The following is a 72,089-nucleotide window of genomic DNA, read 5'->3' as shown; positions in this document are numbered from 1 at the left end:
GATTAATGTTTAATCAAAAAAGCAGGATTCCCTTGGATATGCTGTATATGCAGGTACATCGAGTCACAGAAAAAAAGACTAGAAGGATATAAAACTAGTTATTATTAGAGAAATGATGGTACTTTTCTTCTTTGTGCTTTTCTGTAGTACCTGAATTTTCTGCAACAAATGCATAGGACTTTTAAAAACAAAAGGATAAAAAAGCATTCTAAAGATGTTTGTGATATCCTGATTTATAAGAATACTTAGAGAAATCAGTATCCTTTGAAAGTCTACAATAAATATAATCTCAAGGAAAAGGATTCATTTTGCAGTAATATGTGAGTATTTCTTAGTAAGCAGACTTGCTGCATTGAAAACAGAAAACCACATGAATGAAAAAAATAGTAACAATAGACAGGATGAAAATATCCCTATGCAACACGAAAAAAAAAGGTTAAAAAATAGAAGCTAAAAACAGTAAGAAGGAAACAAGAAAGTATGTTGCATTTCAAAACTCTGATAACATTAGGGCTTGTCAATCTCAGTCCAAAGGAGTTTATTTATTTATTTATTTGCTTGACCTGCTGATTGCTATTATTTGAACTGCCACATTTATTATTTTGTTAGCCTTTGAGGGCCTATAAAAATCTCACCTAATTATATCGGAATCACCTAGCATCACAGCTGAAGCCAAAGAAGGTGCAAAAATGCCCAACAGCTTTTCCTTGAAATGGAAGGGAAAAAATAGTTAAAGAATGAACAAACAACAGAAACCAAGAATACTCAGGAAAGCCAGCTTTATGAGTCTCCCAAGAAATGGATACAGAAAACATTTTTTAAATGTTGACAGAAACTGTTAAGTTGTAAAAATGGATTTTTTTAGCATTGTCAGTTGAATGCACCTTCTAATGTGTGAAATACCAAATTTACAGTCTTTGACTAGATTGTGATACCTTTGGTGGAGTGGTGCTGGGGAAAAAAAGGGAAATGTTACTTAACCTCCCAGGTCTCTTTTTCTCTTGGATCATAGATTTCATATCCCTCTTCTAGGCCTTCTTACGACCCTTCATCTTCTGTGACTGAATGCCTATCTGATTATCAAAAGGGAATAACTTTCTTTCCCTTTTACTGTGAAGACAGTTGCATAATGTCAGCAACTCTAGGTTTCTTTGTTCTAAAATGAGGACCAATTGTCCAGTCTTGGAGAATTACTTAATTACAAATTAATTTTAAGTCAGTTAATGTTCATTGAGCATTATCTATAACGCAGTGAGCAGGGCAGTAGCACCTCCGTTCTGACGACAGCCAGCTTTAAGAGCCAGCTTCTTCTCCCTACAAATGCATCCAGCCACACAGGCCACAAGTTAGTCACCCACCCACCCCAGCTTGGAACTGAAGAGCTAAAGCAATAAGATGAGGAGGAACGGCCTTTGTCAAAGCAGTGAAAACAAACATTTATCAATAATTGTGTAGCTCAGCTTGTGTGAACAAGCTATGGATGAAAACACCCACGGGTATGCCCTATCTTTCAGGGTCATTCACGGATCGTAGGCGGCCTTTATAGGAAATTTCCAATAGTGTAAAGCCGATGATGAGCCCAGGGCGGATGGGAAAGAACAGCCCATAGCAAATGGTAAAGCAACATCGGGAGGGACTGGGGACCGTGCCCTCCGCAGGAGCAGAGTGCCACCTTAGGGTGGGACACAGGAGGTGGGGGGGGGATCACGGGGCAACGGGGGAGGAACACAGCACAGGAATAAGAAGGGTGAGGTGAACACCCTGAACTAATACAATGTCACTTATCAATCATATCTATGAGGTCGGGGCAGGGAGGGCGGAGAAGGCCACATAGGACATGAAGTCTTGAATTATTGTAGCTATTCTCTGAGGCACTTCCACCCTGAGATCCAGGCAACATACACGCTTAGTAAAGGAGAAATGGAAATTCCGATTCTCACCCAGAGATGCAAAGCTAATGTAACTGTTGGACTTACAAAAGGTCCCTGGTAAGGAATATTTGCTCCCTGGTAAGGAATGTTTGCTGACCCAAACTCATGAATATACATATACTTCACTCATCATTCAACTTCTGAGTGAATCTGTATAAGTACAGTTCACGTGGTTTTCAGTTATTCTCAAGTAATCTCTTCGCGTTTCAAAGTCCCAATTTAAGTATCTATGTTAGTTAGGTTTCTTGGTTGCATCAGTGATTGATTTTGGCTGAATTTGCAAAAGGCAATTCCTTGGAAAACCAGTCAAGAAGCTCGGAGAAGCGGTGAGACTTTAAGTAGCTAGGAGTGGGGAGGGTCAGATCAGGTCCTGGATGGCCTCCCCCCCGTCTGAGGGTTAATTTTGCAAGAAGCCACTAGTTCAGGGTCCTTCTTCGTCACTCGTAGCCTACACTTTTTCGTATTGTGTATGGGTTCCAAACGCAGTGAGCAAGAGGGTAGCCTAATGGGTGAGCCCTTTTCCAGTCCGCTTGCATTCTGTTTGCTTAGGCCCTGTGGACCAAAACCGATCGCACAGTCAAGCCCAGAGTCCACATGGAGTGGAGACACAACTACACGAATACAAGGTGTGATTCATTGAGGGCCATTACGGTGTCTGTTCACACACTCAGCTTCTGACTTCCATAATAGAAGGGAAGTGCCTGAACTCTTCCTCCGACACAGCCAAGTCACAATGAATTAACGGAATAAAAGGGAATAAGGGTGACATTAAGAAGAATAATGGATAATGGGTGGCAAAAATACATGATAAATGGTCACCATGGAATGCTAATTAGATTTTTGAAATGGAACTGAATCCACATAGACACTGTTTTATTCCTCTGAAAATTCTGGGCTGCAGACAGGTATCATCCATAAGGAATTCGTGACTTCCCTAAACCACCAGTTCCCCATTACAATGCGTGTGAACTTTCCAAACTAGCCAAGAAAACTATGAATTATAATCTCCATCTATTTTTTCTGAACAGCCATAATAAATATTCCTCAACTGATTTAGGTTACATCTGTTCACATTTCAATTCTTGTGTCTAAATGAAAAATAATAGAAGCCAAATATGAAATGTATATTTTAAAAGAATCTCACTGCTCTAGAAACTTGTTATCTTATATGTCACACTCAGTTTCTTTCCTTCTGATTGGTAAATAGCAGTTACTGTACACTGAGAAATGAAAATAAGTAGATATTTTCTGGCATTTTAGTGCACAAATATAACCCTTTAACCCACAGCATCCAAAGGTTAAGTCTCAAAACTGAGTCCATTAACCTTCCTAAATGGTTGTGATATTAAAAACTGGCTCTTAATAGCTATGGGTCATCATCTAATGCAATAACCATCAGCAATAAAGAATTATGGATTAAGAACATTATCTATCTATAAAATGGTCATTTATGACACTTGTGCACAGACCAAAATGTACAGATACCCATGGTCAAGAGTTCAGGCCTAATAATATACATTATGCTTTTATTAGTATAGTTATGGTATTAGTGAGTTTTAAGAGAAAATCATTACATTTACAAAAGGTTCAGGGTGTTTACTTCAAACGAAACTAACAAAGAAAATCTTCTGAATTCTCTTTCACTGAGCTACAACTCAGCCAGGTGGGGCTAATTGACTCAGAAGGTCAAATAAAAAAGAAAATAAACATGTTTTTAAATTGTCTAGAGTCTGGGCTGCAGAACAAATTTGGACTCATCTACATAATTGAGCAACAGCCACTAGACCAAAGCTTCTGCGTCTTTTATCACATAGAAAACTATTTCTTTAAATTGAGCTTTTTTGGTTGTTTTTATTATGTCATAAAATTCAATATACACTTACACGATAGTTACTATGTACCATCAGCAAGGATATGCTATGTCCAAATTCCATAGATATGAATAAAAGAAACTTTGATTTTCTAATAGAGACTTAGCCTCAGTCAATATTCCTAAGGACTTCAGTTCATTTTCTTAAGGAATTGCCACAAAATGCAATCTTCTGAAGAAATAGAACCATAGGGGATCCCTGGGTGGCTCAGCAATTTAGCATCTGCCTTCGGCTCAGGGCATGATCCTGGAGTCCCAGGATCAAGTCCCACTTCAGGCTCCCTGCATGGGGCCTGCTTCTCCCTCTGCCTGTGTCTCTGCCTCTCCCTCCCCCCCCCCTTGTCTCTCATGAATAAATCAATAAAATCTTTTTTAAAAAAAATCTTTTAAAAAAAGAAATAGAACCATAAAAATAACCAAAGTTATAGTTTTTAAATATATGTACTGTATTAACCTGTGTTTTTGTCTTCAGCCCTGCAAAAGGAAGAAAAAATGTACTCAGGGTGAAATCACATTCAACCTTGTTCTAAGGAGATGGAGAAAGACAGATATAAGGGGGAATACAGAAATTTGGGGTGTTTTGCATCTTCTAATCATTTTTTAAAAAATTCTCTGGTTGAAACATTTGTGTTTTCCTGTGTTATCTGAAATTCATTAATTTAGATTTCCTCCTCTACATTTATTTAATTTAGATTATCACTATCTGACTTTTTGGATACAGAATTAATGGTCCATGTAATTCCAAGTGACAATGAAAAAAAAATGTCAGTGTTCAGAAACATGAAATACAGATTTATTAATAGAAAAATCTAGCATAAATAGCAGATCCCTAAAATGTGTTTAAAAACACATCAGCAAGCGACTTGTAAATATACATTTCCCATCTCAAGGAGCTGTTTAGGCCATCTTTAAAGATTTTATGTATTTATTTGAGAGAGAGAGAGAGAGAGCACATGGCTGGTGGGGGATTTGGGGGAAGGAGAGAGGAATAGAGGGAGACAAGGAGAATTCCAAGCAGTCTCCATTTTTAATATAAAAGAGGGCTAAAAAAATTAAAATTAAGAAAAAAAAATAACCTGAGATCATGACCTGAGCTGAAACCAAGAGTCCGATGTTTAACCAACTGAGTGAGCCACCGAGGTGCTCCTGGCCATCTTAATTCTTTTTAAAAGTTGTTTGCCTTTTCCCCCTGCTTCTAGGAATCAAAGCTCTGATGCATTTAGAACCTGAGCCTCCTGAAGAGAAGCAACGGTGTCTTTGTTAGTGAGAATCCTTGTAAGTGATCTAACTCAGCTCACCTGGGCCACACACCTTCTTCCCAGAGTCCTTCAAGGTATCTATCACCAATTCTCCATGATTTCCCGGACTAGGATGACTAACATCTGATCCACTACTGATAATGTGTGAGCCTCAAAAAAAAAAAAAATGGTCAAATAAAATTACTAAAAAGTACTGCTTTTGTACTCCCTTACCCCATACTTACTCTCAACTTACTGCTGCCAATCTCAGGTCAGAATATTCCAAACCAATGCCAAGGAAATCAAGAAATTCTACATGGTTGAATTAGCAAGTCCTATTAGTAAATGGTATGCCATACTAAATTATTAGGTTAATAGAAAAATAATTTCCAATACCAAGTGACATTTTAATAATCATAGAAGCATAACTTTTGTGTTTTACCTGCTCTTACAGAAGCCTAATGTTTATTTGGTATGCCAAACTTAAGCTCCTTGGAAGAAGGATTCATACCTATGAACCTTTATATCCAGCATCCCTAAAATGGCAATCAGAGTTCCATACATATTTATAAATTGATAATAACAAGTACTAAGCATCCTATAGTTGACTGTTCAGTGTACTTCAACAGATTCTCACAGTATAAGTTCTTGAAGTGTTTCCAGTCATGTTCTCAACTGGGCCACCAAGTACAGAGTTGAGAGCAAGCTTGCTTTCTGTTGGTAAATCTCCTTAGGATCCATCCTGTAATGTGGCTAGTTTGCCAGACTGCTTTCACCACAGGATGTTACAACAACATAATAATCAACCAAACTATGTTAACCAGACTCCCCAAAGGCATATATTCCATGAAATAAGTAGAAGCAATGCAATTTCACAATAAGTATAACATCGTTTAAAATTGTTGCCAACGATTCTCAAAGGTGTTATCTCTACATGTGTTAGCTCTTCATACAGATATCTAGAGTTCTTTTTCTGGAGGTATCCTTGTGACTTTCATTATAATCCATTGGGATTTCAGAAAAATATTTTTTTCTTTTTTCTACTTATGCTTAATTCTTAATCTCCTCCACTCATCCTTTTATTCTTCACCCACTCCCCTTCCGATTTTTGGATACTACAAATGATCACACAGTAGAGTTCCCATTTCTCGATATTTCATTTCTTTAAATGCTGGGCATTCGACAAGTTTTATTCGAACCACTGTCAGCTGGATCATTAACCAGGTACTGATATAGAGGGAAAGGGAATCTGTTTTACAGGAGGTGTCCCCCTGAAGTGGAAATTAAGTCAAACACTTCTTGAGTAATTGTATAGGGGAGTATTCAAAATAGTCACTTTAGGAGGCTTTACTTACTCCAACAACACAGATATTGTTAAAAACCCTAGAGCTTCTCCTGTGAAGTTGTCTTCAGGGCCTATGGTACATTTTATTGAAGTTCATTTGAATATCTAAACTTGAGTACTTTTTATTTAAACATGGTTCAGGAATGGATGGGATAAACAATAGCCTTATTAGAGCTCACCGTAAGTCAGAAGGTTTTTTTTTTTTTTTAATTTACAAATATTCTTAAAGTTAAGCCTTCTTTCAAATAGAAATATGGTTGTGCTTAGATGATCTTGCAGGAGTTGTCTTCTTGTGGTAGAAGGTGGGGTTTCCATCGGCCTTAAGGAACTGGAGTACTGACGACTATCAGATTCACCTAAAATGGAAGCTGTCTCTACAGTCCTTTTATGGCTTGAAGACTTTTTTAAGAAAAGGCAGGAAATAAAGATCAGGGGTCTTTTCCACTGGGAAGCCCCTCCCTAGGAGCACCAGTTATGGGAATTGTCACAAACAACATGGAAAAATAACAGAGGACATGAACCCCTCCCCTCTACTACTTCCAGCTGGATCTCCAGAAAAATATATATATTAATCAATCAGCTCACTGATCTTGACAGAGCCGAGGACTCGGATATGTCCAGGACTAAGGCCCAGAAGTTCATATAGAGTCTTATTCACCTTCTGTTCCCTCCTAGTCTTTCCTCACGTCCACTATTCCTCACTCCAGCACCCTCCACAGCCATAGCCCATGGAGGCATTTGATATGATGATGAAGGAAGGAAGAGATGATCAACCTTAGCATACTGCCCACTTGTCCTCTCTCCACAAGTGCACTACAGGGGGAACAGGAGTTATGTTCTTAAGCTGTCAAATTAAATATTCAGAACACATTGAAATTCCTTCTGTCTTTTCCTTTCTCCATCCTGTTTTTCAATCGTTAAGATTTGGGGCACTTGTCTGGACTTTGTTATAAAGTTACCCACTTTCCTACAGAAAATAATTTCTCCATCCTCATTTTCTCATCTTCTTTTAAAAAATTATAGACCTAGAATACAAATATATGCGCATATACATATAAATTTTATGCATCTATTATATATATCTACGTATAAGTAAAAGACCTAGGGATGTCTAATCTATTTCTAGGAGTTGGAAAAATAGCTATTGCTCTCAGAACCCACAATATAACTTCTGAAATAAGTTCTCCAGCTAAATATTTTGTATGTTCAGCTTTCTTTCCATAATGCCTCCTTGGGTGTTCATGTTATCAGCATCTCAGAAGGCCCTTATTAAAGGGCTAGGATTTGACAGGCAAACCAACTGTGCCAGTTGCCAATTTATTGCCTCTCAGCTCCAAAGCCACCCTTCATTGGCTGCTTGTGATACTGGAACATTTCTCCCTTGCCAGCTGGCACGAGGTTAATCTTTGTTAGTAGAGGGTATTGGAGGGACACTAGAAGAGGAAGGAGCTTCTTCTGACTCCTGTGTGCTTCATTTCTTCCCCCTTTGCAGCACTGGGTTGGTGTTTGGGACACACAATGGAGCTTATTTCCCCTATGGATACTCTGATGGCAGAAATTTGATTTGTTCTGTTGCCACCCAGACAAGAGGACTCTCATAAATCATTACAAATGTATCTAAGTTAATCAGAGGGAAGTGTTCCATTCCCTTTACCAGTTATCGGTCCTAGGGTAGATATGCAACCAAGTTGCAAATGGCAATATATGGTATATGAGGGAAAATACCCTAGAAGAACTTCCAGGAAAGATTTCTTTAACAAAAGTACACAAGATACAGGCAGCTGCATTTTCTGTCTCTGGTGTACCAACACCAGAGACAGATGGAGATGTGATGCGTGGGGCGGAGTGGCCATCTTGAGCCCCATAGGAGTAATAGCTGTAAAGCCAAGCATGGCAGAGTAAGAATAGAATCTGTATCTAGGGATGCCTTGGTGGCTCAGGGCGTGTTCCTGGGGTCCCTGGATCGAGTCCCGCATTGGGCTCCGTGCAGGGAGCCTGCTTCTCCCTCTGCCTATGTCTCTGCCTCTCTCTCTGTCATGAATAAATAAATAAAATCTTTAAAAAAAATCTGGATCTAGTGATGTGGTTGAGCTGCTGGATTAACCCTGAGGTCCCCTACCTTCAGACTTAGCATATACATGACAATTTTTTAAAGCCCCACACTATTTGGGATATTTGTTTTCTGATGAATTGCAGTTCAAAACACTCTAACATTCCTCAAAATGAACTTAACAAACACTCCCACTATACACCCATAAACCCCAGAATCCATTTTTATGTTCTAGAGAAGGCTAATCCTTATTGGAGGTCCTTAGACTCTTAGGGATTCTTGTCAAGAAGGTCAAGGAAATCTGAAAATCTTCACTCAACTGCTACAGAGATAGGATCTAGCCATTTTAAGACATGGAAAAAAATTCTCTACTGACTTTAGTTCTCTCCGCTTCCATTTTGGTCACTTTGTGAAAACACTGAAATTTATTTTCTGGTAGCTTATAAGGCAGCAAGATAGTCAAGTAGTTTAAAGAATGGGATCTGGAGTCCAAAGGTCTTTGTTCAAATCGTATTCCCTCTATTTTGCACAAAATATATGACACACAACTAATAGGGCTGCTGTTTACCACCTGTAAATAGGTACAATAGAACCTGCTTCATAAGGTTGTATATGGAACTTTGTTAGCCTTGAATACAGCTAACTTATTTTTTATTCATTAAAATCTCAATATTGCTTCAACAGAGTGCCAATAGACATATTTGGGGAATGTTCAGGACAATCCAGACAGAGGATGAGAGGCTTGGAAGGAATAATTCTGCATGGAAATATATCTATTTGGGATCTCATAAGAATTCTGAGTGGAACTCATATCTTTTGAAAAAGACAGGAGAAATAAGCCCTCCAACCAAAGAGGTGCTAATGGAGGGCTTCTTCCCCTTCATACTGGAAAGGACACTACTGATGAGCCTTGCCAAGTGGAGATGGGGCAAGTTGAAGATTATCCAGAAGCTCTCTAAAAGTGTGTGGGTTTAATGTCATGACTGCAAGGGATGGAAAGAGAACATTTTCATATACTTTGAAGAGCAACAAGAAACATTGAAAGGGAGGCCTCTTCATATTGTCTCCCCTACCCCACCACTCCTTGTTAAGGGTCAAACAGTTGTAGCATTGAAAATGTCACTATAAGTCACAGAGGAAATGCAAACGATGACCCTCTTCTCTCAAAATAAGCTGAAGCACCTTGTATAGTAGCAGAGCTTACAAAAAATTAAGTAAATAAATAATGGATGAACACTAACACCACTGTGCATTCAACACATCATTTAAGTCTTGGAACATTTGCAAGTGTTTATTTGCAAATATGTGCTTCTGGGCATTCACATATCCAAATTCCAAATCTGCGTAAACTCTCAACATTATATAGATAATGCAAAGTTTACACGAGGGATTCCAAAAATCCATCTTTATAGCGCTGACACTACATAAAGCAATATTTTCTGGTAATAATGTAAAAACCTTGAATTTTCAAATTGTTTCCTTTAAAAATAATCACCAGGCTCAGCCCTGGGAATGGTCTGATGAGGCAACACAGTTTGTAACTTTCCAGCCCTGTGCTTTGACTATTACCCTGTGACATTTGGTGTTCATAGGCATACTTAATCCCATAGCTTCTCTGCCCTTGGCCCACTCCCACTTCAGACCCACTGACAGTAGAACAAACAAAAAACCCTTTTGAAGCATTAGGACGAGTTTTGAAAAAAGTTCCATGGTTTCCCATTAGTAAGTATTCAATCAGGCATTCCTAGAAGAAGCCATGGAAGGAATCATGAAGGTTAATTCCAGGGGTAGGAGACAACCATGCATGTAGAGAAAGCTACAGAAAAGCCAATAGCACCTTTTTAATTCCCTTAAGATTTCTGCTACACTAATTATTGGTGGTCATATGAGATCACTGTACTTTATGAAATCACCCCTTTCACTGGGGAGAAGACAGGTACGTGTTTTGAGACCTGCCTGTAGCACGGGGCAGCCTTTGAGGACTGCTGTGTTAAACAGAAGTACAAACCAGAGCCCATGTGTTTTCTGACCTTATGGCAACTTGATATCTAACTAAGTGTGGGCATGTGTTAAGTCATATTCTGGTCCAAATTAAGAAACTTGAATTAAGAAACTGCTTCAGGAAGTTTAAACACACACACACACACACACACACACACACACACACACATGCATGCGCTTTATCTACATGTAAAACAAACCTCGGACCAAACACTGAAATCTTGCTCCGTGGAAAAATTATGAAAATATAGCTCAGAAGCACCAGAAACACCCAGTATCTGCCAAACAGATCTCACATGAGCCTCTCCCCTGCAGCGCCAGCAGTCCTGCCACTTTGTACCCTACCACTTATTCCTACATACGATTTGATTTGGATGAATGTAGGCTTTCTAGGATTTTTATGTGTCCCTTTATTTTTCTGATCATCTCTAAACCATGCCCTTAAAAGTAATAGCCTTTGAGAATCTCTAGGAAACCAGAATTTATCTTTCTTGCCTATGTGCATTTTCCCCCAAAACACACCTATCTTGCAGGGGTTTTTTTGATTTGTTTTGTTTTACATAAACTAAAATGTAATCGGCCACTTTTGGACACACAACAAACTCAGGTTAGACTAATAGAGTTATTAGTACAAAGAGAAGCTTGTCCATAGCCTGTAGATGGCTAACGAAGGAATGTACCTACAAGATATTTTGACTGCTCAAGAATGCCAAGACCTCCAATATTTTTTTCCTCTAAATTCTCTGTTAAACTAATTCTGTGTGATAGGCAGATATGCCCTCCACATGCTGGTGAATTAAAATTCAGCTTTCAGTGAATAAGATTAATTGCCTCTTCAGACAAAGCTGGATTTGCGCTCCTATTAGAGAAAGGGGAGGGGGAGAAGCAAGGGGCAGGGTGCCAGCTAGACTGCAGTATTCAGTTACACGTGAAATGATTTGTAATTCTGAGTAATCACTTAGGACAAGCCCTTGCACCATTTTATCTATACATGACTCTAGGCCAAAGTCAATACTCATAGTAAAATAATGAGATGAAGCTAACTGAGCCCTTTTATTAATGCTCCAAGGAGCAAATCTGATGCTTGAGTTTCTCCCATTGAAAGTATTCACTTCTTCCTAAAAAATGAACAAGTGGGTCAGGATGCCCAGTAGCAGCCAGGGTACCTGCTTTAGCAAAATCATAAATAACCAACCCTTCTTGCCTTCCCCCTTTTTGTTTGTGAAACCAGGCTTTACCCAGCTGCAGGTGAAAACACATGAATTTTGCATTACCTCTAGGCTCATTAAAGAGATCTGGCTCTCTCCTAATAGCTTCCCCTCACTTATGGGGGACACACTCACACACACATTCACACCATGATGAACTTTAAGAGAAACAATGAATAGGACTTTTGCTCTCTCTTCCTCATCAGTCTTGTAAAGAAAATCAACTGTTCTAGCAAATGCACAGCTTGGTGACAGAGTCAGCATGCAACTGTGAGGAAAATGAGATGGATAACCAGCTGTCCCAGTTTCCTGGAGATGAGGTTTGGGAAGGGAGAGGGTGCTGAAAAGGGAAAGGGCAAGAAAGGGTGTAGGGAAATTCTTGCTTTTAGCCCTTTGTGTTGTTTTTCCCATGTTACCACTGGTTGGGTGACCAATCTGGCAAAACAATATTAGTATCAAATGGCTCCCTCCCTAAGTAGTGGGCAGTATAGAACTCTTCTCCGTACTGGTTGAAGGCCTAAAGATCCACTAGGAAAACTTTAAAAAATGTATTATCCTTCGTGTCATTTTCTAAAACTTGGAGAAACAAACTAATTTATGTGAGTAAAATGGTCTTTTATCAGAAAAACCTCGCAAAACATTTCTACTCATCAAAAAAAAAAAAAAAAAGTCTAAGCTTTTACTCATTAAGGCAAAATCTCAGCACACAGGTACTCCAATATAAGACAACAAGATCCTTCTGGACATAAACATACCTGCATTCCAATTCCAGATTTGTCTCCCTGTTTGCTAGGTGACTCTTCCAAGCCTCTTGGCATCTCTGACCACAATCTTCTCATCTGTAAAGAGAGGATCACACACTGACAGGCAAATTGTGATGAGCAAAGCTTAGTTCAACCTCAAGTGCATAGACATGGTTATCTACATCCCTCCATCCCCTGGATTATTCATTATTCGGAGGGGCACGAAACATCTATATAAACAGACCCTATAGAGATTTCAAGTAGATTTCTCCTAAGACTTTTCTAGTTAGAGATTTTGATTGGTGACCAAAAGAGCTTTTTTTTTTTTTTTTTTTTTTTTTTTTGAATTTCACTTCCGCTGGTCCAGTCATTTGTAGATAGGCCAGCAAACAGGAAATTTCCCTTTAAAAAGCTCAATCACAAACCAAACCACCAGTCATGAGTCAAAGAAAATTGCTAAAAGACCCAAGTACCTACATACTGAGGACATACCAAGCACACGTTAATGCCATTATTCTCAGCCATACCTTGGTTTTCCACACATGCTGAACTTGGAATGGCATTTTTAAAATGGAGAGGTCAGGACATACAGTCCCCATGATGATACAGCTTGTGGTATCCTGGGAGAAACTTCCAGTCTCATGAGGACTCAAGGTATACAACACACACAGTCACATGAATTGCTGGACATACAAAGAAAAGGGCCTTCAGGTAGAAGACAAAACACATATGAAGTCACCAACACTTAGAAAAGTTTGGCATGAGAGGGACCATGTAACAAGTCTGGTGTACTGGAGCACGGAGAGTAGTTGGAGTAGTGGAAAGAGCATGGAGAAAGAAGAGAAGACAGCATCAGATGGTATTTGTTGGCAATTCTAAAGTGTTTGCCCCTGATTTGGAGGCCAGAGGCTCTGAAATTTTAGCGTGACAAAGTATCATACAGGGAGCTTGTTAAAAATAGAGTCCAGGGGTGCCTGGGTGGCGACTATTCATTCCTGCTTGGGTCATGATTTCCGGGTCATGGGATGGAGCTCCATATGAGGCTCCATGCTCAGTGTAGAGTTTGCTTAAAATTCTCTCTCCCTCTCCTTCTGTGCCACTCCCTCCCACCTGCCTCTCCAAAATAAATTAACAAATCTTTAAAAATACAGAGTCTAGGTCCTGCCACCATCAGTTCTAATTCAGAAATCCTGATGTGGTTCCTGAGCCTCAGCTAACAAGCTCTCCAGGTGATTCTGATGGAAGGAGATACATAAAACTCACTTTGAGAAACATGGCTGCGGGATATGGGGAGTCATGAGGGACTTACCAGAACAGTGATATGATCAGATATACAACATAAGAAGATAATAGTTCCTTGAGAATAAATTGGAAGACTAAGCCTAGAAGGATGTGCATAATCCAATTGGGAAGCTTTCTGACTGAGACAGGAGAGAAATAATGAGACGCTGAACTGAGTACTATTAGATGAAAATATAAGGAAGAAGTATAAAGGAATATAGTGGCTTACTACTTGTAAAAGGAAATACGTTAGCGTGACTTCAAGTTTTCTATTTTGGGTTCTGCTAATGATGATTCGGTTTGTTGAAACAGCTTATATAGGAAGATAAATAATTTGTGGAATATGAGTTAAATTTTGCATATAGCAGGTAAAATGGTTAAAAGTATGGGCTTTGGGGTTAGATAAGATGGATTTAAAGCCTACTTGTGAAAAAAAAAATAAAGCCTGCTTGTGCCACTTCTGTGTGATGTGGCAAATTAGTCTACCTCTCAGATGTAAAAGTGGGGGAAAAATTCAGAGATTTTGATAAGTAAATCAGTTAATATAAGAAAAGACCTCAGTACAGTGCCTGAAGGTGATTAATAAATGCCAGTAATATTAGTAACTACTATTATTTTAAATGCCATCGTCATTAGCTAGCCTGAGATATTTCATAGACAGATGGAAATATCATCCAGATGATTATTAAAACTCTGTTACAGGTAAGATCACCCAGAAAGATTTGAAGAGACAAGGACTAATAGAGTTCAGGGGCGTATAAATGCTTTAGTTAATAGATGAACTGGATGAAGCTGAGGAGTGGTCACACAGAAAGAAAGTAAAGCCAGAAGATACTGTGTCCTACGCTTCAGATGGTCAGAAAAAGCCAGAAAAATATCCAGTGTATTTGACAAATGGAAACGCACCGGTGACCTTAATTAGAATGGTTTCAATGACTTATAAGGTTGCAGAGTGAATGGAAGCTGGGCAAATAACCAAAATGATTGCATGAAAGGACAAACTATGTGGTAGCAAGAAGAGTCATAAGGTGGAAAAGAGTTGGGTTTTCATTTATTAAAAGAGATGAGCATGAGCAAACTTTCAAGCTTAGAGAAATGAGCCACTGCAGAGGAAGAAAGTCAGAATCGTTGTTGGAGGAGACATTGAGAAGTAATGGAAAGGATGAAATAGACCCCCCCCAAAAAAAAAAAAATCCTAAGCGGGTTCTGGCCTTGGACCAAGGAGCGGAAGCTTCCTCCCTCAGCTCTGAAAGGAAAGATAAAAAGACATGGTCAAAGTTTTAGAAACTAGAGGTGCAGAATGTAAAGGTAAGCGCATTCCTGTCAGAGAATACAAGTTTTTCTCCAAAGTTAGGGGGAGATCTCTGGTAAAAGGCAAGTGGCTCCACTGAGAGGCAGGTTAGGCACGGGAGGAGAGAAGTAAGAATTTGGAATAAGTAATGAGGGGCAAGGGGGTTGACCAGGGACTGCAGATCCCCCTCGGCCACGCTGAGGCATGATGTTCTGTACACTTACTTGGTTTTTCTCTTCTTCCAAAACTTGGGTGGTTGTAAGATCAGAGAAGATGGATTGTGGGTTTCATTTAAATTTTGCAGAGCAGATGTGGTAGAAACACAAGGAAATAAAAAAGGATGATGTTGGAGAAAATGGAGTTAAGGTAAATAGAGGGAGATTTAATAGGGAAAAAAGTGAAGACAGAGGAAAGCTGATGTCTGAGAGCAACCCGAGGACTCAAAAGAGTGGGGAGCTCAAAACAGCTAAAGAGGAGCAAAGGAATAAGGAAAAGGAAAGACAGAATTGAAGGATTAGAGTATAAATCAGGAGCATATAATTTCAAAAGTGGAGGAGTCTTAGATATTGATAAAATTGTGTGAATGGCCATGGACAGGACTGCCACGCAAACACTTCATGACTGCAATGCAGAGGTCAGGCACAGTCACCCCTCCGGCTGGAGCAGAGGACTGGCATTCCTCCACCCAGGACCAGGGATCTGGACTGTGGAGAGTTCTGGAGAGGTCTCAGGGGTATGGGGGCGGCTGGCAGAGGGGTGGGAGCATTGGAGCAGAAAGTGTTTCACATCCAGGGCTTAACTGTTTGCTTTTAATGATGCCAATCTTGCAGTCGGCAGATCGAAGCCATGAACTGGTGACTGAAGAGGAGGAAGTTGAAGAAGTTAAGCAAAGGTGCTGATGTGTCTTCCACATGAATGTGGAAAACCTCTAGGATGGTGAATGGAACTGATGTGGAAAAACATCCAGGGGTGGTTCATTCTTCATTGAATGCAGACAAGTGCCCTGGTGATTGGTAGAAAACAAGCAGTAGGAAAAACTGAAAACAGTATAATGTGATGCATGGCAATCCAAAAAAGATAGTAATTTCCAAAGAAATGTAGAAAATCAACCATCTGGACATTTAGGTTGACCTCTATTCCGCTTAGAAATATGGGAATCCGGGAGAGACTATTCAAGGAGTGTTTTTATTTTTGTCTTCAACTTTCACTTTTCCTTTTCTTCCAATGCATAAACCCAACTCCGAGGTTTGCTTTCTGCCTCTCAGCCTGGAATATCTGGTGATTGTTCATGTCGGCTCTCATCTTCCCTAACTTGTAACCCTTGGCCTCTGCCTATATAGGTAGACGTTGCCATTACTTTCATATTTTTTTGACACTCCAAATAGAGCAGATTTATGAGCCTGTTTATTTGACTGTCATCAGGAGACATTTTATTTGCCTTTTGTCTAAAATGGGCCCATTTGAGTAGGAACTGGACTGGGGCTTGGAAGTGATCAGTGGAACCCTAAAATCCCAACCATGTGTAGATCTCTCCCTGGCACCGTCCTCCTTTCTTTGCTTCCTCTCTATCATCCTGACTTTGCTTCTTTTTGTCTTTCCCATTTATTATTTTCTCCCTTGTCCCTTGTTTACATCTGATATCACTCTTAGATATCCTGAAGCCACACAGATGCCCCCTCTCCCTCATCTCGAGACCTAGACTCTCTAAAAAAGAAGAAGCAAAGACAGACTCATAAATAAAACTACTTGACTGGCCCCCAGGCATCCGAATCTATTTGTATCATTGATTTCCCTTTGTGTCTTGTAAACCCACATTTACTCATATACCTCCCAAGTTTTGTCAAGGGCCTCTGATAAACCAAATTGTCTCCCTCAGTTTCCCCACATGGAAAAATATCTATCATTTAACCTATCATTCTCCTAAAACTGGTAACAGATTTAATACTTTAAGCTACTCTGTTAAAAAGGAAATATATTTTTAAAGTCAAAATAAAGCTGGTGTGACTGCAAGATGGGCATCATTAAAAGCATGTTATTTATGTATGTAAGATGTATGCTAAACGTAAGTGGTTGAAATAATTTAAAATGAGTTTTTATGGTAAATTAGAATATATAAACACCTAAACCCCATCTTTGAGTGAAAATTGACCTATTTGGAGAATTTTCTCATTTAACAAATGTCTGTCTACAACATAAAGAGAAAAGGAAATAAATATTTGTATTTAGGCTTATTTAAAGCTAAAAATACATAGATTTTTGATGCACAGAAAAGGACTTGGTAAAATGTGAGCCTTTTTATGTTGAATAAGAGAAAACAATGAATAATTCTTGATATTCACTTAAAATATACTATTAGAAAAAGAGTATCTCAAAAATCTATTTGTCTTTTTTTTCTTCTTCCTCCTCTTTGTAACTCGGGCAGGAAACCTCAACATTTTATTTGATTATTTAAGAGTTCCCTTTGGAGTGGAAGTAGATAGAGCTTGATATCACTATGTATAAATAAATAATTTGAAGGTTTCTATGCCCAGATAGAATTCTAAAATCAGATAAGTGGGTTTCATTTTATCTCTTGTTATTTTAGTGGTGGGAAGCCCAGTTTTTGCCTCCCCTCAATGGTCTCTAGTCCTCCCAAGATTGTTCCCTCGGGCTCTCCTGTGGCCTGAGGGATGTATTTAGGATCTCATCAGCTCTTTTAATCTGATTGCCATTCTGCATTTTCATCTCTGCTCCTCAGCCCTCTCATAAATTGGGAAGAACTGCACCGTCTCCCCTTTCTCTCCACCTCCTAAACCACACTCTACCCACAGCAGCACAGGAGTTGTAAATGCCAGATTATAGATCTGCTTCATTATGAAAATGTGTTTGGTGACACTTTTCTTCTGAGTGTCAACAATGTAAGAGTCAGCAAACAAGCTTATAACTGTGTGCCATTTCATATCATGATGGTTGTTAGTGATGGCTGCATGCTTTATAAAAAGGTAAATGGAATTCATCAGTTCATTTCTTAATTTTTTTAAACAAATATTTGCTTAACACCTAAAATATGCCAGGAATTAGGCAAGGCATTCAGAAAACAGAGATGAATAAACATGTTCCCTGCCTCAAAAACAAAACAAAACAAAACAAAATAAAACCCTCACAGTCAAGTAAAGAGACAGTAACATAAGTAAATTATTGTAATAAACTAAGACAAAAAATAAAGTATAAAATTTCATTTCAGCACAGAGGATGAATAGCTAACAAGACTGAGAAGCAGCTCGGAGGTAGTCAAATTGGATATCACACAGAACACCACGTTGAACTATCTCCGAAAGAGGAGTATGAGACCAGGGAGGGAGGCCATTTCTGGCAAATGCATGTAGAAAAGAAAAGATAAATAACATAGTTACATACATGTCAATAGTTTGGCATATTTAGAACATAAGATGACAGGTGGCATATTGCTGGAGTTGAACATCATAAACTCCTTTGAGGAAATAATGACATTTGTTTTCAGGACCAGGATTTCCTCAACGTAGTCTGTTCCTGAAATCTCAGGATAAAGCAGGAGAACAGCTAAGGCTCCCAGAATCGTAGAAAACTACACCAGATTCACGATGCCTTCCAGGAGCAGATAATGTGATGATCTAAGCCCAGTTCAAAAGTGGCTTTGACAAATAGGGAAAAGGTAAAGGTGATTTTTTTCTAAGACAAAAGAAAATGTACTTTATCCCTATGTGGCCCTATCACAGTATAGAACAGAATTTGTAGGAATTTAAAGAATTAAATACCTAACAGAGTTCGTCACCAAAAACCATACCACAAACACAATCATTCCTTCAGAGATCCTCTTTTCTTATCACACCTTTATTCTTCTAGAGCATTCCCACTGCGATGATCCTTTGACCTCGCAGAGAACTGCAATCCTTTATCCTTATTGCTTCCTTTCTATCTATCGACCAACCCCCTCAGGAATTCACTTTCCTCCTTCAATAGCCCTTGTTCCAGAGCTCTTCTTTGTGATGACTCTTTTGCAAATACCCTCAATTCCCTGGGCTCTTTCTCCTTTCCTCACAACCAGTTAGCAAACCCCACTGATGAATCCAGCAACGCGTTTTCTCTGGGCCGGTATCCAACAGAGCTAAACACTGCTGGACAAAAATCTTACAGCAGAGAAGCTGTGATCATGATTCTTTACTGGTCACCAGCCGCAAATGCTCATTCAACACTGAGAGACTAGAGCACTCTCCCCCTCACCACCACAGCGACTATTCCACACCTTGTCTATGTCCCTGCTACTGCCCCAGCCTCTTTTGTTCTCAGCACATCACCTGCTTCAAAGTTCCCTGAGAACCTAGAAACTACATTCCACGTTACCGTCTCATCACCAAATCCACATCTGCAGTCCTCCACTCATCTGCCCCCTTATTATGAAGGAGGAGCCAACCTTTCTTTCAGAATTCTATCTGTTCTGTGTCTCAGGTAACTGTCCCCTTTCCTGTTTCTTCCACTTCTCTCTAATGGATCATTTCCATCAACATTCACATACTCTCTAATAACTCTCATGTTCTAAAAGAAAAAAATGAGAATCAAGACAAAATGTCCTTCATGCCACATCCCCAATTAGTGTCTGATTGCTCAGCTTCCCCTCAAACCAAAGTTCAGCCACACTTTCCCCAAGGCAATCTTGCTTACACCGCCATCCCAGCTCCACAGATCACCACCGATTTCTACCATCAAACCAGTTCGTGTATTACTCAGCCTTTCAGCAGCTTTCAAAATCCTTTCTCACCCCTTCTCTCCTGACATTGTCTCTTTACTTCTGCAATAATATACTCTCCTGGTCATATTTCTAGTCCTTTGGTTCTTCCTTCTTGGACCTAAAACAGAGCCCAAGGTGTAGACTTGTGTGCAAATAGTTGATTTGAAAGGTGATCCAAGGGGGGAGGTATTAGGGACTTGGTAGAGTAAGATAGGCAAGGAAGATAAAGGGATAGAAGTGTGCTATAGGGTCAGCATGGTAGGCAAGACAGGTAAAGATATTAATTCCTCTGAGGCCTCCTAAGAAATATACAGCATGCTTCCCCTTGATTGTCTAAAAGACTTAGCAGCTCCTTCCTTCTTTACCTTAAATTATTATTTAATTTTTGTGGTCCTCAGGACTCAGTTCTGGGCTGTCTTGTCTTATCACTTTGTTACCCTTTCTCAATAATCTCAGACATTCTTCTGCTGTATGTAGCACCCAAAATGTTTACAACCCATAGATTTTTATCTACCACATAGACTGCTATTCCAAGTATAGCTTTCTATGTGACTTCTCCCTTTAGAGACTCATCAGGCATCTCATTTTCAGGATTCCCCAAATAATCTCTTCATCTTTTCCCATTCCTGCCTTAAATCTGCTTCTTTAATTTTATCATAGCTTAATAATATTCACTTCCATTCATTCAGTTACACGCAGTAGAAACCTGAGTCATTTGACAACTCCCGTCTTCTCCCTTCCTACGTCCAATCCATCACCAAATCCTACCAATTGTATTACCAATCTTTATCTAAAATTTGTCCACTCTTTATCATCTCATTCCTCATCTAGACAAGTGCAAGAATCTGCTTCCATCTCTGTCCTCCTCCAATCCACGTCACACACAGTAACAGGGATGATCATTCAAAAACAGATAACAAATTGTAGTACTCCTCTGCCTAAAGGATATAATTATCTTTATACTCTCTTGAGGTAGGTAACACTTTATACTGGTTTTCTGGGGACGCGTCCTCTTCTCTGACTGTTGTCCTAGCTTAATTATCAGTGTGGATCCACTTTCATTCTTCAAAGTATCCCATTTTGGATCATAAATTATATGGTCACCCTACTCTTAAACACAAAATTCCCATATGATTTATTCTAGTCTCATCTCCCGTAGTTCTACACTAGCCAACATGAAGACACCAACCATTTTCTGCTTCAGAGTCCTGAAGGCAATGTGCTGTTGCCTCCAAGAACAACGCGTTCCTCTGAACTGCTGGTCTGGCCAACCTCTACTCTTTCACCAAGAGTCAGTCCACTTAAGGCCATCTTCTAAAACAAGTATTTCCATAATATAAACCATTTCTACCAGGTTGCTTACTTTTTTCTGTATCTTCTCCCTTTCATTCTTAGTGTAATTATAAATGTATTTGTATTCCCACTGTATGGTAAGCATAAGGACAAAAACTATCTGCCACTAAGTAATGTATATTCCAGTACAGCTAGGATCCCTTGTGGGTGTTCTTTAATATTGTTGAAAGAATGGAGGACAGGGGAGAGGGAAATACTGGCCAAGGCCTTTTAATACACTCACTTTCTAAACCTGAATAAATACAAATTCTCTCATCACTCTGACCTACCAGAGTGCAATGAAGATGTTGAAAGAAAATGCCAACATTGGAGGTGCGTGTAAAATGTTCTCATACTTTGTGAACATGAACAAAACCCTCTAAACACAATGGAGACAGATTCCACAGAGGCAATAGTTGGTAAAGAGGGGAGCTTTATTAGTTCTCCCAAAACAAGAAATTAGGTAAAAGAATAAAATCATGAAAAATTCCACTTAGAACAGAAAACCATTCATATGAGAATATATCTGGAATTCCCTCATAAGGATCATAAACTGATGCCATTTAAGAGCCCAGAAGACCCATAGAGGTGAGTTAGTTTAGTTCTTTTTTTTTTTAAGATTTTATTTATTCATGAGAGACACAGAGAGGCAGACACATAGAGGGAGAATAGGCTTCTCACAGGGAGCCTGATGTGGGATTCGATCCCAGAAGCACTGGATCATGACCTGAGCCAAAGGCAGATGGTCAACCACTGAGCTACCCAGGTGCCCTGAGCTAGTTTTAGGTTCTATCATCTCATAGGGAAGGGAGTTGAGACCCAGGCAGCAGAGGTGAACAAGTCCACAGGAATAAATGGTCTCCCATATTTCTATATAATGAGATAGGTCGAGGGCAAAAATACTTGCTAGTTTACTAGTGACTAATACAAAATCTAGTTAATGTACTCCTTTAGAAATGAAAATAAATACACTTGTCCTATAAGAAGATAGCCTTTAGATAATCTTGTACATCAAAAGCTGTCTTCTCCACCCCATCAGTCTTCTATCATGAAGAGATTAAGATGTTGTTGTTTAAAAAAAAAATACACGTTCATATTTATAGAACCTGATTGCAAATGTGAATTACTAAATTACATTTCAGGGCATTCTTTTTAATTAAATAAAGTATCAACTATTGTCATTTAGCTAATTAATTATTTTGTCTTATATAAGTAAAATGTGTTCTTAGGTTTCTCCTCTTTGATGGGCTTTATTTTTCACTCTATGAAGAGACTATCTCTATTTATGTCAATGACTCTGACAGTGAACTCATAAATCCCTTACTAAGTTTTAAGCCTTCAAAAACTGCCACATATTTTACAGAGGAGTACTCACTTTAAAGAATCTGGTTCTAGCATCAAATACTGAACACTTTCTTTACCATGTGAAAATCATGCATCCTTTTACAAAAAGCTCACACCATTTGTTTTTCAAAACAAACCAAAAAAGTCACCCATCCATCTCCCCACCCTGACCAGAAAGGTCATACCTATTGTAAGAAGTGTGCCTTCCAAGGATGACCTGTATCATTGCCTCGCGGCTGTTGGAGAGGCTACAATGACAGGATTAACACAAGGATGTGTAACACTCCTCCATGCCAACATAAATATCCCATTGTAACTTCTGAGAATGAGGGGCCAAACGTTTTCCTTACAGACATTCTATGCCATCAGAAATTCCTCCCTAAGTTCTTCTGACCAAGTCCAGATTCATTGGCTCAGAGATCTTACATGCATAATGTTATTTGACCATAGAATGTAAATATGGTCTGCTAACTCCCAGTTTTCATAAATCTGAAAATTATTTTACATGTTTAAATGTGAATATTAAAGAATGCAAGCATTTTTAGTGTACATTAAAAGAGCATAATTTCTCTTCAGTAAAAATACAAAGAGCCTCCATAGTGCAGCAAGTGAACGGAATGGAGAGATAGATATGGAAAAAATTATTTACTCATCAAGACTCTCCAGTATATGACATTTTTCCAAGCTGGAAAGCTCAACATTCAGAATATTCTCCACCCAGAAATGTAAGCCAGTATTTAGCTGCTATGTGAACAATGACTTTGAAGGCTGTGAAGAACCCCAAGTGAGGTTTTCATTACAAAGACCTTATTTTAGATATGTCAGGTCTAACTTGGAAGAGGTAATTACTTCTATAGAAGTTCAGGGCTTGACTTTTTTTCTTAGATATCACGGCTTCCCTTTTGGGGGAGCAGGGAAAGTAACTAAGGATGCCCTGGAAGTGATTAACTTAAAAAGAAACAGCCAAGAGTATTTGATCCTCCTTTGATGAAGTGTGAACACTGGGCCTCTTTCCCCCAAAGTGGAACTGGCCTAAGCTAGGTCTGAGGGAAGGAAAGAGTGTGAGTAGAGGGAACGGGAAGGAATGCATTTGTTACTGTTTCTTTATCTCAGAGAAGCTATTTCAAGTGATCACTGGTGGGAACTGCTGATAGTCAATCTCGTATTTTCACTCCACGTTTGACATCAACGTTGTCAATAGGACATAATCGTCTCTGTCAAAAGCATCATTCATTTCCAAACTGCAGAGTTATTTACAGTCATGTCTTCACTCAATGTAACACTACCACTCAACACTCAGCTGTCCCTTCTCTGTTTTAAGTAAACGTTTGGGCAGACTTTTAAAGAAGCTCTATTTTAGGTTAGGCTAACAACCTGAAAATGAACCCAAAGGAAAAAAACCTCTTCTCTTGTCCAAATACCATTTGGACAAATGGATAAAGTTTTTCACAAAAACTGGCATTTCAAAATGAGTTCTGTTTGGTAAGAGACGTGGTGCTGAAAAGTGACATTTATAATGACAGCAATATGGATCCCCAATAAAGAAGACGGGGTTGCATTTTGCTCTAATTATAGCTGTTTTAGATGTGTGCGTGCATTTTTTAAGAATTTGGAATCAATTATAATAATGTAGTTTTCAGTTAAGCACCTACTCTAAATCTCTGTTTACAAAAACATGGCTGATATGAGGCTTTGGATACAACTAAACAGTAAATATTATGAGGAAAACTCAGTCTTATGCTTCTAAGCACCCAACCGAATAGCTATTTACTTCATGGCTTCTATGCACCCAGCATGGCACTAGAAGCTGTCTTGCACAAGAAAGAACAATGGCAATGTGAAGGAAACTAGGACTACTGAGAATCGGGCAGTTTTTTTCAAAAGTAAATTTACTCGTCTCTTCCTTCTTTTGTTTTAGAGGCCAAATTTTGAAACTCTTGGTATAACAAGAAGTCCCTCTTTCCAAGAGGTAACTACTATGTCTTTTTATTAGCAGAAGACACAGTAATAGTTAAAAAGAAGTGGATGGAATTTTGAAAAGTGGAAGCAGGTTATTTGACAGAATTTCGATGGTCTAATGACTTTCAAAGCTATTTATCCTCAGTGCTTTTCCCAAGAAAAACATAAATATCACTATCAACTGATGGGGCTCCTTCCTCTTAATATAAAATATGTCAAGTATATACACTTGTATATACTTGAAGTATTTTATACTTAAAAATAAATCAAGCATTCTAAATACATTTTTTTTTAAGAGAGACGGTTTAGAAGTGAGCAGGGGGAGCGGGAAGGGAGTAAGGGAGAGAGGGAAAGGGAGAGAATCTTAAGCAGACTCCAAGCCCAGTGCAGAGTCAGACTCAGGGCTTGATCCCACAGTCCTGAGACCATGACCTGAGTGAAAATCAAGACTTGGATGTTTAACAGACGGAGCCACCCCAGGTCTCCCTAAATACATTCTCGTCATCTGAACAAAATGAAACTTGGTTTATTTTGAAACCAGTATATTTTAAAATAATAGTACCTACTACTTACTGTGAGCCTACTGTGTGCCAGACCCTTTGTATAAATGATCTTATTTAGGACTCCCTCCAGACCATACATTTGTTACCATAACTCCCATTTTACAGATTGGGCAAGTACAATGGATAGAGATTGTCCAGGGATTTTCTTAAGGTTCTATATTACTATTAATGGTGGTGTAGCTAACATTACCATCAACATAAACACTATGACTTCTTCCTGGATTTGCTCATTTAGTTCTCATGATAATTTTGCGGTAGGGGCTATTGATACCTTCTTTTAATAGATGAAAAAAACAATATAATTTTAGGCTTTCAACAATTTGTGTTATAAAAGACCTTACTTACCTGTAGTTTATGATTAGGCTGGGATTTGAATATAGGTTTCTGTACTGAAAAGCCAGTGCTTTTCTCATCTAGCCATATCCACTTCTCCAAGACCCAAACTGGAATTTGAAACCATAGGTTTTGTTTTCAGTAAATACACAGATTCCACTTTACCTCACTCTCCTAACAGAAGCTTAAGAACATCAAAGTGGTTGCTTCTCATCCTTATTTCCCTCTCTTGTGATTCGCTCTTATCTCCCTCTTCTTTGCCTCATGCTTAGGCAAGCCTAACTGGGATTCCTGGACTCTCCATTTCATGAGAATCCTTCCTTTTACTTTGATTATCAGATGGCTTCTGGGGCTAATGCTGATATTTGTTTTTCACTGAACTGTCTTTCGCTATATTTCCCCAGCTTTTCCTACAGCACCTCTAATACCAGAAGACCAGACTCCTAAGAATGTGGACTATGCTTCATGCTGACTACTATACTGTAATTTTATCCAGTTCATTTTGTATCTTGGCTTATTGGTTGGTGTCAAAGGACATTATTTCTAGATATTCTCCATATCTGGTTACTTTTAAGAACCTTGACCTCAAAAATCTCTTTCATTGCTACAGTGGGTTGCACTGACTATGTAGCCCCATCTTCTTTCCTCTCAACCTCTTGTCTTTTCCCTCCCATTTTCATGTGAGTTGTTTTTTCTGTATTTCATTTTCTTTTCTATTCCCACATGTGCAACACTCCTACCACAGTCTGTTATGCTCAATCCCCACCCATCCCCATTCTGCTTTTCATGAACCCTACATCCACCATTTTCTTGCTCCCTCAGAATGAAAATATTTTGAGTCCCACTTTTTTTTTGTTACATACTCACAGTTAAGACAACCAGAAACAATATCTCTAGCTACAGAGCAACTCATAAATAATGATAGATATGAGTTGTTTTTAATAAACACATCTTTTATCATGATTATTACTGTCTTCATGCTTGTCTATAATTATATGTGTTATGCTCTGGTTCACCTTCCTACTTCTTATGTTCTTGATTAGCATTAGAAAAATAAAAATTTAAGTTAATAATCATTAGTTATTGAATTGTCACCTCCTTACTCTACTTATTGACAATAATTTGGAAATAGCAAACATCTCGTCTGATTATTAGGCCATCCATTTACTATGACCTGGGGCCACTTCAAAATGATTAATGACGTGTGAGTTTGCTGCAATATTAAAAAGATCAACCTGAACCTTAACTCAAAGCATAACAACATCTTTAGAGTCTTAGGACAATTTTGCTCATTTTTTATTTCTAGATGCCTATAATCAAGTAAATATTACTTAATTTTGAAAAAAATAGGCTTATATAATGTATATAAAATTCAGTATCTACAGTTACTGTGAAGATCTGTACATCTTTTGAAATTTGTTAGCAAGTGATGAGCAGCCTGGGATACATACATGCGCACGCGCGCACACACACACACACACACACACATTTATATAATTACAAAGAAATTGAAAGAATTACTTTTGGGGACATTTTAGTTCTAGGTATTACAATTCTATGGGATATTTCAGAATCCTTCTTAAGTCATCTCTTTCATTTGAACAGTAATTTACAGTCTGCAATGCATTTTTTAAAGATTTTATTTATTTGTTCATGAGAGACACACAGAGAGAGGCAGAGACAAAGACAAAGGAAGAAGCAGGATCCCTGTGGGGAGCCCGATGTGGGCCTCGATCCCAGGACCCTGGGGTCAGGACCTGAGCCAAAGGCAGATGCTCAACCACTGAGCCACCCGGGCGTCCCTGCAATGCATTTTTTAAAAAACTTAACTATATCAGGGATCCCTGGGTGGCTCAGCGGTTTGGCGCCTGCCTTTGGCCCAGGGCGCGATCCTGGAGACCCGGGATTGAGTCCCACGTCGGGCTCCCGGCATGGAGCCTGCCTCTCCCTCTGCCTGTGTCTCTGCCTCTGTCTCTCTCTCTCTCTCTCTCTCTCTCTCATGAATAAGTAAATAAAATGTTTAAAAAATTGTTAAAAAAAAACTTACTATATCTCACTTATTTCCTGCAAGGTAGCTAGGGATAATAATGATAGAAGAGGACTGATGTTACCAGATATTAAATGGCTTTCCAAGTTCATGTGCTAATTTGGGGCTTAAACCCAAGTCTTCTGATTCCTACCTCATGGCTCTTTCTACTGTACCACCGTGCTTACCTGAATATTAGATCAGATATATACTTCCAAAACTGAAAATTAAGCTTTAATTCTTCAAATATAAAAAAGGTTTAAAAATTTATTCCATTATAATCTATTTGACCTGGTATGATGAAGGAAAGGAACATTGTGATTAATTTTACTTTCTGGTTTCCAATTTCCAAAAATTCAAGCCTGGAAAAGATACATTTGACATCATCAGAAAATTTAAACTTTAATCCAAAGGACACTTCAAAATATTACAGTACTTTAAGGTTATAATTTGTTCCCATTAATTTCTACTGTTTTATAGAGATAGTGTCAGCTAAGAGATTTCCAACTAGAACAGCAAACCAAAGCACATTTTTTTTCTATATGGCATTACTCTCTAGCTGTGTCAATAAAAATACACCACAAAGTAATAAGGTTTTTCTCCCCTCAGAGCAGAAACATTTTAAATGCTTGCACATTTTGACACAAAAGCTTTCAATTATGTGAGAGTACTTTAATTTTTCTAAGTAAGAGCTTCTTCCTCATTAAAATAATGGTTGCAAATATTTTGAAAATATACTTTACTATGCTTTCAGATGAAATATTTATTTTAGATATATGCAGTAATCACCACTTCCACTTTGAACACCAGGATCATAAATACATGACACTTTTTTTTTTTTTTTTTTTTTTTTTTTTTACAAATCATCAAAGGTATTGAGTGAAGATGAGAAAGAAGAGGAAGATGGAAGCTAAAGTGAGTCATAAAATAGAGGAGTCAAGGTAAACCCAATAAGGTGTGTCTTGTGTGTATTAGTTTCCAACTGATGCTTACTGAGTTACCACAGACTTAGTGACCTAAAACAGCACAAATTTATTATCTTACAGTACAGGTGTTCAAAAGTTTGAAACGGGTCTTATAGGGGCTAAAATCAAGGTGTGAGAAGAGCAGTGTTCCTGTGGAGCTCCAGTGGAGAAACCATCTCTTGACTTGTGTGGCTTCAAGAAACTGACTGCATTCCTTGGTTTGTGGCCACATCACTCCAACCTCTGTCTCGATGGTTATATATACCTCCTCTGACTCTAACTCCCTCACCTCCCATTTATAAGGGCCCTTGTGATTAGAACGAACCCATGCTGATAATCCAGAATAGTCTCCCCATGGCAAGGGCTTTAACTTAATCACCCCCATGAAGTCCCCTTTGCCATGTAGATTTGGGGTATTAGGACACAGACATCTTGGGAGGCCTTTCTGCCCACACAGTGTATATAAAACATTACAACTTGGGGATCCCTGGGTGGCGCAGGAGTTTGGCGCCTGCCTTTGGCCCAGGGCGCGATCCTGGAGACCCGGGATCGAATCCCACGTCAGGCTCCTGGTGCGTGGAGCCTGCTTCTCCCTCTGCCTGTGTCTCTGCCTCTCTCTCTCTCTCTGTGTGACTATCATAAAAAAATAAAAATTAAAAAAAAAATTAAAACATTACAACTTTTAAGTCAACATAGATATAGTGACATATTTGAAAAGAAACACTCTTGGGTAAAATTGATTTCTTTAAGCAGATATTGGGATCTGTGTAGGAAAAGTATGACATGCTAATGCTATATGTCCATTGTTTGTAAAATGCACTTCATATTTGATAAGTAAAACTAATACCTGAAAGCAGTCTTCCAAAGTGGAAGCATGTGCTTCTCCTTATAGTACTACTCTAGCACGTATGATTTCTAAATTGTGAAAAAGTATTTTGAGCCATGTGTGTACTGTGGAATGTGTCAATAAAATAAAGATTCTGATTAAAATTGGCATTTATGAGTCTCTTGCTAACAGCTACTACAAGATCAGCTGTGACCTCATTAGCAACACACGTGGTGAGGAAGGCAAGAGTGTGACTGTTAAACTGGTTTCCGATCTAATGGTGTCCCAGTGAATAATGAGTTAAGAAAATATTGTGCCACCAAAATAAATTGAGGTAAGGCAACTGTGGTTTTTGCCTCTTATTCAAGCACTATCTCATCCTGTTTTTATTTTTTTTTAAGATCTTATTTATTTATTCATGAAAGACACAATGAGAGAGGCAGAGAGAGACACAGGCAGAGGGAGAAGCAGTCTCCCTGCAGGGACCTGCCGGATGCAGAACTCAATCCCAGGACCCTGGGATCACTACCTGAGCCAAAGGCAGACACTCAACCAACTGAGTCATCCTGGTGCCCCATCATCCTATGTGTTTAGAGTTATTATTGATAACACCTAGAAATGTGGCAACTTACAATGACTTTTTTAAAGACTTTGAGTCAAATAACTTCACTATTTAAAGACTTGAGGCAAAAATAAGATTACCATCATGATCACCATCATCATTTTATTATTTCACCCTAATTCTTAACCATGACTCTCTAGGAACTGCCCCATTTGTCTTTTTTGATAATTCTATTCTTGAATATTTTAAATGTTGTCTTATCTCTATGTGTATGTCCCTTTTTTCTATTAATTGCACAGTACCTGACACACAATAAGCAGTGAATAATATCATATGGCAATTAGAAGAGCTAAGGCTTTCTAAAATTCCTGACACAGTGCCTGACACTGATGTGCATTGAATAAATAGCAGTTAATGAAGATTTACAGATGTCGAAGACTGCCCTTGCATTGCTTCTGTGAGCCCTTAGATAAACATGATTGCAGAGTCAAAGGTATACTTTTCCACAAGATGCAGTTAAAAGCTTCCACAGAACTTTCATTGCATGAAGGCCACAGTCTTGGGCCTATAAGAAAGAGAAAAGCATGAGGAATCCTAGGGCTAGATGCAACTGGCTTCATACAGTGCTTTGGGATCTAGCAACGTACAGAGTGTCGTGGCCTTGCCATTAAACTCTGGAGACATAGATTTCATTGTTTCTGAATTGTGTAATAGCGCAGTGCCTGCCAACTGTTATCTGCTCTCTCCCAGTGTTGTACAATCCTATTTTCCTGCACAAATGCCAACTATCTGGCAGCCTAATTTTGATCATATAGATTTGACTTGAGGTGTGCTTCCAGGTTTACCAGAGAGTTTCCCTGGTGAAAAATAATTTATACTCCCTAGTAAGTTAAACTCGTGTGGGCTAAAGGCCAAGTGTTCCAAGAAATGCCGCCCAAGACCTGGTCTTCCTATTGCTTTCTCTGGATTAAAGTACGTGTATATATGTGTGTGCATATATATAAACATATATATGTATGAATTTTTACACACACACATACACATAATAATTTTCAGCCTTGTCCAAATATATGCAGCACTTAGGATAGCTAAGCCAAAACCATGTTAAAAGAAAATAAACAGGGACACCTGGGTGGCTCAGTCAGTTAAGCATCTGCCTTTGGCTCAGGTCATGATCCTGGGGTCCTGAAACCAAGCCCCAAGTTATGATCCCAGGATCCCGGGCTCAGCACAACATCCAGCTCCCTGCTTGTTCCTCTCCCTCTGCCCCCCACTGGTGCTTGCTCTTTCGTGCTCTCTCTCTCTCTCTCTAGTGCTCTCATAAATAAATAAATAAATAAATAAATAAATAAATAAATAAATAAATCTTTAAAAAGAAAGAAGGAATGTCAGTGCATGTCAAAATTTCTCTTGTGATTAATGAAAAATTCATTTAAAAATTTTAAAAGGATCACCTTTGTTTTCTTATGCCAAGTTCTCAATATCATACTCATTTTACTTATTTAGATTGATTATAACCTCCAAATATTTTGACTAGCCAACTTGAAGAGTTGCACTGCTCTTGAAGTGTGTATAAACTATTTTAATAAAGATTTCACCTGTGGACAACACCGTCTACTCTCATCCTCTGTAAACTCATAATTAAAGCAAAAAGTATCATTAAAGCATCATTTAGATACTAGCCTAAAAAGAGAAGAACCACCAAATGGCCCCAAACATAAGTAATATGAAAATATAAAATCATGAAAAAAATTTTTTTTTCACAGCTGCCAAGAGGAATTGAGAAGCGACGTTCCGCTAATGGTCTTATTATGTCAGAAAGCTTCCTGCGTGTACTTAGATCTAAAATAACCCTGGTCTCTAATTCCTCCAAAACGTCTTTCACCCAGCCATTCTCCACTCAGACATGTGGAAATCACTGTGGAGCAAGCAGTTTCAAGAACAGCTTTCAACTACAGAGTCCATGCTTTGTTATTTGTCTTGATGGCTAGGAAGGAAAGAAAATTCTCCAGCACCTTTGGCGACTTTATGGGTACTCTTGCTTTGACTGAGTATTTCTAGTCTCCATAAAACTAGAACACTGAGGATGACATAGTGAAGGAGTCAGTTTATTCCAAATGCTGGAGTGCTTACTCTACCTTACATTTTACGAGTTTACAATTTTGGAGTCATTTGAACTACTCGTTGGCTCAGTGGTGCAATATTTTTTTAAAGTTATTTCTGACCGTAATAGACACTTTTAGACCTGCAGTGATGAGTAAGCCCCAGAGGCAAAATACAATAAAGATTTAAGGGGCTGCTCAGTTGCAGCACTGTAGCTTCTTTGTGGAGAAGAGGAACAGGAGCGGGAGGGCTGGTCTGCTGTGTGATTATTTCTGACAATGCTGTAGTTTGTTTAATTTTCAATTTTATGCCAGCACTTTGGGACATGGAAAGTATGATCTGAGGAAAGAAAAGCTTTCATCTAAGACCCGAGAAGGGTTTTTTGGTGGTTGTTTCCACGCTATTGTTGTTCTTTTCAGATTTGGTGAACAAAGTGTGTTTGAAGCAGATAAAATATCCAGAAACAGAACTCGAACTACCTCCATTATGCCCACACCAGCCCCTTGTGATGGGCTTCTATGCATGTGGAAAAGATTCATACACTGCACTCTATATTTCAATTATCTTCTCTGAATAAAGAAACCCCAGCTTATTCTCATATTCCATTGTTTATTCTATATGATAAAGGAAATGTAATCTATTTCTTATCATAAAACTCTGGGTTTACTGCAATATTATCAGAGATATGTTTGCTGTCTTTGAAGACATCCATCACAGAAGTGTTTGTGTTATCCTTGTTGGTATTTCACTTTACTAGATATATAAACTGGATTATAAACAATTCAGTTTAGCTTTCATTTGAGAACCATAGAATTTTAGTGGGTCCCAGGCTCAGCCAAATATTCTTTTATGGATATGTTTAGCAGATCTCTTTCCTAGCGAAGGCAATTAATGTGAATTTTCTTATACCCTTCCCTCAAGAGTAATAACGTTCAAAATAAAAAGGAAAGCAGGAAGGAAAGATGGAAAGAAGGAAGGAAGGAAAGAAATGTATTTTTATATTTCATATATAAACATATACTATTGATAATATATACATCGGTATACATATATGCACACATACCCATCAGGCAGTGTATTTATTTTTTCATAAATATATATATATATATATACACATACACACACACACACACGTGTGTGTGTGTGTGTGTGTGTGTGTAAATGCCATTTTATCACATTTATTGACAGTCTTGTGAACTGTGGTGACCTGACAGTGGCTGCCTGCATCAGACTAGAAGAATTTGCTGGCATGACAAAATTCTGGCAACTGCAGAAGCAGAGGTGAGGAGGGAATCTGTTCCACAATCGCACAGAACCTTCTGCCCATCGCACTCTCCTCTCTCACTCTTCAACCTTTCTTTGTCCTGTAGCTTCCCAGGTCTGTCAGCCTGGAGAAATAAAGTCTGGCCTACATGTCTTAGAAAAAGAATGTATTTTCTTCTTGATATGTTGGTGTCCTACTAGTCTAAGGATTTATACCTTTTTTTTTTTTTTCCTTATAATCAAGTTTCTGGAAAGACTGGTCTTACTTGGTGTCTCTAATTTCTCACTTCCTTTTCATTCTTAACTCTCAGTAATCTGATTTCTGATTCCATCAACTTTTAAAACTAGTTAATTTTCAAACTAGTCTTCTAGTGTCACATGTATACTGATGAGTCCCAAAGGACTTCATGCAGATCAATCCACAAGTCCATGATCAGTCCTCATCTCACTTGACCCATTGGCAGCATTTGATGAAGTATCACTTCCTCTTTCGATGGACTATTACTTCAGGCTGCTTTGGGGATGCTATACTCTCCTGGGTTTCCTCCTGCCTCAGTAGTGGTTTCTTCTCAGTTTCCTTGCCAGGTTGCTTCTCACCTTCCAGACCTCTCAACTGTCAAGTGCCCCAGGACTCACTCAGTCAACTTTGTTTCTTTTATATCTACATTACCTTTGGTGATCTCATCCTGTAACAAGGCTTTAAATATCATCTGAACATGGCGGCTGTAAATTTAGATTTTTAGTCTGGCCCTCTTATCTGAGCTCCAGACTCATACACCAACTATTAAACATCTCCATTCAAGTGTCTAATGCTCATCTCAATCTAACATCCCAAACCAGGTCCTTACCTTCTTCACTCCCCCCACACCATCTTAGGTAATGGCAACTCTCTGTTTCCATTTGCTCATGCCAGAACCTCAGAGTCAACCTAACCTCTTCTACTGCCCTCACTCCACAGCTAATCCATTAGCATACACTATCGGTCCTTTTTCAAAATACATCCCGAGTCTAACCACTTATTTCCTCTTCCCCCTCTACTGTCCTTTCCAACCACTATCATCTCTCTCCAGGATTATCCCAATGGCCTCCCAGTTGATTTTTTCTACTTCCAGCGCTTGTTTCATTCAATCTATTTTAAACACAACAGGTAGAGTGATCTTGTTAGCATGAGAGTCCAATCATTTCCTGGTCCTGTTCAAAATTCTATAATAGATTTTCATCTCAAAGTAAAAGCCAAATCACCATGGCTTACAATTTCTATACAGTCTGGTCTGCTCTTCACCACTTCCTACTAATCTCTTCCTGACTCTGCTCTAGCCTCGCTGCTCTCACTTTGTCTTAAACCTGCACACAAGTTTCAGGGTTGGGGCCTTTGCACTCACTACTCCCTCCTCCTGTTAATATTCTTCCCTTGACATCCACATAACTCACGACTCTGCCTCCTTTATACAAATGAAGGCCTCATCTCACTGAGGCCTTTTCTGGCCAACTATTCAAAATTGCAATGTCATCACCCCTATTACCTATTAAAATATATCTTTAATGTCATTTTAATATATTCAATAGTTATCTGTTTCCCCATTTCACCCTATTCCTACTAGAATATAAATTACATGAGGGCAGGGATTTGGAGTTATGTGACCTATTTCTATTGCTGTAACCTCTAGAGCAATTATTTGCCTGATATACAAATGGATAAACAAAAACAAGAATGAAATCTGTATTTCTCAGATATATAACTTCAACTAGATATTTGGTATCCAAACATACGGCCCACTGCTGCCTCAAACATAAATCCATAACTACACTCATCATTTCACCCATGAGCTCAAATCTGTTACAACAATGACCAATTAAGAAAATACACCAAGCCCTCAATATTTTTTAAGAGATCAAATTTTAAAGAGATCAAAATACACTCAATATTTGTTTTTTGCTTCCTTCATTCTCTACTCTGCTTTTTCTCCTACTTCCCTAAGTACCTGTTCGTAGTCTTCTGCTGGTTGGTACTTGTCTTCTGAACACCTGCTAAAAGATGGTATTTCTACTCACCCTTGAAAATTCTTTTTTTTTTTTCACCCTTGAAAATTCTATTTAGACTTCTTCTCAAAAAATATTTTCCTGCAAATTCCCCTCTTACCTTACTACCTCCCTCCCCATATCTGCACACACAACTGAGCACCCTGGGTAAGCCCTAACGTATTTACCATTTTGTATCAAGAGTATCTTCTCAGCACTCAGATTCCCCTACAGATTACAAAGTGTGCAAGGGTTATAACCACGTCTTTGTTATCTCTATCATCTTTGGAATCCAAGGCCTTAGCAGAGGACCACATCCATGTTAGGTGCTCAATAAATGATTGTTGAATGACGAATGAGTGAATGGATGAAGGAATAAATGAATAAGGTAAGATTCCAAAGCATATTAGAAGCAATGGGTTAATGCTTTCTTGCATACTCTGATGGATTCGTGTGCTTTTATTGGAGCATTTAGTAATACAGCTTACACATGAAAGTCAAAGATTCATGATCATGTAAAACATGTCTTTACTACCTAAGCTAGCTGGAAAGCAAATAGACTAAGTTAGTCTGACTTGAAGTTATCCAGTGAGATTCTGATGTCTGTTCCTGCAATTTTCTGGATAAAGTGGCCTCGTGGCTTTCACAGCAAATTTATAGTGAATGTAGAAATATAATGCAGGCCAAGTCAGAGTCCTTTGTGTTTCTGCATTAAATGGAATGTAAGGTGGTCTTGAATCCTGGCCAATGCCAGAGAATTATTTGCCTTTTTTCCCCCATTTGCTTTTTTCCCCTCTATATGTCACATGAAAAAGTTTGGTATTTAATCAAATTACCTTCATTAGCTGTATTTTCATTTAAATGATACAGAGATGAAAAAAGATAATAGTTCCAGAAACATTCTGCTCTTCCATAATCCATGTTGCCACCTGTGGAAATCATACAGAAAACTATTAATAATTGAATCTGATGCTGTGGCAGTAAAATTCACAGTATGCTCTTATTAGGTCTGTTATTCATGTTGCTTCCAAGCACTGTATTCCATTATTGGTGAATATTATTTGTGAATATGATCACTAACTTTCATAATGTACAGCACCCATATATGTATGGTTCTAAAGAATAATATAAAAATATAGATGCTATAATTCAAGTGTAAAAAGAAAAGTTAATTGGAATTCCATTATTAAAAAAGAGGATAAAAAAGAGAAATCTTTCCCATTATTTTATATAAATAGCATGCCCATACGAGTTAGGGAATAGTTACATTTATTGATCAGGCTTATCATTATACTGTTTTAAATGTGATTATGCATTTCCTCCTCCATAGTACAAGATGCATAGATTTTGCTTTGACTTCGTTCTTTGGGTTTGGAGTTTTGTTTGCGCTGAATTGGCTTTAAGAAAAACTCTTTTAAGGAAAAAGACCACATAAACTAAAGAATCTTAATGTGATGTCACCTATAGTGCTTTGAAATATTGAGATTAATTTGCCCTAAGAATCTGAAGACAACCATTAACTTTCATCTGTATCATGTGAAAGATGAGTTGTGTGAAAAATAAACTATAATGTGCCATTTATAGCATGATGAGAATTATTCCCAAAGATAATTTTTCTAATTTTTGAGTGGCATCAGCTGCCTAGGCAAGGCCAAGGGCATTAATTATAGAGAAGATGCTAGGGAGGAATACTTATGTACCTTTCATTGTTATAGAACCTCATTTGGGAGTTAATATCAGTGCTGTCTCCAATACCATTCATCTGACACTTGGTAAATGAGTTGTCAGTAAAGGTGAAAATATATTAATAGTGCAGATCACTTGAAATGGGTGCTCTTATGTGTTTTACCAGAAAATTCTCCCTTCGGTTAACTCAATATCTTTTCTGACACATTTTCGTTGCACTAAAGTATCTTTTATAGTGTGTCAGAGTTATGAATACTGATAGACCTTCTCCTAAAGTGCCCCTCAAGTTCACTGCCATTTGCTCATTAGGTTTGCTTTTTATTGCATGTCAGAAAGTGCCTCCTTTTAAGCACCTACTAATAAATGGGAATTGATGAGAACCTTATCTCCAGAGCAGGCGGTAAATTCAAAGGTCTTAAATGAGGAAGTCTGTGAGGCATCGAAGACCAGGGCCTGTGCCCGTGGATCTTGATCTGGCTTACAGGGGATAGTTTATTTGATGTTAAGATTGAAGAGGCATATATTCCTAAGCACTACTTGAAGTTCGAAAATAGAAACAGTTCATTTCCCCATTGATAAAAGGACATAATAATCTATCTTTTTAAAGATGTCTCTGGAATCATCTTCAACTGCAATTTATTTATATGAGCCACGCGAATTGTAACTTTGCAGGAAGTGTTAATACACTCTTTCCAACGCTAACATAAAACGGGCAAGGTGAAGGTGTCAGGGTTAGATGAAGATGGAAAGACAGAGAAAAATGGTGGTGGGTTACTAACTAACTGGCGATGGGACCAGAGGGCCAATACATATGATCACTTAGTCTCTGGAAAATCTGTGGATGAGGCTATAGCAGTGGAGGCAGGAGGATGGGACAAGCCAGTGATGTCTTTGTCTCAGGTATGGGGCTCAGCATGATCTGAAAATCCAACCCTGAGCTATCTAGCTTTGGGAAACTTCTCAAAGGCAAGAGCACCTCTAGAAAGCAGCTCTTCAGATCCTGGGGATGTTGTTGAGCTGGCCTTGGTGAGCTCCCAGTAAATGGGAGAAAAAAAATATGAATTAAGCTTGCTGATAGAATGAAATATAGAGAAAACGTTGGATATGTGAGTTCTAACCATGGCAAGCAATAGCTCGCTGACTCAAAGAAGAGACAGGAAATCAATAAGCCAGAAAGGTATAACTGCCCCATGACAAATCATTGGTAAAAGAAGGGAAGCCTAGAACCCTAAAGGTTTTTCAGAAATTCTGAATTAGTGTTTCCCAATCATTTATTTACCACCTTTACCGGTTTTGCCATATCAACAAAATATTTTTAAATTAACATTTTTATTGAAATCGGTTCACTTTTCCACTTAGCCTTGTTCTAATGTGGTAATATACTAGTTTGATCTTTTCTAATACGTATTAAAATAAAGACATAACTTAAAATAAAAAACTGAGGAATGTCTGGTCTACCTAAAAACTTCTCATGTTCTGCCATTGGCACAAGTTCTGTACTTTGGGAAGCTCTATTCTAAATGAGAAAAACTAAGCGTCTATCATAGATTTTAGAGGAAGCTTAACCATCAGAGACCAGGGGAAGGGACTTAGTATTTTTTGTTTGTAATTTAGACCCTGTGCGTTTTCAGAAAGACTCAGAGGTGGCTTAAAATTAAGACATGTACTTAGTGAGACTGTGAGGTAAAAAATATAAACACCAAAACCTTGTAGAAGAAAGAAGCAAATCTACTGTCCCCCCAGGCTAAAATAGTTACTATGTTGGATTAAATTTATCTCTGTGCTTTCTGGAAAGGTCAACATGATATCCAAATCACTTGTGGGTTCTATGACCTCTGTTGACCCTTGTTATTTAAGGGAAATACCCACATGGAAAAAGAGGGTATTCTTTTTCTATGTTAAGAAACTTCGAAGTTTCCTAGAATTTCTATTGAAAATCCACATACCCAAGACATCAGTTTCAAACCTGACAGATTTCACTAACAAGAAGAGTGGGAGAGCTGGATCTGTCAAGGTGAGCAGTATGTGCGGGAGTCTGTGAGGCTTGAAAAGGGTTTGCCTGACAGAGGTGAGAGTGCACCTGAGGTCTGATGTCACGAATCCGTGGGCAGCCAGGACTGCTGACTTCTATGCCTGCTCTTTTAGTTACCTATTGCTGTATAACAAACCACCTTAAAACTTAATGGAATGGAGACAGAAATTGGTTAATATTTCCTAAAGTCTGTGAGTTGACTGGGCTCATCGGGGCAGTTTTCACTTTGGGTCTCTTGCATACTTATAGGCTGCTGTCCCCCCGGACTGGAGTGAGCTGAAACTCAACTGGGCTGCCCTTTCTAGGAGATGCACTGTTGATACTAGCTGTCATCCAGAAGCTTAACTGGGCTGGAACATCTAGACATGTCTTTGTTACATGGCTTCAGTTTCTCACGTTATAGAGGCTGAGTTTTGAGAGTAAACATTCCAACAGCAAACACTCCAAAAAGCAGGAAGCAGATGCTGCCAGGCTACTTATGGGTAATGCTCAGAACTGACACACCATCACTTCTGTGTTCTACTGAATAAAACAATCTCAAGGGTCACTCAGATTCAAAGAGTTTGGAGAAATAAACTCTTAATGAGGGGATGGCGAGGTCATAATGTAGAAGAGTACATAAAATAGGAAATACAAATATGACCATCTTTGAAAAATATAATTACCACATCTCCCAAGAGCCTTCTGCACCCTGGAATCAAGGCAGAAAACACACGAACACAGGAGTAATCTGGGCTTGGGGATCGTATTTTAGGAATGGTGCAAAATAGTATAGGCAATGATTCTAAGTTGTAGTGACTTTGGCATGTAAAGAAATTCATTATGTAATATGGAGACAAGAAAGAGCCCCAGACAAATGTTCAACTCCTGGTGCAGCACTTGATTAGCTATGTAGCCTTGGCATAGTAACTAAGTCTTATATCATTGCCTCTACAAAACAAGAAGTCAGGGTTGGGTGATCTATGAGAGCCCTCTGCATTCTTAATAATTAGGAAACTATGAACTCAATGGTCACTCACTTATTGTGGGACATGGGGAATGATATGTTGAATGAAATGCTCATAAATTAAAGGAACATATTTGGACCAGGGTAGGCTTTCTGGGAATCAATAGTTGACATTAAATACTGTATAGAAAGTTATTGATGGCATTGATTGTTAGATTTGTCCTAGAAAAGCATTTCTTAATGATCTTCTACAATATACAAACTTTCAAGTTGGTTTTTTTTTTTTTTTCTCTTTTGTGTTTTTCACTTTAATCTAAAATCTGGCTAGTGGTCTCTGGCCTACTCACAGATTTGGAAGTTGATTATCCGGAGTCAAAATAATCACTTTTTAATATTGATTTGTAAATCAATATCTCCACTCATTCAAAGTATTTAAGTAGGAAGTCTTTGACTGTGAGTGGCTACGTGTGATCCCCAACTTGGTATTAAATTATATCACGTGTATCTCTCTGCCAGACTAATATATGATAACTGAGCCCAACTGCATGTGAAAGAAGACAGTGCTAATTCAATACTCTCTGCTTTTGAGAAAAAAAAATGAGAAAAACAAGCAGACACATACCCTGGGCTCTGTGCAAGTGCTATGGGATTCTGGAGCTGTGGGCGGTGAGATATGTTCTCTCTAGTGTACAATGGCTGGAAAGCAAATGTGAACTGGCCAGACATCTTCAGAACAGAGGTTGTAAGGGAGCTTAGTGGAGGATATAAGCCTTGATAGCTTTTTGTATCATGCAAATTTAACAATAATTGCAAGTTTAAACAATAGAACCAACTTGTTGTTGTTGTTGTTGTTTTTTAATAAACAGCAACGAGGAAGACAGTTGGACATCTGGGAAGCCCCAGATAAAACTCCTAAAGGTCAATCCATCTCACTCCCGTCATGGAAAATGGTCCCCTCTCTGAAAACCACCCCTCATTTATTTTAAGGAAAATGATAGAACAAATTGTGGCATATTCCAAATTCTTTCCTGAAATTGTACATACCTACAACTGCCCACTATCAATGAAAGGCTTGGTGAGTGACTAGGCACTGTCCTTGAAGGCCATCAAATGTCTATTCATTCGTGGTTAATTTTTTTGCCTGTTCAACAAATACTTCGAATACTTAGTGCCAGGCTGTTTGCTGTGGCTGAGTCCCTGGCTCTCTAGCAGCCATATGCCCCTACCCCTTACATCCACACCCATCCATAGACACAGCATGGTACTAACTGCCATGCACCAACTCCATCTTTAATTGTTATGGCCTCTCACTTGGCACACATATGCTTCTGCACGTTCACTGCTTAATACCGAAGTGGTGTCTGCTTCTGAATGTGGCCCCAGAGCCTGGGATCAAATAATACTGTCTCCTCCCTTTAGCCATCCAGCTCAAGAGCAATAGTGGCTTTCTGTTCTTGCTAAGAGTTACTGTACTCCATCTGTGTGGCTTCCTCAGCATTTCCCTGTGTTAGAATTCCTCCTACCTGGAGTAGTGACTATACCGATCTGGATGCAATCTTGAGTTCTCCCAGTGACTCTCCTTTTCCAAACATGGGTGACGATTCCATCTTTCCTTGTATTCCAGATCCTTCCTAGTGTCCCTGATTTCATGTATTCCCCAAACAAGGTCAATGTGGTTGAAACACAGCCTTGTTCTCTAATATAAGTGTGTGATTCATTGGTTGTTTCATTTGATCTGTGAGTAACTATGACAGACCAAGAGGGTGTCTAAACTTATATAAAAGCCACATCATAATAAACTCTTCTAATGTAGTTCACTTAACTGTGTATGACAGAGCTTTCGTAGAGAGACTTTCAGATAGAAGTAACAGAGAAGCTTTTGACATAAAATACCCCACCACCTAAGAAAAGCCACAGCAGAGGACAGAGGGAGGGAACTATTGAAAGGCAGATGAAAGGTAGCAGAGCACGGGAGATGATGTAAGAGGACAGCTAAATCTAAAACTCTGGAAAGTCAGATACTGTTGAGGTTATCCTTGGTGGAGAAGTCTTGGCAAAAGTCTTGATTTAACATATCAACATAATACCCCCAGTATCACCATATCATCTTTAATTTTATGGCCTCTCACTTAGCACACATATGCCCCTGAACCCTGAATGTTCAATATTTAAGGAGAATTCTGTGGGGGACCACATCTTTTATTTGTAATCCTTTGAGAAACTGCAGAGCATAAATACCTTGCTCCCAGCCTCCTGTCTTCCTGACAGAGAGGAGTTGCCGGTAGTTCAACAGAAAATGTTATCAGATAAAGGGGATGTTTTACTAATGGTTTCCCTGCATTTGATTATGCATATACTATGTTGTCTTTGAAACATACCAAGAGATGTATGTAAACTGTCTGGAACTTAGTGCTTTTATAACAACAATTTTACATAATGGGAGTAGCATTCTCATATGCCTGCTATTCTTCTCCCCAGGCAGATGAGATCATCAGACACATCAGCCCAAGCTATAGAGTCTGGATGAGGAGAAGTGCTCCATGCTGTGGATTTCCTGAAATCAGTGTCTACTCTCTATTGTGTATAGAGGTGGACAAAGCCCCTTAGAGGGAGAAAAACCTGGTTTCATTGGCTTGAGAAATAGTTAATATTTAAGAAGGTGGTTAGTGTCATTTCTCCCCTCTCACATTTGGAAGGAGTCATATCTTGGAGTTTTTGGAGTAAGCACTGGGAGATGGCTGAATGAGGGGATCGTTGAAGCAAGAACTTGAGAGGGCATGGTGGGGACTCCTGGGTTTGCTTTCTAAAGCAATTCCCTAATTTTAAAAGTGCCAGTAAAAGAAATGGGGCTTGGGATGTGTTCTCAGTTTCCCATAGGAATATGTACACAAAATCGAAGTCTGCTTTACCATGTGGTAATTTTAGCAACTTTTTGACTATCTCTGTTTCTACATTACATTCTGGTATCCAATTTAAAAGCCTCTGTAGACCAGAAGGATGCTGCTTAAGGGAAAGAAAAAGAAAAGAAAAGAAAGAAAAGAAAAGAAAGAGAAGAAAGGAAGGAAGGAAGGAAGGAAGGAAGGAAGGAAGGAAGGAAGGAAGGAAGGAAGGAAGGGAGGGAGGGAGGGAGGGAGGGAAATCCCCTTTCTGGAATATATTATTTCCTTTTAAAAACAAAAGTCTGTGTTTACTTATAATAAAAGCATAACGGTAAAGTTCAAACACGTTCATATCACCTCTTTGTATTTAGGCAATAATCAGGAAAGAAGAACCAAAATAACCCATTATAATGATAAACACATACACACATACACAGACAGGTTTTTTTTAGACATTTCTGATGTAGAACAGTTCGAAGACATATGTTCTAGCAGGGTCTAAAAGTCAAAAAGGATTGTTCCTAAGCAGAGTATCAGTGATATTTTGCCAGGGATAATGAAACCTTTTTAAAATCTGTATGCAGAAGGTAAGTAAGTGATAGCATAGGTCTTAGGAAGAAGCAAAAAAACTATTTTATGCTCATAGATCTAGGTTCAGACGCTATACTTCTACTTACTAGCTGTGTGACTTTGGAGGTTTCATCTCTCTGAGTTGATGTGCCATTTGCAATGGAGGTCACTCCTAGCTCACAGGCTTGTTTGAGTAATTAAGTGAGATCACGCAAGGAACATGCTTGCTCATAGCCAGTGCTCACTTACAATCCTCCTCTACCTGTTCTTTCCCTCCTACTTTCCTGTTTCAATATAGAATTGAGAATTTGAGTTAGAGCAGCCACAGTAATCTTAATAGAGCAGGGCTGAGTCTACAAGTCACACACACATGACTCATCAGCCTACTTGCTGTTTGCTGATCCTGTGAAGAAGACATACAAGTGACACACAAGAGCCCTGAAATTCAGATTCTATTTAAGAGGTGTGTTTCCTGAAGCATATACCAGGTCTTTACATTTTGCAAGGCAAAATTTGAAATTTTCTGGCACACTCAGACATAAGACCAAAAGACAACGAAGCTATTCATTACTTTGGGCATGAATCCACCTGTTTCTAGAAGAGCCTTAAATTGTCATTGAGTTTAAAACATGTTCTGCTTAAAAACTCAATGCTTTCTTTTTGTAATTCTGTATTCTATTTGAAACTCAATCACAAAAGTGAACCTTTAGCAAATATGGTTCAGGGTTAGCAAAATACCAAACAGGATTTGCCAGAAGTTTTTTTTTTCTTACATTTTAAGCCCCTACTGAGTTGGGGGAGAACACAACCCACACATTTCTAATTCATTTACAATTAATAAAATGAAATATTTTATCAGTGGTCTGCTGTCCAAAAGGGCTTTTGAGAAACTCAAATAGTTTTCTTTTCTCTTTTTTTTTCTATGTCTATACTCATCTATAGCTAAATGATTTCTAACTAGTAATGCCTCAATAATAAGAGATTCCTTTCACTTCGAAAGCTGGAAAAATGTGTACCCTTGTTTTTCACTCTTCATCAACAAGTATTTATGAACTGATCATTTGAATATAATTTTAAGATTCTTATAAAAGCTTGGGGTGCCTGGCTGGCACAGTCAGTTAAGCATCCAACTCTTAGTTTCAGCTTGTCATGATCCCTGGATCAAGCCCCATGATGGGATCATGCTTAGGGTGGAGTCTGCTTAAAATTCTCTCTCCTTCTCCCTCTCCCCCTCCCACTCATCTCTCTCTCTAATAAATAAATAAAACCTTTTAAAAAATAAAAATACTTAACAAAATCTTACTGAATGTTAAACAGGAAACATTCTTTTTTGAATGTTAAACAGGAAAAAAAAAGAAGTCTGAACATGATAAAGCACTTCTCCATTTGTCAGTCTGTATCAGAATAAAGATTAAAATAATAACTACCTTGTTCTTCTAGTATCTGACTCTACATCAGATAATTTACTATAGGTTAACAGTGTCTTTTTCTGTAAGCAGCATCCTAACCAGAATGTCTTTCTCAGTGTTAAATATTAATATATATGATCTAATATGGAAGAGTTGGCTTTTCCTAACCACCCCTCTCACCCCATTCATATATACCCAATCCCTATTATTTTCAAAAGAAAATAATGTAACACATCTGCTGCAATCCTAGGGATGGAAGAAGATGTAAATTCTATTGAAAATCCATGATGCTGATGACAATCTGCAGCCTGATACACTTGAAAGTACTGTGCAAGAGGCATAGGCACTTCCATGAAATGCTCCCCCACAAGAGCGTCATATGTGAAGAACGTCCATGGAGGTATAGAGTTGAGGTGCTAAACTGTGACAGTAGAACCATCTCCCAGAGAGCAGATTCCCTAACCTCAATCCCATGTCAAAGGGACTGACCCATCTCAGAAAAATTGTCTCTCTAAACTGAATTTATCATATGGTTCCTAAACTATTTTATTGCATCAAGTCCTCGGTGAATATTCAAATCCAGCTGGATTCCAAGCTTTCCTATGGTAACATGTTGCACTCTGGAAACTGTTAAAAACCATAAGACCTTAGGGAGGATGTATAGAAATGAGACACTAAGAACCACTTTGTAAAGGAAACAAGCAGAAAGCAGAGCAAAGTGCAGCTTATTGCTTATTGCTTATTGCATGGATGCTGGAGACAAGTGGCATGGGTTTAAAACCTTACACTGCCCTTTACTACGCACTCTCTATAGGTGAGCTACCTCACCTCTATGTGCCTCAGATTGTCAAAGGAGAGATTGTAAACAGTACTTTCTTGATATAACTGTTGTAGAATTTAATAAATTAATTCCTATAAAGCAAGTATATCTTCCTCACAAATAGCTCATCCATTTCACCTTCTATATCTATATTGCCCATCCCCTGCTTCTTCAGAACCAAGCCACACATCTACCTCCTCCAGGAAGAGCTCTGGGATTAATCCAACTTCAGTTCAAACTCTTTACTCAACCTTGCAACTCTAATAGTGATTAAACTATTTTTATGGGAATTTATTGTTTTTATATGTCTGATTTCTGTCTCTGATTTTCTGTCAAAAAAGTCAGCTCTTGAGAGTTGAAATATTTTGTCTTTTATTCCTTGTTCCACCCTACCTTTTAATCTACACATACTGCAATATTAAAAATAATTTCTTTAGTTCATTTCTTTAGCTAAGAAGGGCATGTCGCTAAAAGAGGTTTTTTGTTGTTTTTTCTTAAGAATTTATTTATTTATTAGAGAGAGAGAGAGAGAGTGCGAGAGAGAGAGAGAGGCAGAGACACAGGCAGAGGGAGAAGCAGGCTCCACACAGGGAGCCCGACGTGGGACTCGATTCTGGGTCTCCAGGATCAGGCCCTGGGCCAAAGGCAGCGCTAAACCGCTGAGTCACCCTGGCTGCCCCCCCCCCCCTTTTTTTAAGGTTTTATTTATTTATCCTTGAGAAACACAGAGAGAGGCAAAGATATAGGCAGAGGGAGAAGCAGGCTCCCCACATGGAGCCTGATGGGGGACTCCATCCCAGGACCCCAGGATCACACTCTGAGCCGAAGGCAGATGCTCAGCCACTGAGCTATCCGGGCATCCCAAAAGAGGTTATTTTTAATTAAAAAATATTTAATTGTGGTAAATACCTACAAATTAATTTAATAATTAAAATTCATTATCTTAACCATTTTTAAGTGTACAGTTCTGTTGTATTAAACATACTTACCCTGTTGTGCAGCTAATCTCCAAAACTTTTTTTTTCTTGTAAAACTGAAACTCTATACCCATTAAACAGCCCCCTATTTCTCTCTTCCCCCAGTTCCTGGCAACCACCATTCTAATTTCTGTTTCTGTATATTTGACTATTCCGGATACTTCATGTGAATGGAATCATGTAATATGTCTTTTTGTTACGGGTTATTTCATTTGACATTTGTCCTCAAGGATCATCCATGTAGTAGCATGTCAGAAAATCCTTCCTTCTGAAGGCTGAATATCGCCTTGTGGGTCTATACTACATTTTGGTTATCCATTCATCTGTTGCTGTTATTTGGGTTGCTTCCACATTTTGGCTATTGTGAATAATACTGCTAAGAATATGGTGGGTCCAAATATATCTTTGAGAACCTGTTTTCAATTATTTTGGAAATATACCCAGAAATAAAATTGCTGTAAAAAGTTTTGGTGTCTAATAAATGCAGGTATTTTTACTGCAGTTGAAGAGATAATTGATACTTTATTAATTCAGCTAGTTATTGAATGCCAGACACTATGCTAGGTCCTGAGGAATAAAGATCAGCAAGACATTGTCCATACCTTTAGGAATCTCATTCACATTATTTCAACCTTATTTGGCAGTAACAATAACAAAATGTGTGTACGTCCTAAGAAGGAAGCAAAGGCTTCATACTAAAGGCTGTATCAGCTGGTTCTCATGTCATAGGTGGAAATTTCCTAGGTAAAGAATAAAGAAAAGGCATTCTAGGGAGAAATTAAAAAACAAGTACAAAGACACAAGCTACAGCATAGCATAGCATGTTGCAGGATCATGAGGTTGGTGTGGCTGGAACATAGGCCATGTGAAAGGGACAATGAACTGAAGACCTCCATGATGCTATACTTAGGTCCCATTGTGAAGGACACTGGATGACAATATGAGCTCAAAGTTGAGCTCCAAGAGAGTTCTGTTAGGAAGCAATCGTGATTTGATTTGCTTCTGAGTAGAAAGATCAAGAGTAGTAGGGAAAATTGTTCCAGAGATAGTACATAAGAAGCCATTGAAAAAAGTGCACGTAAGAGACAATGAAGACCATCTTTTTGTTTGGTTATTTTTGGTAAAAGTGACATCTGAAAAACATTTGGAGGCAGAAACCCAAAGAGAAACCCTAGATTTTCACTTATTATTTGTCATTGAACCTCCCTGAGCTTTAGGATCCTATCTATAAAATATGAACAATACTGCCCAGAGAATTATGAGGATTGAGCAAAATGATGCATATGAATGTGCTTTGTAAACTGCCAACATTCTGTGCAGATGTAAAGTAATATCAATATTATTATTATGTACTCATCAACCTAATAATTTATTCAAAACAGTGCATCATTTTAGATGTATTTTCCAGCTAACAAGGTATCCTATTTTCACTAATAACACAAGGTTGAATAAATCAAACCTCATTAAAAAGAAGTCAAGTTTTTCCAGTCTCTTGCATTTAAAATGAATAATGTAAAATAGTGTAGTAGAAAAGGAAATGGAGCTGACTAATAATTCTGATCTACATGGATTCATTTTTGCCCATGTTTTCTCCAAGTCACATGACCCTTACTATCAGTGAAGACTGCAAGTTTTGGATGTGCATATAACCCAATAAAAAGTTTGTCTTGTGTAACCTCTCAGTTTTCTCAGCCACACACACACACACACGATGGAAATATGGGGGCAGCCCAGGTGGCTCAGCGGTTGAGTGCCACCTTCAGCTCAGGGCCTGATCCTGGGGACCCAGGATGGAGTCCCACATCGGGCTCCCTGCATGGAGCCTGCTTCTCCCTCTGCCTGTGTCTCTGCCTCACTCTCTCTCTCTGTGTCTCATGAATAAATAAAATCTTAAAAAAAAAAAAAGAAAAGAAAAAAGATGGAAATATGGGACATTTGTCAAGATGATTTGATATCATGCAGATGGGCATTATATAAATGCATATACTGTTGGGATACTTAAAGTGCTATGGATCCAAAGGAGGAAATTTTAGTTTTGAACTGACATTGACTCTAGACACAATGATGGTAATAGGAGTTAGCAAGACTGTCCATTTATTCCATGCATTAGCAGCCCTGAGTTATACATTTCCCAGCTATGCCATGAGAGGAAGGCATGGCAGCCCTTGAAAGCTTTCGCCCCACCCCCACCCCCTTGAGAAGAGATAGAAAGAAAATAGCAATTATTTTCTGAATCTAGAATAAATTTACTAAGAATTTGACTTGGAAAAACAAAAATGGAACTGTGACTACTCTTCCTCTCATGCATAAGTAGTCAGGAGGATAATCGTTAGGATGATTTGGAGGGAAATTTTTAGCTAAGCAAAAGGGTTACATGTCAGTCAGAAAGTAAGTAATGGATTGTTTGCATCAGTGGGTCATGTGTCAATATTTTTGGCACATACAGTTTGAGCAAGACAGTAATCCTTGATATACAGGGTACGTTGTTTAGCATTTCAAATAGACCTTCAATTTTGGGGACTAAGTGGTAGCAAAGTTCAAAAGGTGGCATGTTGTACCTCATAAACAGGTATGGCTGCAGTTCTCTACCATGAGAATCCCCGATGGATTTCATTTGCTGGTTCTACAGCTGGGTTAGTAGAGCTGCCATCTAGAATGGCATATACTCCAAATCAAAAACTATCCTTCTGCCTCAGTTTCCTTTGCCATTTCAGTATTATTTTTTTTTCTTTCAAACGCTGTAAGTTCATTGTCTTTTTTTTTTAACCTCTTTAAAATACCTAGTTGGTGTTTTATTTCTGATGTTATACCCCTACTACTTCCAGAAGGGATCTGAGTCAACATTCCAAGAATATTTTATTGTACATCTCAGTAAATATTGGCACATTTCTGATTGTTTTCTCCCTCGGTATCTTAACCTACAGGTAAGGACATATTTCCATCCTGTCTCCTGCCATCTACCCCCTCTGCTCAGTTCCTACACTTAGACGAAATGAACAACTGCAATGTAAATATACCCTTTTTCACCAAGGGATAGCATCAGTTTGAGTAATTCCCAGTAGAATGATCCAGATAGCTTTCCCAAAGTTGCAAATTAACAATTAAGTGAGACTGTTACCGGCGTGAAGTGGCAGGTTAATCATGCTCAAGGAAACCTGGAGCTGAGGCACAGCCAGCAGGAAAAGGAGCAGGAAGTACAACTCTGCATAATAGCTGCTGCAAGTCAGCAAGGAGTCTTCAACAACAACTGGACCCCAAGCCCCACCAAAATGAATAAATGAATAAATAAATAACCAATGATAAGTGACATCAGGCACCTAGCCGTCCCTTAGTAGAGAAAACAAATGAAAAAACAATGTACTTTCTTTAAACCATGCCACACACCTGACAGCTTCAAATTCCTTAATTGGTTTCTTTATCATTTTCCATAGCAGATAAAAGCACCTGGCTGATAGGCAGAAAAAATCAAAGAACTTCAAGGATGTATTACATTTTGCATTAAAGGGTCCCTATGTTCATCACAACAGTATTCCCCTAGAAACTTCTATTTCTTAAATGAGAAGAGCATAGATGATGGTGCCACCATTCAAGGAAGATGTCTGGGAGATCCTGTAGGGAGGAGGCTGCCCCCCAAGCAGGCGTGTGAGTATTTGCTTTTATTACCTTGGGCTGCCCAGCCGCCAACCCCAGTGAAGCCTCCCTTTGGGCAAGCAGCCTCTTCCCTTGAGTGCAGTTGTATTGGGAGCTGCCCCCAATTGTCTGTATGAGCCAACACCCCACACCTCAGGTAGCACCTGGTTCAGCCTCAGCTGTTCAGACACCCACCCTTCTGGGGGAGGTGAATGTGAAGGGGTACAGCGAGACACACCAGCCTCTGGTTCTCCAGAGCTTCTCTATTTCTGCTGCTTTTCTGCATGGCCCTCCAGATCTCCAGTGATTTGGTAGTCCTGGAGCTCTTAGAAAATCATAAAATTCCCTCTGGGCTCAAAATAGACAGAGACACTTTTGATACTTGCAGCCATGAACCCTGACTGATACTGTCAGTGTTAACAGATGGGAATCTTGCTTGGAGTGATATTTGGCTACTCAATTTCTTTGCTCTACATGGGGTGTGAACTTAGCTTAGGAGAGTTTTCTCTGGCACTGGGTGAGTGATCTACTTACTCCACTGAGATCCATTGGATCTGACACTCCGGAAATAAGCGCTGGAGGTCACAGATACAGCACCAGGGCATAGCTCTGCAGGAAATGCTAAAATGAAAGGCAGACTCCACTGTTAACCTAAGGGATAGGATGACCTGCTGTTATCCTCTCTATTAGGATGGGAGAGACACGTGGATGACTTGCAGACTTTAGGATATATAAGAACAACTTTGGAAGCTTACTTTAGAAATGCAGTGACCCAATCATCCTTTCAGAAACATTAACATAGGGGTATGACTTGCAAAGAATCTTCCTTTCTCACTCCCCAAGTTCCCTAAAATTTCTATTAGACTATTTTTGGTAAAAGAGAGAAATAGATATTATCTATAAAAGGAGTCTTATTACTTAAGAAATGGAACAAATCAATGTACAGTAGTATTATATCCAAAGTACACTTAGCCTGCTAGGATTCAATACTGTAGGCTTAGAAAAAGGAAATGAAGTAAATGGAGAAAGAAACTACACAAGTGCAAGCAATTCTTTCCGCCCTCTCCAGAAGAGGACACAGGCCCCTGGTCAGCCTCAGCATCACTCTGCCTCTTTAACTGACCATCATACCAAGTAGGAGGTGATTAGTGTCTGAAAATGTGTGCTCTTCTAGCAGCAGGGTCCCAAACCATATTAGATGCTTTATCAGGTATTCAATCAAATGAGCAATAATCTGCTCCATGCTGGCAGAAAAAAAAAATTTCCACGTTGGATTTATTAAGAGACTTTTTAAAGAATCTTGCAGGTTCATTTTGCTCACAGTGATTTTCAGCTACATGCTAACCTCAGAACCTGATCTCCTAGTAAGAGGACTCTGCTGTTATCACATTCAGTCTTGAGAGAGGCGACACAGTGTAAAGTAGGGGTTAAATGCCTTCACTTATAGCCAGATTGATGGAGTTCAAATTCTCCCTCTGGCATTTATTAACTGTGCAACTTTGGGCAAGTTGCCTACCCCTCTATTCTCAGCTTCTTCATCTGTGAAATAATAGTCTCTCCTTCATAAGAAGGGACTCTGGGTTATACAGTGTCAAAACCACATGCAAATGTTGTTATGAAGAAAGATAGATTTGCCTCCTCACTTTTCTCCCTCTCCCAGAGTCCTGCAATATTTAGTGTGTTTGACTAATGCTACCGCATGGAAATTCAAGCAAAGCGAAAGCAAGGCAAATGCTGGAATAACATCTGCCTTCTTTCACGTTGGCAACCACTGTGTCTGTAAGCAGAGCTCCAGTCATGAGATTCCACATGTGGGCTGAACGATTCAGCAAGTCTTTTAGTTCGGGAATTCTCATAGCAGGAACTGTGACTTGAATTAAAGCTAGATGCCTTCCATGGCTACCGGCACAGGTTAGGACCCCCATCCTATGTTCTCAAACCATTCTGTAATTCTCCGTGGTGATGCTTACCATGATGTTATTTAATAATTAGTGTCTATCAACCCCTCTGCTCTTGCCCTCATTCAACCCCAATGCCCTAGAATGTCAACTTCATAAGGACTTGTTCAGTCCTGGATCATCGATGCCTAACACAGTGCTTTGAGTAATGCAGGCACTCAATAAATATTTACTGAATGAATGAATGTGTGAATGACAATCCTGCACATGTATAGGTTTGAGATCTTTTCTATTTTTAAAGTGGAGGCTATGAGTAAGGAATGGGACTGATACTCATTTCTATATTGTCAGTTTTAAAGTCAGCCATATGCTTCACCATACTAAGTGTTCACTCAATTCATCTGAATTCAACAAACACTTCTTGAGCACTACCATGTGCTACAGTGATCAGGATACAGAGATGCTCTCAACGAGTTCATCCTCCTCCACAGCTCCCTTTCCTATCAAACACACAGGATGGGGAACTTCATATTATTCTTCCATAAAACAAGCATTTGTTGAGCAATTGCTGTGTGTCGTGAATATCTCCAACTTTACATTTCCTCCTTGTGTCTACTTTTAATGGTATAGATGGGGACCTGAGTTCTCTTGCCTGTGAACAACTATTGGTTTGCTTGCATGGGTTTAAATGGGTCCTTCTGCAAACATTATATGTTCTCATTCATTTGGGGAATATAAATAATAGTGAAAGGGAAAATAAGGGAAGGGAGAAGAAATGTGTGGGAAATATCAGAAAGGGAGACAGAACATAAAGACTGCTAACTCTGGGAAACGAACTAGGGGTGGTAGAAGGGGAGGAGGGCGGGGGGTGGGAGTGAATGGGTGACGGGCACTGGGTGTTATTCTGTATGTTAGTAAATTGAACACCAATAAAAAAAAAAAAAAAAAAAAAAAAAAAAAAAATAAATGGGTCCTTCTGGGTGTGTCACCTGGGTCTGAGACAATGACATGTTGTGTACGGACCAGACAACACGGCAATTAAAAACCTCAGAATCTCTAATTTTCTTACTCTCCCGAATCCTTTGCAAGCTTAACAGCTTTAGAGGGCAGCTCTCTTCAAGTATCAGTGATATGATCATTTCGACATTGTGGCTCTGCTATCTCAACACTTAGCTTGCAGGGTTGCCATGGTTTAGCACTGCAAGTTTTCACCACACATTGTTATATTTTACTATTATCAGAAGCAATCCCAATCAGTGGAGTAAATTGTGAGATAACTGTAGACCACTAAGGCTAGACTAGATATGAAAGAGTATCTTCCATTTTCCTATTTTATAATAATGGAAGCTAAGGCTATAAGATCATCCAAGATTTCAGAACTCATCAGAGGCAATCCGGGAGCTAGAAACTAGGTGTCCAGAATCCCTATCCAGTATATTCTTCCCATTGCATAATGATCTGCTCACAACACTGTCCACATGGCACTCTATGTCCTCCCCATCAGTAGAAGGCAGAATCTGATGAAAAGAGTCTTACGTTTCAACCAGAGCCAAGTGTCTCATGTCAGTTGATTAAATGCAGAAGAGCCTTCTGTCTAATTTCAGTAGAAATTACAGTTCCTTAGACTTTCCATTTCCAATGCAGTATGTTATTTGCAAGGAGAAATTCAGTAGCAGGAACTGAATTGGTTGAGCCCTGAGGCCTGTATTTTAAATTTTATTAAGTATGTATGTTGCCTTCCCACATCAAGCACATGCAGTTAACTTCTGGTTTAGAAAATTCGCTGGCATTTATTGGGCATATATGAACTGGATTGTATCCTGTAGCGCAGTGAGCTTGATGTATAGGTAATTCTTCTCTATCTGTAATCTTCAGTGCTGTTGAAATGGATTTAAAATTTGGCAGTTTAATTTCCCATAATAGCTGAAAACAACATTTGGCAGAGGGGAAATTTTTAAAGAGAATATATTTAGAATTACCTGATTTAGGTTTCAGTTTGCAGGAAGCCAAAATATACAAGAGTTGTCTATCTCTCATCTTTCCACATAGCCTCTTCTTTTCATATTATCTATAACAAATATGCTGACCTTACACCCTGACATCAGAGGTGACAAAGAAGGTTATGGTGGCCAAATTCTTGGCAGGAGATAGGAACTCACGATCCCTTAGACTTGACATTGACCAAACCCCAAAGTTCTCTGTAATGCATGTGATGTGCTTACAAAACCCTGCCAGGAGCACAGTAGCCAGCAACACATCTTCAGGCCATTTCAAGTTCCAGTTAACAAGCACTTTTGGACATTTCCTAGGAAACTTACTCCTATCCCCAAGAGCAACTCTAGCACAGACTCTCCCACCCTGCCCAGCAGCCTCAATAGTTCTGACACTACTGCATTTTCTGTAAGTCATTCTCACATTAGCAAAAAAAGAAAAAAGAAAGAATGTTTAAAATAGAAGTAGGTCTCAGTTTCTTCCTCCTTTTCAAATTCTGCTCTTTTAGCCCAATGCCCTCCAGCTGTGCAGGGAGATCAGTGAGTTTTTTGGATTCCATGCCAATATTAGTCTGAAAATTGACTGGCAGACGGTGCCAAGAGACCAGGGAATTGACTAGTATGCTTTGATGAATGTATACTTTCCCCTGCACTGTTAACCAATTAGCTTCTTGATTTGGATTGACTCTCCCCAGTCCAAGCCAATGCCCCAAATGCACATGCTAGCATGGGACCCAATATGCTCTTGAGTAGCAATAAGACAGCTAATGCTAGACTCTTATCACAATGTTATGTGAATTAACTGGGAGTGGAACAGGTAAGGCTTGTCAGCACAACTAGATCGCCTTCAAAGGACTCTCCCTTCGGGAAGCCAGCCCCACAGGAGCACAGCATCTGTCTGTGAGACATCATATTTATTCTTGATACCCACCTCACCAAAGACCTTGGTTAAGTCATTGAACGTGCTGGGTTCTACCCATCTGAGCTGCTGCGGAGTAAACATCCTAACGTACTCATTTTTCTCTCTCACATGATGTAATCTTATAATTACATTATAAGATGCCTTGAACAATTATAAAATAAGGTGTTATAAATACAAGGTCATTCGTGGCTTATGGGGATATTAAATGGTACAACCAGTGACTACTAATGTAGAATATTAGTGCATTAGTTAGGGTGATACCTGGTTAGCTGTGACAGAAACCCTAAAACAACAGGGGCTTATGCAAGACATAAATTCAGGGTTTTCCAACAAAGTCTCAAGGAATAAAATTAGTAAAATGGTTCCAGAAGGGTACCCCCAGGCTCTTTCTGGCTCTGACATTGCCGCACTGGAGCCCTTATGCTCATAGTCCAAGATGGCTCCTACACCTCCAGGCATCACATCTATACTCCTGATGCCAGTAAAGAGGAGAGGTACAAAGGAAAAGAAAGAGCAAAGGACGTATGCCAGCTATCTTTTAAAGTAATATACTGAAAGCTGCCGTAAAACATGTCTACCTACGTATTATTGGCCAGATTTTAGTTAACTGTCATACTTAACAAGGGAAGGTGGGAAATGGACATCCATGTGTCCAACTGAAAATCAAGGAAGAATGAGTTTTGGGGTTGGAAACTAGAAGGTTCTGCTAAACCTAATAAAATCAAACACAGGCATATCTTATGACCCAGCAAGTCCATATTCAGGTATACATCTGAGAGAGAAACTCTTTCACATGGCTAGACAGAAAAATGTGTAGGGGTGTTTATTGTGGCACTGTTTCAAATGCTTAAACTGCCCATCAGAATGAGAATGAATATGTAAACTGTGGTTTATTCTTCATATGAAACAACATACATGATTTAAAATCATTCATCTCGGGCAGCCCGGGTGGCTCAACGGTTTAGCGCTGCCTTTGGCCAGGGCATGATCCTGGAGACCCGGGATCGAGTCCCAGGTCAGGCTCCCTGCATGGAGCCTGCTTCTCCCTCTGCCTGTGTCTCTGCCTCTCTCTCTCTGTGTCTCTCATGAATAAATAAATAAAATCTTTAAAATAAAAAAAATAATAAATTCATTAATCTCATTCACTTAAATTGACTTAGAATATGGCTCAAACAACTTTGAGGGGAAAATAGCAAGCTTACAAAAATATATATTAAGCATGATACTACTTATGCAATTCTTAAAAATGCATGGTGCAGATATCTTTGAAAGTTAGCATTATATAAAGGAAGGTAGAAAACATCAAAACGGTGCCATGATGCCATTGAGGACGTGAGGGGAAACATATTTTATGTCATGATTTTCCCAACATTTGCCTCCATTTTCATAAAATGGATTGTGATTCTCGGTTCAAGATATATCATTGAAGCCACCACCGAGGACTTATTCTCTGCCTTCATTAAACTTAAATATTTTCAAATGTTTACTTCTTTACTCCCAGAGGAGGACAGCATTCTAGTTCAACCTAGGACCATACCTACACACCTTGTAGGCAAGGATTTTGTCCCAATCACTTTTGTATTCTCGGGGGACACATAGTTCAGTAAACCTTGGAAAAATGAATGAATAAATGAATGAACCTCTGTCCATTGTTATTTGTCAATATGTTTCAGTGCTAGTACCCTATAACTATATTTTTTAGAAAGATCTTTCCTGCGTTGCTTGCCAATTATCAAAGCAGATACTTCTTACCTGAACCTACTTCATGGTGGCTGTGTCATTCCCGAGTATACTCAACTCCACAAATGAGGGCATGATCTCCAGTTCTTTAGACTGATTTTTTTTTTTTTTGACAGCTATTCAGCGGCATCTTGTCAAAAGGAATCAAAATATACCTCAGAGAGGGGTCATAAAAAAGATACATGAAGAAATACTATGTATCGTTTGTGGGTAAAAATATATTTATAGAAAATGGTTAAAATACATCTGGAAAGGTACCAATTTCAGAAGAGTAACTACCTCAGGAGAGAAGGGCAGGGGAAAGGGATGAGACGTCAGGTTTAACTGTATTCTGTAATACCTTATTTAAAAAACAAGCAAAAATGAAGAAAGCTTGAAGTAAAATTGCAGATTGTTAACTTCTAATAAATCTGGGCTATGAGTATTTTGATATCCGTTTGGTTATTTTCATCATGTTTGAAACATTACATGTTTCTGAGCAAAATATTTAGTTGTGGAATATTAGGAAAAATATGGTGCAGTCTTGGGGCACCTGGGTGGCTCAGTCAGTCAAGCATCTACCTTTGGTTCAGGTCATGATGCCAAGGTCCCAGGATTAAGCCTCACATCAGGCTCCCTCCTTAGTGGGGAGCCTGCTCTTCCATCTCCCTCTGCCACTTCTCCTGATTGTGCTAGTTCTCTCTCTTGCTCTCCCTCAAGTAAATAAATAATTTAAAAAAATATATGGTGCAGTTTTATGGGTGGTAGTTGCTATTTCTTACTGCATTACTTCTGCAGCTTTGAGGCAGGTGCCAGATGAATATACAGAATGGAAAGTGAAGATCCACCCAGATGACTGCTACACATACCCCGAATTCAGAAGGTCATCTGGAAGGAATCTGGGGATGGCTTCCACCTTCTGGAACTTTCCCTGAACCAAAGGAAGCAAGCATCAGTAGGATCTAGTGCCTCCATTGCTCCAACTTCATTTTCTGCCATTTGCTACTGCATTCTCTACGCTTGGTAACATGGATTATCTTTTTGAAGTTTTCAGTCATTCCAAATCTGTTTTCATCTGAGGACTTTAAACTTCCTGTTTCTCCTGCTTACTGTTCTTTCTTCCCCAAAATGTCTCCTCAACATTCAGAGCTCAGACACCTTCTCAGGGAGGCCACCCAGGATTACTCCAGCTAAAGTTAATTCCCCCAACTCCTACTCCATTTCTTCTCATGGCACTCACATTAGGAGGGTGGGTGGAAGCACAAAACACTGAATACTCTAGCAGTTTCTGTGAACGCATTATACGAAGATTGATTTAAAATTGCCCAGTAGTCAACAGAGGGCTGTTGTATCATTTATAGACCCAAAGACCTGTACATAGAGAAACAAACTCCTTTTTTAAAAAGTTTTGGTTTCAACCACCCTCTGATTAAATTCTAAATTAAAAACCTTTCCACTGTTTGGTTACTAGCTTGCTTATACATTTCATCTTCCAAATGCCATGGGACTATGCTCTTGGTCTTAGGTATAGAATTTCTCCCGATAGACTTCTTATATACAAAAAGCATTCATATAAATTTAGGGATTCCATAACAGATCTCCAAAGAGGATCTTTTTCCCTTCTGTTTTTTCCTGACTTCAGGCACAGTAAACTAGGGTTCACAAAGGAAATCCCATTCCTATGCTAAAACCTGAAACAGCAGCTTTTATCATTTAATAACTTAGCATCAATTATTTTCAAAGGGGAAAGAAGCTAGGTGTTATTTTTAAAAGGGAAAGAAGCTAGTGAAAAAATTATAAATATTGCTAAGTTTCAAAATTTTGAGGGAGCAGTATCCAGAGGAACTGAAATACCTCATTTACAAGTCCAAAATTGACACCTTTCTTTGTTGGAGGAGACTCTTTCTGTGGCTTGCTTGGAGAGTGTTAAGAAAAGCCTCCAAACTAAAACTTTTTTGTTTCTTTAAGTAGGCTCCATACCCAACATGGGGCTAGAACTCATGACCCTGAGATCAAGAGTCACATACTTTACTGACTGAGCCAGCCAGGACCCCATATTAAAACCATTCTCTCCACTGGCTTGCATTTTTTAAAGTTTTGGTTTCAACCACCTTCTGACTAAATTCTAATTTTGGGTCTATAAATGATTATTATGTATCCAACTAATTCCCAGTTGAAATGAGCAGAAGTTATTGGTGAAGTGTTCATTAGCGATAGTAATTGGTGAAATTTCTGGTTGAACTGGGTGTAAGTTGAACTTGTGTTCTCCTAGTGAAAATTAACTGTAACTGTGTTGCCTCCTGAATTCCTCCCTTTCTGAAGGATGGGAAGGAGAGGCACAGGATTGCCAAAGGGAAGAATCTCTAGCAATAAAATCAGAAGCTTTTGATATAATACAAAGGAGATGACATTTACAACATGACATTCACTCTCCACTGGCTTGCATTCATCCCAGTCCTGCTCTTCCTTTGTGGTCTGCATTCCTTACAATAATTCTCCTACTCCATGCTGCCAACAAGTTAATAAATACAAATACTTGATAATATGTGGGCAAATAATGTATCAGGTTACCACAGTTGGTTCTTTTTGTTACTGAGTAGTATTCCATTTGTGTATGTTCCGTGATTTGTTTGCCCATTCACCAACAGATGGCTATCTGGACTTTTTCCTACTCTGGGACTATTATGAATAAAGCTGCTGTGAACATGTATATACAAATCTTTGTATGAATGTATGCTTTCATGTCTTTTGGATAAATGTTTAGACATGAGATTGCTGGATCATATAGAATCAGGATTTTTTAAAAAATTCCTCAGTCCTCCTGACTCCTGTTTGCCTTTTACCTCCTTTGGTCTCAGTTAGCTGTGGCCTTCTTGTTCGCCGTATCTGCCCAGTGGAAGTGTTTTTACCCTCTTTCATTAATGCGTGGACTTGGGTTTATCTACTTTTATCTACTTTGTTCAGACTGGAGGCTTTACTCTATGACACTTATTAAAAACTAGCCCAAGCCAAATTTGGCCACATCTCTTTTGACCTTTTTGGTATATGATTATAGCCACATACACAATTGCAGCCTCTTCAGTAAAAACACGTTTCTGACCAGTCTCCCAAATGTACTGACATTTGCTAAATAGATTTTTACCAGCAAGCAGACACAGAACATTTTGTACAGACTCTTCTGTAAATTCAATGAAGACCAAACTCCCTGTCCTCTTAAATGTGCCTATCATCCCTTGCACAAGAAACTCAGTAGAGTTAGATGAATCAATAATCTAGAAGCAGGATTTCATGGCTCTCACAATCTACATTAGCACCAATAGTAAGATACAGGGTAGAGTTGTCAGCTCCAACCCTGAGGGCTCTGGCTACACAGGGCCTATTAGATTCTTAGATTTATGGAAGTGTGGAGACTGTCTCCAAAATAATCTATCCATTCCACATCCCAAGAATATTACTCATGTCACCAGTGAAAACTTACATGATGCTAATTAATGGATCACAAATCCACCAATGAAAATTCATTTCTTAGTTTTCATTCTACCATCTGGTGCTAGTCAAAAATAAATACAACTGAAGCACTTGTAATACACACACTTTAAATTGTGGCTCTTACTCCTAACTCTGGGAAATGAACTAGGGGTGGTGGAAGGGGAGGAGGGCAGGGGGTGGGGATGACAGGGGCACTGAGGGGGACACTTGACAGGATGAGCACTAGGTGTTATTCTATATGTTGGCAAATTGAACACCAATAAAAAATAAATTTATATAAAAAATTGTGACTCTTCTGATAAGATATCATCTGGTCATCTATGAAAATTGAATTTCTGAGATTAGGACAGTGACTCAAACCAAGTAGTACCTACATATATCATACATGCCACCTGATCTTTTGCAGAAGCATTTTAAAGTAAATTATAAATATCATAACACCTCTTGAATCCTGCCTTGGAAATAACATTTATTGAGCACCTGCTATATGCCAGGCAGTCTGTTAAGTGTTTTGTAATTACATTATATTCCTCATCTACTAAATTATAATAGATAATTATAAATGAAGTAGGCATCATTCTGAGTTTCTGTTTTACAAATAACTCTAATTTACTCAAAATTATTTGAGGCTATAAAGTTGTAGTTCAAATATCCCTGCAAAGTAATGTTTCACCCATCTTACCATTTAAGAGATATAAACACATTTTTTAGTGCCTACTTGAAGACTTACCTAAGTCACTGTTGAGTAATCTTTCTTATACTTTTTGGTTAATAGATCTGAGGATGTTAGAGATTCTGATGAAAATGGGCTCTCCCCATCAAAATAAACATACATGACCAAATTTGCCAGTAACATCTGAGGTTTGTGAAAACTTTCCCTTTCTTCCCTATACCCTGCATGAATCTCAGATTAAGAATCCCTACAACAGGGATCCCTGGGTGGCGCAGTGGCTTAGCACTTGCCTTTGGCCCAAGGCGCGATCCTGGAGACCTGGGATCGAATCCCACATTGGGCTCCCGGTACATGGAGCCTGCTTCTCCCTCTGCCTATGTCTCAGCCTCTCTCTCTCTCTCTCTCTCTCTCTCTCTGTGTGACTATCATAAATAAATAAAAATTTTAAAAAAAGAATCCCTACAACAATGAATATTAAACATTTCTCCTCTTCAGGACTGTAATCGACACTATTTGTTCTGGTTCCTATGTTTGTACTTCTGAAAGTGCTATTTGTTTCTAAATTAGAGAAGCTATTTACCCTTTTTCTAATAGGGCTTCCTATTTCATGAAGTTCAAAGTGCCCCTGGACACAGGCAGTTAAACAGCAGCAGAAACTCTTTCTTGATGACTATACTTTCTCTGTACATATACCTCATGAACACAACTTCCTGGCTTTGCCCAAAGCCACTGTAGAAATAGGGTCCCTAATCCAAAGACTACATCCTCGCCTATTCAGGAATCTAAATGTACAACAAGTCACTTCAGAAAACTGAAGTATCTTCATTTTCTTCACTTGAGCAAAAGAGCACACCTGTATTTTTCTGTCTCCCTCCAGGTGCTTCCGTGACTTTGATATCATATGAATGTTCCTAAGTGAGGCATGCTGCCAGGGCTCTGTGTCATGTGACTGAGGGCCTTCTCTAAAGAGAATGCACGAACCACTCGTTAGCATAATTGAAACATTAATTATGAAAACAGGACCCCAAATGCCATGAAAACAAATAAACCACTGAGCCACTACTGAGCAAACTTCCTTACTGCTGAGGCTCAGACAAACAATAGAATGATTAGCAAAAACACATTACTAGACTCCGTTATATTTCACCCAATATTTGACAATCCATAGGGCCCACCTCTGATTCCCCATAAATAAGATATACAATTTAATGGTTCTCTTTTATCTTACACATCATAGTGAATCTGTGAGAACATCACTTAACCTATTCAATCCATCTTTCAACTGCTGTATACTTACAGATAAGAATGAACAGAAATGTAACCATTTTTATTTTATTCTATGAATATGTACTTTTATCTCTGATAAAGTGAAAAATACATATTGATATATAGAAAAATTGCTATTGCCTTATATAAAGAATGATTCCGAAGATTACTAAAATACAACCAAGTATAGAATTCAGCATTTTGGGTACATGTTGAATCTATTCCAAGGTATTTTATTATTTTGGATTACTAGAAGGACATCATCACAGCCTAATTTTTCCAATGATTCAATCTTAAGACATGTGTAAAGATTATAGCATGAAAATGAAGCTACAATGCAAACAGAGCATACCTGAGTTTTATACCAGGCAGAAATTAATGAAAAGTAACCTAGTATTATAAATATTCTCTGCTAATAAAAGACCTTATTTTTTTAATTACTCAACACTGATTCTTAAGCCATTAGCTATAAAGTGATGGTCAAATATATTTTGGCAGAACTAGATACAGGCTGTCTTCTTCAAGAAATTATCTTTTTTTTTTCATTTAACGTTTCAAAGTGTTTGATCTTAGATTTTACCTCATTCACAACATTTAAGATTCAATAGTTTAATCAATTTTTCTCATATATAAAATGGAGGTAATAACAATAATTAGTCAATTGGCTTTTTTGAAAACTGAACACGTTAATGCATGTAAAGATCCCAGCATGGAACACTTCCAGGTTCTACTTCAACATGAAAAGAGCCCAGAAGTTGTCACTCCTGTCCTTTTAACAAGAAAAAGCTGGACAAACTGAGAGTCAACAACTTTTTGAGACCCGTTAGAAAACTAGGACACAAGGCAAACCAGTACCCACAGTCTAGAAATGCGGGCACATCTAAGGAGAAACAGTCAAAATCTGCTTGTCTACAGCAGAAGCAATTGGAGCCATACACTGGTAAGGGGACTTAAATGATAATTTTGATGAATTGTGGAAGGATGAATGCAGGTTAACATGAGAGTGAGAAACTTCTGGGACTGTAGTCTTAGGAACGGCCCCCACGCGCTCATGAGCTTTGCCTCCAGCAATCTCACAAGGTTCACATGGTGAAGACCAGAGAAGTTTCCCTTAGCTCATAGTTCTGGCTTTAGCAGGTACTGGGGAAGAGTAATCTTAGTGTCATGATCCCAGAGCCTTCTCCATAACAAAGGGCTACCCTCCAGGAAAGAAGACTGCCAGAGTCTTAGATTGGGACATTCCTCCAACACCAGCTCCCAATAGGCTTCCTGTGTCACTTAAGGGGAAAAAAAAACAACATTCACAAGGTAAAGGCTTCAAGGAAATAGATTAAGAATGGGGAATATAAAAAATAGTGAAAGGAAATAAAGGGGAAAGGAGAAAAAATAAGTGGGAAATATCAGAAAGGGAGACAGAACATGAAAGACTCCTAACTCTGGGAAACGAACTAGCGGTGGTGGAAGGGGAGGTGGGTGGGGGTGGGGGTGACTGGGTGGTGGGCACTGAGGTGGGCACTTGATGGGATGAGCACTGGGTGTTATTCTGTATGTTGACAAATTGAACACCAATAAAAAATAAATTTATTAAAAAAAAAAAAAAAAAAAGAACGCTGTAACCAGGGAAGGGAATGGGGAGAGGAAGAAATACTTGTGAAGGTCACACAGCCTAGAGACACAGGCCCACTAAAAGACTTAAGTTTAATCACATGGTATAGACTACTTCCCTCTTCCCATATCTAATCACCACATCCACAGGACCCCTGCTGCTATATAATGGTACAAAATGCAAACTCTGAGGAGGATTATTTAGGGAAGCCTAAAATCAAGACAAGAAACAAAAACTAGGACACTGGAGAAATTGAAGCCTCTGGCACCTGTGACTATAGTAAATATTAATCACAATGAACTACTAAACAGATTAACATAAATCTTCAAGCTAAAGTCCTATTTATTTCAGTTAACTGTTTACTCAGTACAGCATGTCCAGTTTTCAATAAGAAAATCACCAATGTAGTGGGAATACAAAAGCTACAAACATTCTGGAAGACAGTGTGGCAGGCTCTAAAAAGCTAAACCTACGGGATCCCTGCGTGGCACAGCGGTTTGGCGCCTGCCTTTGGCCCAGGGCGCGATCCTGGAGACCCAGGATTGAATCCCACATTGGGCTCCCGGTGCATGGAGCCTGCTTCTCCCTCTGCCTATGTTTCTGCCTCTCTCTCTCTCTCTGTGACTATCATAAATAAAAATTAAAATTAAAAAAAATTTAAAAAATAAAAAAGCTAAACCTAAGCTTACCTTATAATCCAATAATCATACTCTTATGTATCTACCCAGCTAATTTCTTAACTGTGTCCACAAATAAACTTGCATATAAATGCTTATAGAAGCTTTATTCATCATCACCCCAAACTGGAAGCAACTAAAATGTTCTTCAGAAGTAAACAGATAAACAAACTATGGCTTATCCATACAACAAAATCCTATTCTGCACATACACACACAAAGAATGAGCTTCCAAACAACAACAACAAAAAAGACATGGAATATTTAAATGCCTATTGCTAACTGAAAGAAGCCAGTCTAAATAATTTAAATACTTTATGATTTCAATTGGATGATATTCTGTAAAATGCAAAACTATGGAGATAATAAACAAATCCAGGGTCACCAAGGTTTCAGAGCAGGTGGGTTAGCTGGTGAGACAAATGGGATTTTTTTTTTTTTTAGGGCAGTCAAACTATTCTGAATGATATTGTAATGGCAGACACTTGACATGACATACTTGTAAAAAACTCAGAATTTTGTAGCACAAAAATGAACTTTAATACATAAAAATTAACAAAAAAATCATTTAGAAGTTTGGAGGTCCCAGGACGGAATCTAGAATGTAACATCAATTTAACTGTGTTAAATGTATGGAATGTGTCAAATGTATGGAATGACCTCACTAAAGGAAGTCAGGGATGGGGGGAAATGCATACTTTTTACTATAGAAGATAACTATACTATTTCTATGTAACTATAGAAATAAGTAGAGTCTGCATGACTAAAGACAACAGAAACTGCATATAGGCACTGTACGCTAGTTGATTAAGTTGCTTCCCATGGAGGCATGAGTTAATAATTCTGCAACCACTACAGATAGTCTACAGATTGAGGCTAGAATGATCCATTATGCAATGGATTAGAATTGGAAACACCAGTATGAATTTATTTTTAGGTTAATATAGATACTGATGGTAACATGTAAAAATATTTTAAATAGGTATATATACAGAAGTTAGTATATACATACATATCCTTGCTCTGTCAGCTGAAGAGGGGCAAAAACAAGACCCAGGTAAGCAATGAGCGCACCTAGCAACCAGATCTTGGTTTCTAGTTCTCCAACAAAAACGGGGATCCTGAAGAAGTGGCTGAGTCTAGAACTGGGGCAAGAAATATACAAGATGAGCCTGAAGCACCTGTAGGGCCAGAAAGTAAGGAAGTTCTCAGAAAAAAAGAAAGAAAGAAAGAAAGAAAGAAAGAAAGAAAGAAAGAAAGAAAGAAAGAAAGAAAGAAAAAGAAACCCATGATAATCAGGGCATGTTAAAGGGACATGCAAGCCAACCAAAAAAGCTCCCAATTGCCAAAGCTGGAATAATTAAAGCAAGAAAATAAATAAAGTACCATTAGATCATAATCTAAGGTATAAAGCAAATATCCACAAACCCATACCCATATAACAAGTGACTGAATAAATAAATGAATTGGGAGAGAACAGACAAATCACCTACGTAGAAGAATTCTTTCTTTTTTTTTTAAGATTTATTTATTTATTTATGATAGACATAGAGAGAGAGAGAGGCAGAGACACAGGAGGAGGGAGAAGCAGGCTCCATGCACCGGGAGCCCAAGCGGGACTGGATCCCGGGACTCCAGGATCACGCCCTGGTCCAAAGGCAGGCGCCAAACCGCTGAGCCACCCAGGGATCCCCCCCGTAGAAAAACTCTAAATAATTTATGTAGAAATTTCATCCTCAAGGAGGCAGAACAAAACTCACCATTTTTTAAATGAGGTTGTAAATAGTGACTTCCCTCCAAAGAATACAATATGGAAGAGGGAAAGGGGATTATAACGTTATAGTTGGGAGAGAACTGACACATACTACCTCAGCCAGATAGTCAAGGTTAACATTGACAGTGATGTCCCTTTGATAGTATGTATCCTTGATTTAATATATGATATCGCCTCTATTGTCTTATTCCCTGAAACCCATTACCCCAACCTAAGGATGAGAAAAACATCAAATACTAAAGGAAAAAGACTCTACGCCTGATCATAATCCTTAAAACTGTCAAGATTAAAAACAATAAGAATCTAAGAAATTTTCACAGCCAAGAAGAATCTAGAGACATGACAATTAAATGAAATACGTTATTCCAGGATAGGATCCTGGTACCAAAAATGAACCTTAGGTAAAAATATAAAGAAATTAAAAATGATTAATTTTAGTTAATGAAGTATCAATATTGGCTCATTAATTGTGACAAATATATCATATTAATGTACATGTACCAAATGTATCATTATAATGCATCTATTATTAATTAGTAATAGGTGGAAGTGGGCACAGGGTATATGAAGACTTTCTATATTATCTTCTTAATCTTTCTGTAACCTAAAACTATTTTTAAAAATCTTTAATTTCAGAAAAGTATGCAGTGGAATCGTCTGCCTACTTCATGGGAAATACTCAATGTTAAGTATTATTATCCACATGACAAACAATAAGTTGACAGGGATCTCTGTGGTCAAAGAAAAGTTAGATAATCATTAGAGATATGAATAGAATATTGACTGTGATTAACTTGAATAACTCAGAATCTAAAAAGAATTCTAACCCATACATTGGCCAGATTACCAGACTTTCATTGTCTGCAAGAGTCAAACAGAATAAAGAAAGATTCAGGATATGGGATAGAGAAAAAGTAAACACTAAGTGATTTTTCTGCCTTACCCTAAAAAGAAAAAAAAATGAATAATACTGTCTTTTGTACCAAAGGCCCTGTATTGCTTTGAAGATGATATCCAATCCACTTTGGAAGGCTCAAAGCACAGTTCTCTCAGAATCATTTACATTTCAATATTGAACTCCTAAAGAACTAAAGATCCTTAAGATATAAGCAGGATCCAAGACTACTAAAGCTGAGAGAGGCTCTGGAAAAATATGGGAAGAGATGAGAGATGTGACTAAATATGATGGAATATTCCACTGAAAGAATAATCTGATTAAAAAATAATATTCTTACATCTCGGCATTCATCCCTTTCTTGGTTTTCAGATAGATCCTTTTGAGGAATTCTGAGTTATTGAAGACATTGTCAATTGATCATCATTTAAAATCAGGGCCTTGCAGCTGGTGAGGGGAAGGGAAGTGTCAAAGTTTTCAGTTTATTTTACAAATCTAAGGGACTCAATCTAAGAGACTCATTCAAATTAGCAGAGTTTTGGATGAGCTACATCTACATAATCTCACCTGTGAATTCACTAAACTTCACTCTACCTTTGCACATGTTCTAGATACTTTACAATTGCTAATATTTGACTGCACCACTTCTGGTGTCTCTTTAGACAAATCAACAGGGACATGGTTTAAAGGTTTTGTTGCATTGTAAATAGAAAAACAAGCACACAAATGGTGAAGCTTAGATTATAAAAGAATCTGTCCATGAATAAGTCCCTCTGAATCTCCGTCTCATGAGGATGCACACAAAACAATCTGAATACAATGGCTACATCAGACTGAATTATGAAGCCAATCAATTGAGGTATGGGAAGTCTGTATTTGTTGCCATTCTTACATGCACTTGCTTTAAACATGATGTCGATGAATCCTCGCCAAAGGGAAAATTTATACTAGATTTAAATATAATTCCTCCTCTTTCAGAAGTATTTGCATTTTGATAGCAATGCCTAAAAACCAAACCAAACCAAACCAAACCAAAACAAAACAAAACAAAAAAACCCAAAAACCAGAAAACCCAAACAAAAACAAAAAACCCACAAAATTTAAAGGTGTAACTCTCTAATGGTGGAATTTTAGATTCTGTCAGATGATGAAAAGAAAGGAAAGGAAAAATGCTTACAATAGGTTTTTGTTCAAAACCCCTCCTTGAATCACATCAGGGAGACAATCTCCTACGCTGCCTCCCAATTATTTCCCTCTGTATATGGTCTCCTGCTACATGAAAAAAACTTGACTTTATTTAAATTACATTTTTGTACAGAGCTTCAACAACATTGAATGGCATTTTAAGAGCAAAATTTGTATATAACTCCATGTCAGGCGCACTGTTGTTGTATTTTTACATAGCTCTATTTCATTGTAACCAGTAAATTCACTCACTGCATTTTATACTTGCCAGTGCATTCATCCATTCAACAAATGTGTCAGGCACCATTCTAGGCATTGGGATACATCATTGAGCAAGACAAGCAAAATTCCTGATTTCATGGAGCTTATATTCTACTGGAGGAAAGATATAAACAATAAAAATTTAAAAATTGTATATGCTATTTTTTTAAAATAACAAAGCAGAGTAAGTAGGATTGGCAGTGAAGATTGGGAAGGAGGATACAATTAAAAATAGAATAGGTGGGATAGGCATCCTTGAATAGTGATATTAGAGCATAGGCTTGCAAGAGGTTAGTCAGACAAGTAGATATCTAGGGAAAGAGACTTTTGTACAAAGAGAAAAGTCAATGCCAACGACCCTTGTATTGGGAATATGTCTTGTATATCTGAGGAACAGCAGAGAGGTCAATGTGGCTGGGCAAAGCGAGTAACAGAGAGGGTAGATAAAGATGATGTCAAAAATAATGAAGGTGAGAAAATGGAAAGCCTTGTACACAATTATAAGGGCTTTGGCTTAACTATTATGCAATATTGGGCAAGTGGTTAATCATTGTAATAGTTTATCTAATCTGTGAAATGAGAAGCAGTCAACTAAAAAAAGAGGTACAACTTAAAAACCAATAATGGAGTAGAAATGAAATAATAAAAATCAATTAATACAAAACAGAGCAAAAAAGAGGAAAGGGAACCAAAAAAGCGAGACAGAGAAAACAAGTAAAAAAAGATAGCACATTTAAACTTAACCACAAAGTAATGATGATTATATTAAATATAAAAAGTCTACAAACTACAGTTAAAGAGCAGACTGCTAAACGAATAAAAATAAAAAAGCAAGACCAAACTATAATGCCGCCTACGAGTAACATACTTGAAACAGAAACCACAGAGGAGTTCAAAGTAAAAGAATTGGAAGAGATGTAGCATACTAAATCTATCAAGAGAGTTGGAGTAGCTTTATTAATATAGATTTCAGAGTAAGGAATGTTACCAGGATAAAGAGGGACAATAGTATAAAAGGGTCAATGCATCAGTAAAACATAAGGATTCTAAAAGTAACTGCCCCTAAATACAGAACTCCAAAACATAGAAAGCAAAAACTTTTAGAACTTAAAAGAGAAATAGACAAACTCACAGGTATAGTTGGAGATGTCAACATCCCCTTATTAAAAATTGAAAGAATAAGTAGACAGGAAATCAGTGAAAAGATATGAATGACACTATTTGCCAACTTGACCTATGGACATTTGTAGAACACTGCACTCAAAATACAGCATTTTTTTTTCCAAATGTACATGGAATATTTACCAAGATAGGCCATATTCTGAAGTATAAAACATTTCAATAAATATAAAAGGGTTGAAATTGTCAATGTGTATTCTCTGACCTCAGTGTAACTATAGAGGAAATAAATAATAGAAAGATATTCAGGAAATTCCCCAAATATTTTGAAATTGTACAGTACATTTCTGTATAACCTATACATCAATGAAAAAAATTATAAAATAAATTATAAATTATTTTAAACTACATGAAAACAAAAATACCAAATATCAAATGTGTGGGACGTAGCCAAACTTATGTATATTAGAGCATATAGCATAAAACATGTATACTAGAAAAAAAATAACGATGTCAAATCAAATCTGTTTCCACTTTAGAAAACTAGGCACAGACATGCAAAAATTAAATCCAAGGAAGGCCAAAGAAAGAAAACATTAAGGATACAAACAGACATTAATAAAATTAACAGAAAGAAAAAAATATTAATGAAAGCATAAGCTGTTCTTTGAAAAAGAAAAACAGTAAAATTGGTGAACTTCTAGTAAAACTAATCAGGAAAAAACAAAAGGAAAAAGTAATTACTGATATCTGAAATGCTACATGAATCATGACTACAAGTTCTACAGACGCTAAAATGATAATAAGAAAATATTTAAAACAACTTTTTCTTTTTGACCAACAAGCTAACGACTTAGATAAAATGACAAATTTGTTGATGGACAGGAATTTCCAAAGCTGACTCAGAAAGAAAAAAAAAGCTGAGTAATCCTATAAACTTTAAGTAAATTGAATTCATAGTTAAAAACCTCCCCACAAAGAATACTTCAAGCCCAGGTGGCTTCACTGATGGGATCTGCCAAACATTTAAGAAAGAAATGGTACAAACTACACAACAAACTCTCCCAATGAATAAAAGAGAACATATCCCATCACATTCTATGAGACCAGTGCTGACACGACACCAAAACCAGACAAAACTATTAGAAAAGGAAAAATAAGAAAGAAAACTGGATACCAACATTCCCCATGAATATTAGCAGATTGAATCTGGCCATATCTAAGAATATAATGCATCATGATCCCATGGAGTCTATTCAGTAATACAAGGTAGGTTGAACATTTGAAAAACAAAATAGAATGTATCATACAAACAGACTAAAATAAAAATTACATGATCATCTCAATACAGGCAAGAAAAACATTTGACAAAGATCCACACATTCTTGGGGTAGGGGGGGAACATCCAGCAAAATAGGAATAATAGACAAGGACTTGCTCAATATGTTAAAAAGCATGTTTGGAAAACCCACAGCTAGCATCATACTTACTGGTGAAAAACCTTGTGAAATGAAAAACAAGGAAAGGATTCCTCCTCTCAGCACTTTTATTCACATTATACTGAAGGTCCTTGCCAACAAGGAAAGAAGAAAGAAATAAAAGAGAATAGAAAGAAAGAAATAAAACTTTCTTTGCAGACAACATAATGGTCTATGTAGAACATCTTAGTCAATATCAATTTTATTTATTTACACTTGCAATAACCAACTGCAAATTTCTATTTAAAAATGCTACTTATAAAATCAGGAAAAATGCAAAATACTTAGGGATAAATTTTACAGAAGATATACCCTGAAAACTACAAAAAAAATTGCTGAGAAAAATTAACAATGATTCATAAACCTAGGGACATATCATTCTTATAGATTCGAAGACTCAGTACTGTTAGTGTGCCAGTCCTTACCAAATTAATATATAGATTCAAAGCAGTTCAGTTCAAATTCCGGTAAGAACTGATTTACATTACTAGTAGAAATACAAAATAGTACAACCACTTTGGAAGACAATTTGGCAGTTTCTTATAAAGTTAAATACAGACTTACCATATGACCCAGCAATTGTACTTCTAGGTATTTACACAAGTAAACTGAAAATTACATTCACACAAAAAAATCTGTGGCAGTTTTATGTATAACTGCCAAAAGCTGAAAGTAGCATCTCAATAATAAAACAAACAATTCAATTAAAACTAGGCAAAAAAAAAAAAAAAGAACTTGACCCAAAAATGGACAATAAATAAGCACATGAAAATATACTCCACATCATTAGTCATTAGGGAAATGTAAATTCAAGTCATAATGAGATACCACTACACACGTAGTAGAAGAGCTAAGATTACAAATACTGACACTGCTAAGTGCTGGCAGGGAACTCACATTACGTGGCTGGTGGATTATGGGAAATGATTAAGCTACTTAATCAGGCAGTAGTTGGCAGTTTCTTCATAATATTGCCATAAATATTTGCTACAAGAATTTGTCCGGACATGTGTTTTCATTTCTCTTGGGTAAATTCATAGGAGTGGAATGGCCCAGAGTGCTTTTCTAAGCAGTGGATGATGGACCACACAGTAGCAATATGAGGAAGTACTTTCCCAGAATTTCCCAGAGTCAGAACAGAAGAGAGCTGCATAGTGAAAGGCAAGAAAGTGAAGGGTGATCCCTGCAAA

General features: G+C 38.2%; 2 long non-coding RNA genes across 2 annotated transcripts in view; one reads left to right on the top strand and one right to left on the bottom strand.

Moving 5' to 3' along the window:
• LOC144303640 (uncharacterized) overlaps positions 1-9,655 on the top strand; it is an 11,777-nt gene extending 2,122 nt beyond the window's left edge. The window contains exons 2-3 of the long non-coding RNA XR_013370637.1: positions 5,001-5,134; positions 9,119-9,655. This is a non-coding gene — a long non-coding RNA (uncharacterized LOC144303640). The remainder of the gene's footprint in view (positions 1-5,000; positions 5,135-9,118) is intronic.
• A 2,742-nt stretch (positions 9,656-12,397) lies between these two features.
• LOC144303641 (uncharacterized) lies at positions 12,398-35,929 on the bottom strand. Its single transcript, XR_013370638.1, has 4 exons — positions 35,834-35,929; positions 27,448-27,621; positions 25,246-25,343; positions 12,398-12,482 (listed from the first exon to the last, which is right to left on the bottom strand). It is a non-coding gene; the product is annotated as an uncharacterized LOC144303641 (long non-coding RNA).
• Between the last annotated feature and the right edge of the window lie 36,160 nt (positions 35,930-72,089).

The sequence above is a fragment of the Canis aureus genome, chromosome 32, assembly GCF_053574225.1.
Source record: "Canis aureus isolate CA01 chromosome 32, VMU_Caureus_v.1.0, whole genome shotgun sequence".
NCBI lineage: Eukaryota > Metazoa > Chordata > Mammalia > Carnivora > Canidae > Canis > Canis aureus.
The sequence above is the reverse complement of the archived record's forward strand: the minus strand, read 5'-3'. Positions and strand labels throughout refer to the sequence as shown.